At 45.9% G+C, this 60,948-nt stretch overlaps 1 protein-coding gene across 2 annotated transcripts; it reads right to left on the bottom strand.

Annotated features, from left to right (window-relative positions):
• Positions 1-28,929: 28,929 nt before the first annotated feature.
• GCNT4 (glucosaminyl (N-acetyl) transferase 4) lies at positions 28,930-60,634 on the bottom strand. 2 transcript variants are annotated; one of them, XM_055123775.1, is made up of 3 exons: positions 60,516-60,634; positions 34,118-34,174; positions 28,930-33,598 (listed from the first exon to the last, which is right to left on the bottom strand). In XM_055123775.1, exon 3 carries the CDS (start codon positions 33,595-33,597, stop codon positions 32,227-32,229), a length of 1,371 nt encoding a protein of 456 aa, XP_054979750.1. In that variant the 5' UTR covers position 33,598; positions 34,118-34,174; positions 60,516-60,634; the 3' UTR covers positions 28,930-32,226. The 2 variants fall into 2 exon arrangements, with proteins under 2 accessions (XP_054979750.1, XP_054979749.1); XM_055123774.1 differs by lacking the exon at positions 34,118-34,174 and having other exon boundaries at positions 60,516-60,628.
• Positions 60,635-60,948: the final 314 nt, after the last annotated feature.

A 60,948-nucleotide genomic window follows, 5' to 3' on the forward strand; every position in this document is an offset into this window, starting at 1 on the left:
AAGTTTAACTTTGAGTACTAACTCCATTCCAGAAGGATTCTAGAGCTCCTAATTCCTCCCAGTATTTATTCCTCTGGCCTTCCAGGGTTTTTTCATTCTGGGAAACAAACAGCTTATTTTCCAGCCTTTTTTTCCAAGGAGGAGTGAGAAGAGAAAAGGCAGAAGTTACTTTCCTCATATGATGAGACAGTGCGTGTGCAGGGACATACACACACACACACACACACACACACACACACACACACACTCATTCATTCGTTCAGACTGGGACCACTCAGACACACCCTGGCCCTAACTGCATATCTTTGGAATTCGGGATTTAGGAGGACACAAGTACCCAGAGGAAATCCCTGGGGAGAACATGTCAGCCAAGCCCAGGACAGACAGTGGTGCTGGCTTGGAATCTATTGTGCTAATCTAATAACAAAATGATGTTTGGTGACATGCTGCTATCTGAAGAGATGCTGTGCAATGTTTTTCTAGAACAATTTTCAAACTTCAGTCTGCATCAGAATCACCTGGAGGGGTTGTTAAAGCACAGATATTCCCCCCAACTCCCTCCCCGGGTCACCAATTTCTCATTAAGTAGGAGAGAAGGGAAGAAGTGAGCCTGCAGCTATAACAAGATCCCAGGGGATTGTGAGGCTGTTCGGGGCCACACTTTTTCCTGGAAATTACTTTTTCATCATTATAAATGTTAGGCCAAGTTAGTTTTTAGAAAGCACAAATGTTACCATAAGCACACAGACCTCCAGATCCTAAAACACTGTGGTCAGAAGTCCAGAATTTCCATTTTCTGCTATCTGTATTGCCCACATTGCTGAAAGTAGAAGTCACTGTATTTTCTGGATGACTAGAGTGCACAGATTTCCAGAATCTGGAGTCCCCCAAAAACTATTCTCAGCCACATTGTTGGGTTATTTGAAATTATTGTAGAAGGAATAATAAAAACAAATGAGTGGTGGGGGTGTATTGCTGCTGATCTGAAATAATAGCAGTGAACCCTCAAGTTCAGACGCGAGTGCCCATTTCACAAAACAAAGGTAGGTGTATCCTGGGGAGCTGGAACTCCAGGTGGAATTTTTGATGCGCCTCTCAGTATGATAGTCTTTAAAGAGTAAAAAGAGATTGAAATGGAAAACCATATCCTTTTAACTCTTGTTTCAAGTCACTGAGGGAATGCCAATGTAAAATAGATAGTTGTGAATCATCACAGAACAGCTTCCAAGATTTGACTTTCATAGGTGGATACTAAAAAAAAAATAAAAAGGATCAAGAAAGTCAGTAAAAATATCTGCCTGAAGGAAATGAATGAGAGACAAACAGACAGACAGACACAGAGAGAGAGAGAGAGAGAGAGAGAGAGAGAGAGAGAGAGAGAGAAAGAGAGAGAGAGAGAGAGAATATTTTCTACTACTGTGGGTTGTCAGTGTATTCTGACACTAAGCTATATCCTCAGTCCCCATTACTTTGGTTTTGGTTTGAGGGTTACTCCTGGCTAGATATTCAAGAGTCACTCCTGGCAGTGCTCAGAAATCATGCGATACCAACCTTCTGAATGCAAAGCATGCACTCCAACCCACTGAGTTATCTCTCCAGCCACCATTACTTTGGGTTATTTTAGGCCCATGATTTACAATATTGATAATAGCCGGGTTTCATGCAAAATAATTCCAACATCTTAGAACAAGTAAGTTTCCTTGCAATAGTAGTCACCCATGATTTAATTTCATCTTAGTAGTTATAATTAATCTTTGGGTTATTATTATTTCAGTTTTACAGATATTTCACAAATTATTGTTGGAATAGTCACTTCTTCAGGAAGTAGGAAACCGAACATGGAAAGAGGATAAAGGTTTCCCAAGCAAATGATGAAAGAACATCCCAAGTTGAGGACTGAATTCCAACAGGGGGGCAATCAGCCCACATTGCAGTACTTCAGAAAGCTTCAGAGATTTCATAGGCTGAAAGTCATGGAATATCTGTAAGTCTAAATGTATTCATTGAGGTAAATTAGACCATTGGAGAATTCGGAGCTAAATGTCTGTGAGGGTGGAAAATTACGAGGTGGAAGAAGAACAAAAAGCTGCTAGTGTTGGCTCAGCTGGAGATGCTGTTTGCATAGTCATAATCAAGTCCAACCTAATCAACATGACTGATAACATTTACTGGGAGCTTGGGAAGAAAGATAGGATGAATGTGTTGGGTGGGGAGCGTGGGTGTGTGAGAAAGATATCAAATCATCTCCCAAGGCAGAAATCAATAGACAATAAAACTGAACATATAACTTTAGCAATATTAGAGTGTTGTTTAGAAATGTAGAAATAAAACCAAAAGAACCAGTTCAGAAAGTTGAAAATAGTTGCTTCTGAGGAAGCAAAATGAAGGAAGAGACAGAAACTGCTGAATTTTAGGGTTCTTTTCCCCAACAAACCTTTCAACTTGTTCTATGAAGTTACTATAAAAATTAGGGGTAAACCAAATGAATAACTGAGAAAATAAAAAAACAATCTATGACTAAAAACAGCTTAGATGCTAACAGAACAAATAACCAGAACCCTTAATGCTGGCTATTTTTTTCTGTTTACTCAGTCCTTGCCTCTCTGCAAAATCCTCAGAAAACTGCCTTCCTGGGTACAGATAAGTCAGGTGACCCAGGATGAGCCAATCACAGGCCTCAACAGCCTCAGTCCCAATGATTGGTCTAAGGAATGGAAACATAACTTAATCTAAGTCAATGAGGGATCTTGAGGCTTCAAATTCTTGCCATCTGCTGAGAACATGTTTATCTTTGATCACAAATCCTAAGAACATGGGACTACTAGGTGTGCAGCTCTCTGTCCCTCTTCTTGGATAAGTTTGTCTCAAGCAATGAAGTTAGTGCAGCAAAAGGAACAGAATAAAAAAGGGCAAAGAGGATTTCCAAGGTGGTGAGCCCAGTATTTTCCACACTACCCCCGCCCCCCCCAGCTCTAACCAGTCACACTATTAAATCACTGTCACTGTATCACTGTTATCCCATTGTTCATCGATTTACTCCAATGGCGCCAGTAACATCTCCATTCATCCCAGCCCTGAGATTTTAGCAGCCTCTCCTTACTCATCTTTCTCAATGATTGGAGGCTCTTTCAGGGTCAGGGGCATGAAACCTGTTATTGTTACTGTTTTTAGCATATCAAATATGCCTTTGGGAGCTTGCCAGGCTCTGTCATGTGGGCGGGATATTCTCCGTAGTTTGCAGGGCTCTTCGAGAGCGATGGAGGAAGGGAACCCGAGTCTGTGGCGTGCAAGGCAAATGCCCTACCTGCTGTGCTATCGCTACCGCTCCAGCCCTAAACACAGTAAGCTGGCAGGAATAGCACTAAAAAAATCTCTAAGAACAGCCCCAGCTCATAAGAATGCAGTTAAAATCCTTTTTTCTGTCTTCAAGATCAAATTTCCTTTTGTTTTATTAATTACGACAGAACAATACTAAGTTGAATATCTTCACACATTTTAAATAGTTATATTGTGGACAGTTTCAAACATAAAAGCAGAGAGAATGGCCTTCAGGATCCTTGCTGCTCATCACCTGGCTTCACAATTACCCACTTTTGACAATCTTGTTTCATCTATTCCTTTCCCTCCACAGAAATGCATTTTGAAATGCAGGATACACATGGCAGAGCTGGAAGGCCTGAGGACTGTGGGGGTTGGGGGGAATTTTGAGGGGCATGACAGAGGGACACATCCTATGGTGCTCAGATCCCATATATATATATATGTGTGCTTTTTGGGTCACACACAGCTATGCTCAGAACTTACTCCTGGCTCTGCACTCAGGAGTTACTCCTGGCGGTGCTTGGGGAACCGTATGGGATGCTGGGGATTGAACCCCAGTCAGCTGCATGCAAGGCAAACGCTCTACCTGCTGTACTATCGCTCTGGCCCCCCAAAGAAATATTTTTAAAGAAAATCTTAGACATATTTTTACTTAACTGCTATACATGAATTAGACTATATAAAACTTCTGTTTTTGTAAATCAAAAGTTATCGAATATTTGCTATATTAAATTGACCAATGATTTTATTTCATTTGGGAGTTGGACTTGACCACATCCAGTGGAGCTCAGCATGCACAGGCTCTGTCTCACAGGCCACTACTGGCTTTTTCTTGAGGGGACCATATGTGCTGCCGCAATTCAAGTCAGGGTGATAAGGAGGTCAATTGACTTGTGTCAGCTTATCAGCTACGAAGTGGCAAAGAATAATAGGCTGGAATTCCAGCCAAGTGATTCCAAAGTCCACTTAGTCTTCATCTGCTGCTCTCTGTCTGGCTGTGTTTTAAGCTCCAGTCTTAATAATGAGCAGCAAAGTGTCCAGTGGAAGCCAGTTACTGCATCCCAAGAAGGCCTGAGACCTTATGAGGACAGGGAAAACCAGTGCTGATGGAAGTAAATGGTAAGCCAGGATGGTAGGATGGCAACCAGTTGGCTCAGGAAGAGCCAGTATTTAGGGCCATTCATTGCACCTCCTCTGCCTCGTCTTCCCATTTGTCCCCCCTGTGCAGTGCTCCTTCTCCCCTCTGAATTAGTGATGTCTGGATTTTCTCCTCTCAACTTCCTTTCTTAGAAAGTGTGTTCTCTTGGCCTCTTGCTTTACCTGCTTTCAACCCAAACTTCAGTGCTAATTCCAATTCTTCAGTGAGTTGATGGATTCAATCCTTTTTACACCAACAGAAGCTGAGTTCTTGCTCAGGCTGTGAAGAAGCCAGCTGGTGATGACTGAGAAAGAACCACAATGCCTGGGCGGCAGCTCCCGTACCCAGAATCATATGAGTGCAAATGCTGTTATTTCCCCAGCGAGACAGCAGAATTCTCTTAGAGAGGCCCTGTGAGGTGTCACCTTCAAGCACCTTCAAGGTGTCACCCCTCTCTGGACAAGAAAGGAAGGAAGGAGAGATAATTGTGTTCCTGAGGTCTCAGGCTCTTGGTCAGGAGATCACCGAAGTAGATCCTGACACCAAGAAATTGCTCTTGAACTCTCCTGGTCAGTTCAGCCTACATGTGTGCACTCAGCCGACAGTTGGGATGAATTTCCAAAGACTAAGTGGAACCATTGGAATCTTTCCACTGTGCTGAATTTCTGAGCTAATAATGAACACAAAATCAATGTTTTAGATCAAGGGAAGAAAGTTCCTCCTGCTGAAAGGTCTCATTGTCTTCCTTTCAGCTGTTTTGTTTTTTTTTATACTCAAGGAACTACCACTGATAACAACATTTATAATAGGGTGTCACTTCCCATTTCAGGAAACTCTGTGCTTCATGTGGACAACCATAATGGGGGGGCCTAAGGATCGTCTTATTCATAATTCTTACACTTGAATATCCATAGAAAATTACCTGTGAATCCTAGCAAGCTGCAAGTTCTGACTCAGTAGTTCTGCCTAGGAGATCAGATGCTGCCTTTTAAACAAGCTTTGAGGCAAAGTCAATGCCACTAGTCCATGGACCAGAGTCGCAAAAATCTAGAGCAGTGTCTTCAGCTTCTTTACACCTGTGGACCAGCACCTGTCCCGCTTTCGGGTCCATAGATGGAGAAGGAGGTAGACAGTGATTCCAACCTCTCTGTGCCTGTTGACTGGCACTGGCCAGTGGACCAGTGTTGAGGACTGTTGGTCTAGATCACTGGTTCTCAACACCAGACACACATTTAAAACTCCCTAAAGAGCTTTGACTTAGGAGGCATGGAGGGGCATGAACTTAGAGAAGCTCCCTTGGGAAAGTGTAATGATCCCTCAGAGTAGATCGTCACAATTTTGGAGTCTGAAGTGACAGGAGAAAGTGGATAGCCGTTAGGATGGAAAATAATGGGGTGGCTGGGGCAAGATGAAGCACCCGCCTGTGTCTTGCTTGTTCCCTGTCTCCCTCCTTCACTCTCCCTCACCTTTTCTCTTGACTTTGCCCCTGACAACTCATCCCCTCCCAAGAAATTTGTTTTCTTAGTAAGAAACAAGCAGAACAAATGAAATCAACAATTCCTCTCAAAGCCCTCAGAACTGCAGCCAGGAAGCAATTGCCACCCAGAACATCAGGGAGACGAAGAGCACCGCTCACTAGAAAACTGTGGGCCACAGCTGGAGCTAGTCCTGGTGGGAAGGCTGATGCTCTCAGTGATGCATTGCTGGAGGCTCAGTGTGGATGAGGCTGAGGATGAAAAGATTCCGTGTGTGTGTGTGTGTGTGTGTGTGTATGTGTGTGTGTCTGTGTGTGTGTGTGTGTGTGTGTGTGTGTGTGAATGGTGAGTGAGGGGGACATAGGGGAAATCCTAGGGAACCTCTTCACTTTTCTCTCCAAGAGCCACAGTGAATTCTCAGGGTGGAATGTGGCAAACAGTACCCTCACGCTTTCTACCAAAGAAGAACAGAAGGTATGATTCCCAGAAAATAACTTTCTGAAATAGGTGTCAAAATTCAAAAACCACTTAAAACAAAGAAAACAGTGCAATTCAGCATGCTGTAAGAAAAGTTGCTCTGTGTTTAGCACCATGCTAGGTGTTGGGGATGAAAAGGAGAAAGACTGGTTCTGGGACCTATGGAAGTGCCTAGTCTAATAGGGACTGTACAAGCACCGCAGCTGACACTGAAGGTGGTGTCAGTGCCCTCCTGTCTGCTCCTCCCATAGCAGCTGAACTTTCTCCCTTTCCACTGAGCACAGGCTTCCCTGATGGAAGCTATTTTTCTGTCTCCCTTGCAAGGTAGGTGTCCCATAGAAAAAGAACTGGCCAGTGGGACCTTATGAAATTTTCTGCACAACTTTCTGAGAAGTATCCTTAAAGCTCGCAGATGCTCCCTGAGCTCAGAGCCAGGTGTTAGCCCTGAGCACAGCTGGGAGTGGCCCCAACTTCAAGAAATAGATCATTAAATGCATAAAGCATAAGCGAATGTTTGGGCCATTGTTTCTGTAACTGAATACAGAGAGAGTTTTTGAAGATAATTAAATGAAGGTTCTAGAAATGCCTTCATCCTGGGTGTGAGGGGGCCACACTCTTGGTTCCCCTTTCCTCTTTTCTTCTAGTAAACAACAGATGGGTCCAAGCTGACATCTTGGATAAGAAAGTGGAAGTCACAACCAGGAACCCAGATTCTTGATGATTTAAACTCACTATGTTATCTGCAGTTTGATAAATGCAGGGTGAAACAGTTTTCTAATTTGGGCAAGCCTTAGTCATTTTAGGATCCCTGTTTATTGCTGAAGAGTCTTCTACTAACTATACAGACAAAGCACAATAAGTTACTTTTTAAGACTTATCTACATTCAAATGTAAGATACATATTGGGGAAAGTTCTATTTCACTATGAACAAACCATAAGTTCCTTTGCAAAGACTCGATGGAATCTGATCTCTGCCCACCTTATGTGAGCCATACTTCTCTCACTTGGCAGAGGCAGACTGAAGCCTCGTGCATCATTCTTTCATCCCACAAATAAAAGGCCTGGTCAGGACATAGGTTCTGGGCCTACAGCAGTGAAAACTTACACTAAAAACCAATTCCTGTGGGCTGGAGTGATAGCACAGGTGAGAGGGTGTTTGCCTTGCAAGCGGCAGACCCAGGTTCAATTCCCAGCATCCCATATGGTCCCCGTGCACAGCCAGGAATAATTCGCCTGTAGCAGACAGTCTCTGCAGTCTACAGCACAGGGCAACAGCTACTCTGTGATGAAGACCTTGCTCTTTCTCTCTCCGTGCTATCCAATACCATCCAATATAGCAGCCACCAGCCATGTTAGCAACGTGATTCGAGAACAGTGGCTCATAGGACTGAAGTGTGGAATTTAATATTATGCATGATTTGAAGCCACTTCGTCTTTAAGTTGCCACAGGTGAGAGGTGGCTTTTAGAATAGAGAGTTTAAAGCATCACCACTCTACTCCGTACTACAAATGACTTCATCCTTAAGGTAGTGTTAGAGGATGGTCTCCAATTCTGTGATGCACCTTGAAGGACAGATGAGGGCTAGACCCCTTGTGTTTGAGTCTCAGTGGGCTTTTTTTTAGCTTTTGGGGTCACACCTGGCGATGCACAGGGGTTATTCCTGGCTTTGCACTCAGGAATTATTCCTGGCGGTGCTCAGAGGACCATATGGGATGCTGGGACTCGAACCTGGGTCGGCCACATGCAAGGCAAACGCCCTACCCGCTGTGCTATCACTCCAGCCCCTCAGTGGGCTTTTCTAATACTGTCAAAGGGATTTTCACACTGACCATAGGAGAAGAAGCCTTGCAGCTTCTGTCCTGGTTTCTTGAAGGCCCCACTTTGTGGCCATTTGTTTTCAGGAAACTTTCTCAGAACTTAAGAGAGGCTGAAGACGACAGAAATTCATTCTCTTGCAGAACCACAATCTGCTGGAAGTCTGAAATCAGCCTGCCAGCAGGATTCGGTCCCTTGTGGGTCCCTGAAGAAAATTATGTGCCAGCCTGCTCTCCTCGGTTCTGGTGGGAACTGTCAGTCCTTGACTTGCCTCGGCTGGTCAGTGCATTCTCCCACCTCTTCCTCTCTCTTGACTTCTCTGATTCCACTGTACTTCATTTTTTTTTTTTTTTGCTTTTTGGGTCACAACCCAGCGATGCTCAGGGGTTACTCCTGGCTTTACACTCAGGAATTACTCTTGGCGGTGCTTGGGGGACCATATGGGATGCCGGGGATCGAACCTGGGTGGGCCGCATGCAAGGCAAACGCCCTACCCGCTCCAGCCCCTCCACTGTATTTCTTATCTTCCCAACTCTCCCTCTCCTCTATCCTGTATAAAGAAAGACATCAGTGGTGGTTTTTCGTTTGTTTGTTTTTGTTTTTTATCTTTGGGCCCACCCTAAATCCACAATGGCCTCAGCCTGGGGTCCTGCACTTTCTCACAGCCAGGAGGGCCCTTTCCCTAAATGGTCTTATTCCCAGTAATGGCATCAGGGCGTGCCACATACTTCTTTGGAGCCTCAGGCCCCAAACAAAGACACAAGGAAACCTAATGCTGATGCTCTACTTCCAGTCATTTGTGGTCATCCCAGATATTCAAGTTTTTAGAATGATTGAGCCTCATAAAATGGTGAATTCCAGGTGTTTCCCTATTCTGTAACATACTAATTTCCATCCCGGTATTTCACTTATTACAACATTATTTTTGTCTTTTCTGTAACCCTTTGAAATCACTTTACCATCTTGTTTCTTCCTTCATTAGTGAGTCAAACTTTTTTTTTTTTTTTGCTTTTTGGGTCACACCCGGCAATGCACAGGGGTCATTCCTGGCTCATGCACTCAGGAATTATCCCTGGCGGTGCTGAGGGGACCATATGGGATGCTGGGATTCGAACTCGGGTCGGCCGCGTGCAAGGCAAACGCCCTACCCGCTGTGCTATCACTCCAGCCCCAAACTTTTTTTTTCTTTTTGGGTCATACTGTTGATGCACAGGGGTTACTCCTGGCTCATGCACTCAAAAATTACTCATGGCAGTGCTCAGGGGACCATATGCAATGCTGGGAATTGAACCTGGTTTGGCGGTGTGCAAGGCAAACACCCTACCCACTGTGCTATCACTCCAGCCCCAAGTCAAATACATTTTTGACAAGAATTTTATTTTCTGTATAAAAGTGATTTTTTTATCCTTTCGTCCATTGGTGTAATTTATGTTGCTTCCAATTTTGGTTATTGTGAATCATGCTGTAACAGACATGTGGGTGTGTGTATATATTTTTGAGTTAGTGGTTTCTTTTTCTTTGGATAAATACCCAGAAGTGGAATTGCTGGATTGTATGAAAATTCTATTTTCTCTAATTTTAATATTTTGAGGCACTTTCAGGCCAAAGTTCAGAGTGACTGCACCGATTTACATTCTCACCAACAATGGATTCACGGACAACTTTCCCCCACAGCTGTGTCAATATCTGTTATTGATGATCTTTTTATGATGAGCTATTTTTGTGCTGTGGGTGACATTGCTGCAATGACCAGGCACTGCTCACACACACGTGATCACAGTGCTAGCACAGTGGGGTTTGCAGGCCAGGCTGTCACTGTCTCTGTCACTGTCATACCGTTGCTCATCGATTTTTTCGAGCAGGCACCAGTAACGTTTCTCATTGAGAGACTTATTGTTACTGTTTTTGGCATATCCAATACGCACGGGTAGCTTGCCAGGCTCTGCTGCGCGGGCTCGATACTCTCGGTAGCTTGCCGGGATCTCCAAGAGGAGCGGAGGAATCAAACTTGGGTCAACCGCGTGAAAGGCTAACGCCCAACTGCTGTGCTATCCCTCCAGCCCCCGCAGGCCAGGCTACAGGGCTCATATGCTTGGCTGTGGCCATGGCCAGAGCTCGCTTTCCTTATAAAATGTGTGGTTCTTCTTTCACACATTCTGGTTGTGGTCCTCACCAGCAGTCCCTGTTGCAGTGCTCACAAACTTGTTTGCTGCAGGTCACACTCTTGTCTGCAGCATGCTCACAGAACTTTCTAATTGTGGGGCTTGCAGGAATCCATGCCCTTTTGTCACAGCACTCACACATACACACACACACACACACTCGTTAGCTTATCACACCGGTTGTCTCAGACATCAGAGCTGTCAGCATTCCACAGGGAGATGTGGAGGTTCTGGGGCTCAAACTCATGGCCTCACGCTCTCAAGGAGCAGTTTTACCCACTGAACTCCCCTTTGCCCATTTGGAAATGGATTTTCTTTCAATTATTCCTCCCACCCCTTCACTGTAGTTGCTGACGTAGCTGTTGTTGTTATTGTGACGACTGGGAGTTGCACACGTGCCTGGCTGTGGTGCTCACTCATTTCTCAGTTATGGTGCACTCAGGGGCTTGCACATCAGCTTGCAGTGCTTTGCTGTGACGCTCACCCAGGCTTCTCTAGTGTGGATGTTTGCTCACGTGCTCTGAGTTGAGGCAGTCATGTTATGGTGCTCCCAGGGACTGGCTCTGTTACTGCATGTGTGCCCCGGGGCATGCATTTCATGCCACATACCAGTTTATTTATGTTCACACTTTCTTGTGAACATAAATAACCTTACACCTGGCTGTAGTGCAGTTCATATTCACTGACAGGAGAGTTGCCAGACTTAAACAGCTAACTGCCCACGGGGAACCCCAGGGAGTTGAACCTCTGACATGTGCTTGCAGGGCAGGCACTATTGGTCCTTGTACTAATCCTCCAGGTTCTGTTTCATTTTTCTGTTGAGGTATATGATTTCTTTGGATATCGTGGATGTTAATGTTCCTTATCAGATAAGGAACATTGGGGTGTCTTTTCATTTTTATTGGGCATTTCTTCTGCTACTCAGAAGGTCTTTGGTTTGATGTAGTCCCACTTGCTTTTTTGGTGTTGATTACCTTGCTTTGTGGTGTCAAATTTTAAAAAGGATTGCCAAGATCAAAGGACATATTGCATGCACTTTCTTCTATTTTTATGATTTCAGGTTCTACATTCAAGTCTTAACTGCATTTGATTTAATTTTTGTGTATGGTATATGGTTGTGGTCCAGTTATATTCTTTTATGTATGGCTGTCCAGTTCTTCCAGAGCCACTAACTGAAGAGACTCTCTCTTCCTCATTGTTTATTCTTAGTTTCTTTCTTATAACTTAATTTGCCATATATCTGTGCATTTTATTCTTTTCTCTATTCCATAGATCTATATCTGTCTGTAGCCCAGTCCTGTATTGTTTTGACTACTGGAGCTTTGTAATATAGTTTGAAATTAGAAAGTATTATGCCTTTGTTCTTTCTCAGTACTGCTTTGCTATTTGTCATCTTTTTTTGTTATTCTACACACATTTTAAGTCTATTCTATTTCTGCAAAAAATGTCATTGGAATTTAATAGCAATTCCATTGAGTCTGTAGATTTCTTTGGATAGTTTAAATGTTAAATGGACATTTAACATTTTATTTTATGAGCATTTTAACAATATTTATTATTCCAACCTATGAGCACAGAATGCATTCTGTTTATTTGCATTTTCTTCAGTTTTATTCATTGCTCTTTTATGTTTTGACTTTTTCCTTTCAGTAGATTAAATCACCCAGCATGAGCAGATGGAAAGCAAAATGTTCACTTTCCAGGATTCAAACATTTTTTGCTGTTTCAATTGCTGACATTTGAATAATTGTTGTCATCTTTAATTGTGATTAAAAACAATTTTAATTGTTATGTTATGATGAAAATAAATAAACACAAAAAAGAAGTATCAACTAACTAACTGGTTATGATATAATTTCTTTAATGTTTTTTAAAGCAAATTATCTTTAAATTCTACTGGTGAGTAAAAATTTCATTATCTATTCATCCATGAAGGAAAATCTTAGTAACAAATTAGAATAAATAGACTCCCTGACATCTTTGCTATAATTGATTTTATTGTAGAAGTTTGTTGGTATGAATCCTGCTATTACTTTTCTTGCAATAAAAATAAAATAGAACTTGAATGAAAAGGCAAAACATGCCAAGTAATATCAGCAATAATGCCAGGTCAGGTAAAACTTCTATCCAGTCATATGCATTTTCACAGAGTTCACGAGAAATCATGCTGTGAGTAGAAATCTAAGCAAAAAGGAGGTGCAAGCAGGTGCTTCTCCCTGTGACTGTCCTGTGGTTGGTTGGTGGCCCAGTGGTGACCAGAAGGACTCCTGTCACTGCCTCATGTATCCGGCTTGCACACTGTAAACATTTTACTCTGATCTGCTAGACCTACCCACATCTTCTAGATGTGTTTTCCTGGTGTATCAGTTTACCTGGCATCCTTGCATCACAGGGCCAGGCTAACACCCAGAGTTGTTTACACCTCCAGGGTGACCCAGGGAGCCCAGCGTATTTACTTACTGCCAGACACACGCCCGAGTCAGTATTTCCTTCTCTTTTGATCAACTAGGGCAGCTGAGAACTAGAAGCCACCTCTACAGCTCGAAGCCTAGCAGCAAGATCGAAAGGAATCAATCCATAGGATTCCTCCTGCTTTGCCTTCGGTTTCAGAAACTGCTATCAAAGCTCTGGTCCTGGCTTTCCCTTTGTTCCCCTCCTGCCTCCAGACTGGTCCTGTTGCTTCCCCAGGCAGCCCTGCAGGGCAGAGCATGGCCTCTATCCCTAGAGCTGTAAGTAAATTCTTCTGCAAATGGCCTCCGTATTTCTCTGTCAGCACTCAGTCACCTTCACAAATTCAAATGCCTGAGTATAATGAGTCTAATTAGCCTGCAGGCTCTTTTGCACTCATTGTTTCCTCTGCCCAGAACACTCTTCCCCTCTGTCTACTTGACTTCCTGCTCAAACACCAACCTGCCTGCTCAAACATCAACCCCCACAAGCATTTCCCTGACCTGCCCCCATCAAACCACAGTAACCCCTCCTAACTCTCAACATCTAGACTCATGTGTCCTACTTTGTTTTACTGAATTGCTCTCAGTACCACGTGATTTATTATTATATTTATTTTGCAACTTCCCTTTCTTCCCACCCCATACAACATAAGCTTCCATGGATTTTTGTTTTGTTAGTAGCAAGTTCCTATTACTTAGAACAATGCTTGGCATATGATGACCATGAAACACAGCTTTGGGTTTCTTTTTCAAGATGGTTATTTTATTAGAAAACATACTAAAAATTAAGATCTCCTAGTATACTACAGGCTGGAGCAATAGCTGAGCAGATAGGGCATTTGCCTTGCATGCTGGCCGACCTGGGTTTGATTCCTCCACCCCTCTCAGAGAGCCTGGCAAGCCACCGAGAGGATGTTGCCCACATGGCAGAGCCTGGCAAGCTACCTGTGGTGTATTCGATATGCCAAAAACAGTAACAACAAGTCTCACAATAGAGACGTTGCTGGTGCCCACTCAAGCAAATCGATGAGCAACGGGATGACATGACAGTGATGGTCTACTACAGCGTCATCCTAAATGTAAATATTTTAAAAAGACATGCAATAAGTTTCTATGAGATTCCATATATAAAATGTCACATTGAAGTATATAAGATTATCTATCAAATATATCAGTTTATAAAATTATATCGGTTTCAAGTATGCAGCATTCTAATCCAATATCTGTATATACTGTGTTAGGATCTTTACTAGGGGTCTAGTTTTTATTCACCAGCTTATAATTGACCCCCTTTACCGGATTTACCCACCCTCCACACCCTATTCCTCTTGTTAAAATGTATCTTCTTAGAACAACGCATTCTCCTTTTTCTTGAGCACCTGGTGTGTTAATGAGGGGCTACATAAGCTAAATTCCCTTCAGTCTTACAATTTGCAAGCAGATCAGAGATCTGCAAAAAGCTAGCCCTCTGAATCAATATAACATGAATTTCTAAAAGAGAATAAGTGGTTCAAAAACATATCCTGGATAATCCTGGGATAAAAATCCCAGGCAAGCAGGTTTATGGAATCAATAGTGAGGACCCTAGGGATTAGGAAAAGTGAACCATCACCACGCTGGAGCTATCTGGCTAGCTGCCATTTCTCTGAAAACTTGCCTGGCCTTGACTTAGGCTCTGGCGCTGAGGGGATAAGGAAAGCACTTTCATGTATCACTTAGAAACAGCATCCTGCCCTCTCAGGAGTTCAAAGCAGCCTAGGAAGCATTTGAGCAAGTGTTGGCATGATCACTCTCCAGCGTGTGAGGGCACTGGCCCGAGGGGGAACCCAGATGCTTCTCGCTGCGAGCGCAGCATCCTCACTGCACATCCTGGGTCAACAACCCCAGTCACACGCGCGCTACTGATCACAAACAAGGCAATCTGTTGTCCAAGGAACGCTCCGTATCACAAGGTGTTCATCATCAAGACCTGGCTATCATTTGGGAAAGCATAAGTTATATCAATGATCAGGGAAAATACAGAGACCAGAGGCCAGGAGATAGATAGCACAGTGATCAGGGCGTAAGTATCTGCCATACTAGATTTCCAGCACCACACGGTCATTTAAACATCATCCGGCACAACTTTGGAAACCTCCAGCCCCACCAGGTGATCTCCTGCACTGCAGGCTCGGAGCAGCACTTCATCCTCTAGCCCTTGTATTGGGCCCCATTGGCTGCGTATTACTGATTGGGCCCCCGGGCTCCTGAGCACTGCCTGGGAGACACCCTCTTCCCACCCCCAAATACAGAGGCCTCTAAAGGGAGAGAAAAGTGAGGGAGAATGAAAGTCACCAGCATTTACATTCCTATTGCCTCTGTGAAGGAAAGCAAACGCCCCAAATCCCTTTTATACAAGCTGGTTTGGAGAATCCATCACTCTAACTCAGATGTTATTGTTCAAAATCAGATCAGGTTTTCTGCCATTTAAACATATTATAAGAGATCCTGAAAGGGGGTAAAAAGTCAGAGGAAGAAGAATCAGGAAAGAATAATTTGTTGGTTTCTTAGAAGTGGGGCACTGATCCAGCAGGAAGGGTGACGAAGCTGGATGTGGGTGGGGCTGGCTTGAGGGGCTGGGTTCCAGGAAAGTCCATCCAGCTTTTCTCTTGCTATTTCTTCTGCCCTGGAATATCTGGGTTGAGCCGTTGCAACAGGAAAGGCTACAAAGTGGAAAACATTGAATATCTGACTCTGCTGCAAATTACCTGATGTTAGAAAGCATAAACAGAGGTTCACTGACCAGCCACTCAGGGGCTCATTCACATTCTTCTGGGGGTCTTTAGGACCCTGCCATTCAGCAACCCCCAGCAAGTAGCCAAATAGCCTCCAGGATGTGACCTTGCAAGAGGCTTCTTGATGGACAGATTGGAAGACTGGCTGGCAGGGGTTTCCCATCAGCCTTGATGTTTAAGCATCTTACCATCTTACCGTCAATGTTGGCCTGCAGGTCTGGTCGCAGCAGTTCACCCAGGGGATTCCAGTTTACTCCAATTTTCAGGTCACCTTGATAAGAGGTTCAGATGCACTGGGCTGGAAGACACACTGGACGACACGCTGTGGACCGGAGCTGCCCCTTGAAGGTAACAGGCTCAAGCTCTCACCACTCGGAGCAGACATACTCACCTCCCTGGGATGAGTGGAGGTTAGGAAAGAATTGTGCTGGGATGGGTTAGGAATCTGTGAACATCCACATACACGCCTCTTTCCCTTCCCTGTTTTCTAAAATTGTATTGAAGGCTTCTTGTTCCCAGACACAACCTGGGAATCTGCCTTCATAATTCTAAGTAGTGTGAAAAATAAAACTATTTCCAATGCATCTTATCAAGGAACTGATGTGGGCTCTCCCTGATATTCAAACCACCTACTCCGACATGCATGACTGTTCTCTGAGCACTGCACAGCCATTATCCCATAATGTCCCTTCAACCTCATTTAGGGGGTTGCCAGCAAATCCCACTTGAGAGTTCCCGTTTTCTAGATCCGTGACTTCTTCTGGATTTTCACCCACTTGAAAGAGCCACAAGAGAGAAATACTAGAAGTCAAAGTCCTGTTACTACAGATTTAAGTGTGTGATCACTGCAGCCATCCCCACGAAGCACTGCAACCAGGTGAGTGCACACCTTAATGAGAGCCTGACTCCCAGCAAGCACTTACAGGAGCACCACAATGAAAGGCCAGCACAGAGTGCAAGTATGCAAGCACCACACTTGATGTGCACTCCAAGTAAACACCACGCTATGTGTGATCTCCACAACCACGCATGTGTGCGGCTCCAGTCATTATAATAACGAGTATGAAGGAAGGGAAGGGAATGAAGGTAGACATCTTAAAATAAGGGAACAAAGACTAGGAAATGATTCAGATGAAGAAACTAGCAAGGATATTAAGGCAGCTGTTATTTTGTTCCATATACCCAAGGATTTAATAAAGTACAGACATCTTGAAAAGATGAATTAAAAGATAAAAAATCAAATGAAAGTTTTTAGATATAAAAATATCTGAAATTAGTAATATACTGGGTGGAATTACCTGATGAATACTGATCAATTAACTAATAAACACTGAAAAGATCAGTGAATGTGTAGGTCTAGTAATAGAAACTGTCCTAACTTAAATAGGGAGACAACAAAAAAAATCTAAACAGACCCAAAGACAATGTTAAGCTGTCTAACATACATGTAATGGGGGAGAAGGATGTAAGACAAATATTTGAGGAAGAAATGGCCTCCCAAAGTCCCAAATTTCAAATTTGATTAATACTGTCAACAACTAATTCAAGAATCTCGATGAAATTCAAGTAGAAGAAGCATAAAGAAAATCTCAATGGATAGCTAACAATCAATAAAAAAGAAAAATCTTCAAAGCAGACAAAGGAAGAACACAGATTACACACAGACAACAAAGATGCATATTCAAGTAGATTTTAATTAGTAACTGCGCAGGGCCACTGAAGTGACATCTTCAAAGCACAGGAGGAAAATCAGCTTAGAATTTCACCTCAACCAGAAATATCTATTTTAAATGAAAGCAAAATAAAGGCTTTTTCAAAGAACTGAAGACTGTAAGACATTCTTGTCAGCAGACCTATAATCCAATATATATTCATACATATGACATGGAGGACTGGAGCGATAGCACAGCAGGTAGGGCATTTGTCTTGCACACGGCTGACCCGTCCCTCTCGGAGAGCCTGGCAAGCTACCGAGAGTCTCTCGCCCACACGGCAGAGCCTGGCAAGCTACCCGTGGCGTAGTTGATATGCCAAAAACAGTAACAACAAGTCTCACAATGGAGACATTACTGGTGCCCGGGAGGACAGTGCTACAGTGCATATGTTACATATGTTACATATGATATAATATATAAGTACATTAAGGGAAAACAAACAGAAGCAAATTGATTACCAAATGGAAATTTGTATTTACATACAAGAATGTAAATTGTATTTACATACAATTTGGGTAATTGTAAACATCTAGATAATTGCTGTAGAGACTTGATTATTTTACATTTTTCTTTAAAAGATGGGGGAATGGAGTGGACAGAGAGCTAGAGCAAAGGTTAAGCAGCTGCTTGGCCTACAACTGCAGCCGTGACTCTGGTAAGAATCCCAGCACCACATGTGGTCCCCTGAGCACAACCAGGTGTGGTCCCTGAGCACAGCTGAGTGTGGGAAAAACAAAGACAATTGTTTAAACTTTAAAATATTGAAACACAATACAGGGTTCATAACATCTGTGAAGTAGAACTTATGATGATGGGATAACAAATGAGTGGTTTTTCAGAAGAATTCTGTTGAGGAGTTCTTAAAATATACTTTCATTTTTACATGGAGGCTGTGAAAAGTTAAAGGCATATACTGTAAGCCCCAAGGGCAAAATTTTTTTAAAATAAGTTACAATAAACCAATAATGAAGAGCAAATGACATCATAGATCACACTAAATTAACTTAATAGAAGGCAGGAAAAGAGTTGAAAATGAACAAGTAATATAGAAAACTAACAGCAAAATAATAGATTTCAACCAAACCATGAAAATAATCATATTATAGCTATTTTGGCAAATTATTTAAATATTCTAATTAGAGGTAGGCATAATGACATTTATTTATTCTAAGTTTTAAAACATTTGTTAACACATATTTCTGTGGACTTTAAAGCAAGCACATTGGGGCTGGAGTGATAACACAGCAGGTGAGGCATTTGCCTTGCACAGGGTTGACCCAGGTTTGATCTCCAGCATCCTACATGGTCCCCCAAGCATTGCCAGGAATAATTTCTGAGTGCAGAGCCAGGAGTAACCTTTGGGCATAACCAGATGTGTCAAAAAAGCCAAAAAGTAAATAAATAAATAAATAAATAAATAAATAAATAGAATAGAATAGAAAAAGCACCAGTGTGACCTATTCCTTAGGCCTTGACTATATTCCTTATATTCCTATATTCCTTAGGCCTTGACTAGGGTCAATCAGCCATCACGAAGAGCAACTGGTTGAATGCATTTCCGCCCCTTCCCTTACAAGTTCTCTCACAGTCCAGGCTGTATGTCCCAGCCCTCACTGACCAGGTACCAGGTACCAGGTACCAGACATGCAGGGACAGCCCCTCAATTATTTCCGGGTGCCAGTACCCAGCATACCCTATTTCATGATACATAAACTTTCGCCCACCCCTGCAGCTCCGGGGTCATCATCCCAGCCAGTGTAGCCTCTGAGTCTTACCTGGAACCCCCTGCTTTCCTTGGGAGCTGTAGGTGCAAAGTGCTGCCTTCACCTGTCTGACTGATATTGTGACCTGCTCCACCACCGAGGAATCATTCAACCTTGGGGAACAACTTCTCTAAATGTGACTAACTAGGAACTTCTTAAAATAAAAGTAGGGCTACAGAGACAGCTTAGTGCCTGGAGCTCATGCTCCAGTGCGTGCAGCAGACCCAGTTTTGAGCCCCAGCAGATCACAGCTCCCCAAGTACTGAGTTGGGAGCAGCCTCCTGAGCACTGTCAGCAGTGATCGAAAACTACTACTGCCAATAAAGTAACATAAAAACAGTAATAATTTTAGATAACTGTAAATAATATGTCATGCATGACTAACTGAAAGAACAGACCTGGGGAGTTAGCTCAGGGTCAGAGGCACATGCTTTGTCAGCACAAGGCCCTGAGTTTGATCCTTGCCATGGTTCTGGTTCCGTAGATCCAGGATCAGTCCCTGTTTCTATTTCAGACTCTGCAGAGCAAATTAACCTCCTTCTCCATTTCCCCTACTGCAGGCTTGAGGTTTTGTTTTCTTTGATCTAATAAATGAGTCATCAGACATTCTTCTCTTTCTAGTTCCCCCAGTTGTGTGTGTGTGTATGTGTGTGTGTGTGTGTGTGTGTGTGTGTGTGTATCTTATCTCCATTCCCATTCTTTTAGGACTTGTCATTTATGATTCTTCCCTACTTTAGTATCATTTTAGTGTCAATTCAGATACAGGGAAGATAAAATTCAGTATTTAATCTGCTAGATTTAATAGAAAAAAATAGTTTTCTTGAAAAAAGAATACAGGGGCTGGAGCAATAGCACAGCGGATAGGGCGTTTGCCTTGCACATGGCCAACCTGGGTTCAATTACCGAATCCCGTGTGGTCCCCTGAGCGCCGCCAGGAGTAATTCCTGAGTGCAGAGCCAGAAGTACCCCCTGAGCATCACCAGGGTGATCCAAAAAGTAAATATATAAACAAATAAATACATAAATAAATAAGAGTACATAATTATGGCAGTCACCTTCACAGAAGCCCTAGTTTATTGGCCTCTAGGATAGCAACTCTGGTATATGGTAAGAGTTTTCTGCTTTTATTTTGCAATGTGTACTTGCTTCTTCCTAAGTCTACCTGAAATTAACATTCCAGAAGCTGAAATGCAGTGTTTTCACAATGTATTGCAAAGATAATACTATTTTGCTTATAATAGTTAAATCTTCTTCATTAATAATTGTGTTTATTTTTTTTCTTCTACTTAGCCATGAATGATCACTATTCTAGTAAGTTGGATTTACTGGGGGGGGGGAATAGAATATTTAGGTTATTATCTTCTAATTAGGACATTTTAATAAACATTTCTTTCCCGGATATGAAAGATTAGGTCCTCACTTGTCTCACTAATGGAGGACTCTAGAGTCCTTTGTAGGGCTTTTAAACATATGCTTGAACAGACAGAAGATTCTGGTCTTTGTAGCATGGCCATCATGCTGAACGCTGCTGCCATAATCCTAGTATCTTTGTCACTTTCAAACACAATGGCCCTGCCACTAGGGACTCTCTGGACTCTCTGGTTTCTGTAAAATAAACTGTTAGCTTGGATAAATTCTCTGTGCTTTTCTAATTCTGCAAACAGTAAGCCTATACCAATTCTTGGAGAAATAAATATCTCCAGAAGGGAGTAGAAATAGAATCTCTGGAGGAATGAGCCTTGGAGGCTTGGCCAAGCACCAGCCCAGCTCCTTCCTTCACTGACCACCCTGAGGTGGTGATTGCACTGGTATTTCAGTGTTTCTAGGTTCGACTTCCTCCTCTCACGCTGACAAACTAAAAGTATGCTTTTGTGCCATTATACTAGCTTCAAGTCCCTGGCTCTTGAAGTCTGTTTTTTTTTTTTTTTTTTTTTTTTTTGCTTTTTGGGTCACACCAGGCGATGCACAGGGGTTACTCCTGGTTCTACACTCAGGAATTACTCCTGGCGGAGCTCAGGGGACCATATGGGATGCTGGGATTAGAACCCGGGTCGGCCACGTGCAAGGCAAACGCCCTACCCGCTGTGCTATCGCTCCAGCCCCTCTATGGGTTGTTTTATTTAACTCCTTTAACAATACGTAAACGGAACCAAGCCACATCCATGCTCAAGGCCCCTCTCTACAAGTTCAGATGAGCCTCAGGCATAAAGGAACAGGCAGAGGAACCCAGGTGTGTGGGACCTGGGGCTGAATTCTCTAAGCCTGCTCGGATCGGGACTGGACCTCTTCCACCCAGATTCCCCATTTTCCAGTAGCTAGGCAGTCACACCCAGAAGCTGCCCCCAGTGTTGTGTAATCCCATCGACCGCCAACATCCAGAGACTATAAAACCAAACTCCCAGAAAATCTTGTAGCCTAGTTCTCCCTCTCAGAGAATGTGGCAAGCTACTGAGAGTTTCCTGCCCGCATGGGAGAGGCTGGCAAGCTCCCCGTGGCATATTCATATGCCAAAACCAGTAACAATGATAGAGTTGTTATCATTCCCCTGGTCCTGAAAGAGCCTCCAATGCAGCACCATTGGGAAGGATGAGTAGAGAGAGGCTTCTAAAATCTCAGGGCTAGGACGAATGGAGACATTACTGAGACCGCTCTAGAAAATCAACCATCAATGGGATAATGATGATGATGAACAATACATAATAATGGTATTTGAACTTGGGTGATCGCTGAGGTTCTGGAAACTCACTCCTCTGATAGGGAAGCTGAGTTCTGGAGATAGAAGAAGTAAGGAGCTACACAGACACTTGAGTCTGTAGAGAGAGCACAGAGGTTGAAGTTCATGACTTGCATATAGCCAACTCTGTGTTGATCCATGGCACCATATTGTCCCCTGAGCACTGATGACTGTGTAAAGCCCTGAGGGGCCCCCAAGCATGACCAAGGTGACCTGGGTAATGTCTGACACTGCAGAATGTGCTACTACCACTACGACCAAAAAAAAAAAAAAAAAAAGGCACAGAATACTGGAAGCTCTTAAAGTAACTGTGATCTGCAGGGTCCAGGTGGCTAAAATGCCCTGGACATGCATTCCCTGGAGTGAGCAGGTTGCAGGTCTTATGAGTTGAACTGCTTCTCAAAAAATGATTCATTATTGTTTTTCCTTTTTGGTTTGTTTAGTTTTATTTGGTTTTCCTGGGGTGGGGGGTGGTCACATCTGATGGGACTCAGGGCTTACTCCTGGCTCCGAACTTAGGGATACTCCTGGCAAGTCTCAGGGGATTAAATGGGGTACCAGGAATCAAACCCAGGTAAGCAGAGTGCAAGGCTAGTGCCCTGCCCACAGAACTATCTCTTAAGCTCTCCAATTTTGTTTTTGTATGTTTGTTTGGTCAAAAAATAATTTGTCTCCAGAGGCACACAAACCAGTCTTGGAATAGAGCGGCTGCTGGCAGATATACTCCTGGACTGTGAACTAAGCTACAGCTCCGTGAGGGGAAGGATTTTTGTCCCTCAGCCTATTCCCCCTTGTGGCAGCATGGTGACCACCACCTTTCAGAGCCAATTGGACAGACAGAGAGGTAGGAGCTTCCAGTGATGGGGCGTTCAGGAAATCTCGAGATTCGGGGACAGGGGCAGGGGTGGGAGGAGGGGAGCAGAACCTGCCCTGCTCCCCACCCAAATGAGACCCCGAGTGGCTGCCCATGAACAGCTCCTCCGCTTCTAACAGCTATGATCCCAGAGGCACACAAACCAATCTCGGAATGCAGCGGCTACTGGCAGAAATACCTCTGTAAATAAATACAGAGGTATTTATTTATAAATAAGGTAGTAAATAAATACCTTAATTACTAAAATACCGGAATTCCAAAACCACGGGGCTGCTTTTGTGGCCATGCAACATCGTATGCTCTTCATTCTCAGCAACAGAAAACAAATAATCTAATGATGCCTTTTTGGCAGGTCTGATTGTTGGGGCAAATTCCAAATAATAATAATAGTGGGTTTTCTGTCAAAAATTGAATGTAATCAAAGTAAAGAGAGAGTAAAGTGAAAATCATCTGCCACACAGGCAGGGTGGGGATGGAAGGGGGGTATACTGGGGTTCTTGGTGGTGGAACATGTGCACTGATGAAGGGATGGGTGATTGATCATTGTATGACTGAGACTTAATCCTGAAAGCTTTGCAACTGTTCTCACAATGATTCAATAATAATAATAATAATAATAATAATAATAATAATAATAATAATAATAATTTGTTAAGGTCCTAAGCCCAGTACCTAAAATGTGAACATAATTGGAAATGTAAGGTTTTTATAGATGTCATTAGTTAAAACAGTTCCTACTGGAGTTGGCTGGGCCCCCATTATCCTCCAGTATCCTCATAGAAATATGGTGAGAACCAAGGCAAACACACTGAGAAGAGGTAGGCAGAGGCCAAAGGTCTGTGATGAAAGCCACCTTAGGAAACCAGGACACAGCAGGATGCCCGTGTGCAGAGTAAAAATCATCTTTGATGACAACGACTGTCTTATCTACAGTGAGTGTAGTGTTGGGATGATAATGTATGCATGAAAGTATCATTAGCAGTATTGTAAATCATGGGACTTCAATGAAAACGGGGAAAAAATAAAATACAAATGCATCCAAGAAATGTCTAAGCCTCATAAATCTTTGAGTGTAATTAAGTGATCATCAATATTTAAATCCTCAAAATAATCCAGTAGTGGAACGGAAATTTCATACTCTTCCGAATGAAGCCCTGCCATCAATACATCTATATTTTGAAGTTGGAATATGCTTCATGGGCCTGGCTGACAATCTCTTGACAGAGTTATTAATTATTTGTTAGGAGCTAAGAACAGTACTAGGGTGATGGGGATACAACAATCCATAGGAAACAGGCTGTCCCCAGTTCATAATCTTGTGAGAAACAGAAAATGTACCTCATTTTGAAATATATAGGAATATATATTCAAAATGTATTTTGAGATATATTTGAAAAATATAGGAAGATCTGATGGATGGGAGGGTGTTGGGAGATAATAACAACTGCCCTCCCCCAAAACCATGATTCATGGTCTTTGCTCAAAAATCACCATGAGTGGGACAGGAGAGATAGTACAGGAGGTAAGAAATTTGCCTGGCGTGTGCTCAAACCCAATTTAATCCCTGACACTGCATGATCTTCACAGTCTCTATCCAAAGTGACTTCCAAACACAGAGTTGGGAGTAGCCCACAGCATTACTGGGTGTGGTACACACACACACACACACACACACACACACACACACACACACACACATGCACAATCACCATAACTGATTCTCAGCAAGAGATGTGATACATAGCTGCATGCTGTGGCATTGTAATTTTGATATATACATGGCCTCCAAAAGCATGGGTAAGAATATAATGTAATAAAATTCTTAGGATGTAGCTTGATGATGAAATAAGACTTCCATGTCTTATTGTATCTTAATACAATTTAGTTGTGCTTACACAATTTCTAGTAATGTCTATCTTTAAAATTGGCTTATATTGGGGGCTGGGGCAATAGCACAGCGGGTAGGGCGTTTGCCTTGCACGCGGCCAACCCAGGTTCGATTCCCAGCATCCCACATGGTCCCCTGAGCACTGCCAGGAGTAATTCCTGAGTGCATGAGACAGGAGTAACCCCTGTGCAATGCCAGGTGTGACCCAAAAAAGCAAAAATAAAATAAATTAAAAAATTTTTTAATTTGCTTATAAAACTCTGACAGCCTGAGGGAAGAATTAGAATTAACTAAAGAAAAAAAAGAATAAAAAATGGTATTATCAATATTTAAAAAAAAAAGAATTAACTGAAGAGAAAAGGTGAGGATAACCGTTTCAGGTAGGAGCAATGATATGCAAGGTCTGTCCTGGGATTAAAGAGTCTGAATACTTGACAGCTCAAGGGCAAAAAAAGTAAATGAAAAGGAGACCAAGGAGAAAATGGGGACCAAATCTTGTAGATACTGGTAAGCTCTGGACTTTCTTCTTCATATAATGGAAAGTGTGGAAGGTGTTCAATTACGGAGTGAGAATGAAATTTGTCAACTATTCTGCTCTGTGCATGGGGTAAAGGTTGCAAACATGGATGCAAGACACAAAGGCACAACAAGGAAAGAAAAAAATTAATTGGACTTCACCAAAATTAAAAACTCTTGCTAATCAAGGGACAATTACAAGGGAGTGAAAAAAACAAACTACAGAGTGAAGAAACTGTTTACAACTCACGCAAATGATAAGCCCCTAGTAACCTAAATATATATACACCACTTTGTTGCTGTTTCATTTAGGGGCCACAGTCAGCTGTGCTCTATGAACCATACCATGCTGATGCTCCTGCACTTGAGCCATTTTTTTTTTTAACCCTCTAAAGAACTCTTAAAGCTCAGCAATAAGAAATCAAACAAATCAGGGACTAGGCAGATTGTTCAATGGGATGAGTCCATGCTTTGTATGCAGGAGGCCCAGGTTCTATCCCCAACACCTAAGCTTAGGAGCAATCCCCAAGCACCTCTGATTGTTAAGGCAGAGGACGGGTCTGAGGGCGGGTCACAGGGCGGGTCTTAGGGCGTGTCAGAGGGCGGGTCTTAGGGCGTGCTGCAGGGAGGGTCAGAGGACGGGTCTTAGGGCAAGTCACAGGGTGGGTCTGAGGGCGTGTTGCAGGGAGGGTTAGAAGGCGTGTCAGAGGGCGTGTCCGAGGGCGTGTCAAGGCGCGACAGAGGACGGGTCTTAGGGCATGTCACAGGGTGGTTCTGAGGGCGAGTCAGAGGGCATGTCTGAGAGTGGTTCAAAGGGCGGGTGAAAGATCAGAGGGTGGGTCAAAGGGCGGGTCAGTAGGCAGTTCGCAGGATGGGTCAGAGGGTGGTTCAAAGGGCGGGTTTTAGGGCGGGTCAGAGGGCAGGTCTTAGGGCGCGATGCAGGGAGGGTCAGAGGGCGTGTCACAGGGCGGGTCTGAGGGCGTGTCACAGGGCGGTTCTGAGGGCGTGTCACAGGGCGGGTCTTAGGGGACACAGAGGGCGGGTTCGATTCCCAGCATCCCATATGGTTCCCTGAGCACCGCCAGGAGTAATTCCTGAGTGCAGAACCAGGAGTAACCCCTGTGCATCGCCAGGTGTGACCCAAAAAGCAAAAAAAAAAGACCAAAAAACAAAGGGTGGATCAGAGGGCGGGTCTTAGGGCGTGTCAGAGGGCGGGTCTTAGGGCGTGCTGCAGGGTGGGTTAGAGGGCGGGTCTGAGGGCGTGTCACAGGGTGGGTCTGAGGGCTGGTCAGAGGGCGTGTCATGAGGGGGGGGCCTCTGAGTGGTGCAAAGGGCAGGTGAAAGATCAGAGGGGGGGTCAAAGGGCGTGTCAGTGGGGGTTCACAAGGCGGGTCAGAGGGTGGTTCAAAGGGCGGGTCAGAGGGCGTGTTGCAGGGCGGGTCAGAGGGCGTGTCCGAGGGCGTGTCACGGCGCGACAGAGGAAGGGTCTTAGGGAGTGTCACAGGGTGGTTCTGAGGGCGGGTCTGAGGTCCTGTCAGAGGGCATGTCTGAGAGTGGTTCAAAGGGCGGGTGAAAGATCAGAGGGGGGTCAAAGGGCGTGTCAGTGGGGGGTCAGAGGGTGGTTCAAAGGGCGGGTCAGAGAGCGTATCAGAGGGCAGGTCTTGGAGCGTGTCAGAGGGCAGGTCTTAGGGCGTTTTGCAGGGAGGGTCAGAGGGCGTGTCAAGGTGTGTCAGAGTCTTAGGTCTTAGGGCGTGTCACAGGAAGGGTCAGAGGGCGTGTCAGAGGGCAGGTCTTAGGGCGTGTCAGAGGGCGTGTTGCAGGGGGGGTCAGAGGGCTTGTCAAGGCGTGAGAGAGGACGGGTCTTAGGGCGTGTCACAGGGTGGTTCCAGTGACAGTAATTTTTGCCTTCGCATTTTTCCTGCTTTCCCCTCTGCATGTCTGGGTCCAAGGTGGTCCCAGAAAGACCAAGCCTGGGGCCTGGGGAATAATCCAGTGCCTTTTCCACACCCATGTTTGTGGTGTGTGAACCCACTGATCATCTGTCTGGAGTACAGCCTACTTGTGTTCTATGCAGAGTTAGATGAATATTTTCCCCAGAGAGCAAATTTGTAATCTTCTTTTCAGGGTTTCCGCATTATCAGTCTCATGAAACTAGAAGCCGGTTGTCTCAGTTCAGACAGAGATTTGTAGATACCAAGGTGGAAAAAAAAATTTTTTATAGGGGACCCACCCAGCAGTGTAGGGACGGGGCATGGTGAGACATGCAATGCCAGGAATTGAATTCAGGGCTATCTCCCTAGCCCTACAGGAAACTTTTGAATATAAAACAGCTTATTTCAGAATCAGATCTATGGGTCTTTAGTATGATGCTGTGTTTCTTTCCACTCCACCACCACTGCCTCAGAAGTACAAATTCTTCCCTAAGATTACTGTGGCTTTGTCTTGTAGTTCTCAAAAGTTAGAATTAACTCCAAGTTAAGAACTGATATTAGGTGATGGTTGGAAATGATCACTTTGAACGGGATTGAGGGCTGAAAGGAGGTAAATGGATATACATGATAACCTTTCAGTACCTTTATTGCAAACCATAATGCCCAAATGAAAAGAGATAGGAGGGAGGAAAGAGAGAGAGAGAGAGAGAGAGAGAGAGAGAGAGAGAGAGAGAGAGAGAGAGAGAGAGATAGATAGATAGATAGAGAGAGAGAGAGAGAGAGAGAGAGAGAGAGAGAGAGAGAGAGAGAGAGAGAACTTGTGTTAGGGGCCAGGAAGATAGCTCAACTGGCTGGGACAAGTGTAAGTGTGAGAGGCCAGGGTCAAGCCCCAGCACTGCCTGGTCCTGTAAGCAACATCCTTCCCATCTACCACCTCAACAAAGCAGTCAGACAGAAATAGCACCTGCCCCCACTGGTGTGATCAAAAACCAAAATTGAAAGAAAAGGTGGATAAATTGGGTGGGGCAGTGGGGGGAGGGGGTCAGAGCACACTTAGCAGTGCTAAAGGGTTATTCTTGGCTCTGTGCTCAGGACTAGCCCTTGGTAGTGTTTGGGGGAACATACGTGGGATTCAAATCAGGGTCAACAATGTACAAGGCAAGCACTTTCACCTCAGTACTATCTCGTCAGCCTAAGAGGTTAATTTTTATTGTTGGAGATCCTGCAAATGGCCTTACTTATTGAAATGAACCATGGTGTGTTACTGCAACATGCATAGTCCTTGCCAGCTAGAGAGGCTGGTGACTGTGGCAGCTTTAGAAAGGATGACTGGGGGCATTCTCAGAGATGGGGAAAGGGGACCACCAATGCCAAATAATACCCAGCTTAGTAGAGCTGGGAAAAGTATTGCCCAAGAGGGGACTCTCTAATGAGGGGAAGTTCATTTGGAGTCACTCATCAACCAAACCTGAGGACCGCAGTAGAGCTAGGACTCCATGTCCATGGCACTGACAACCAAGGCTGTCTTGGTGGTGCATAGAAAAAGAGTCTTGATTTTCTACGGATTGAGGGACATGAAATAATGAGCTCAACCTCTTCTATTCACAACGAACTTCCAAAAAGTTAAGCATGCAAAAAAAAGAATACTTGTTCTAGTCATTCACAAAGGAGAAAACAAGATGAATGGAGATGAGAATTTGAAATACTCAGAGACCTTTTCCAAGTAAGCAACTCCAATTCATGTGCTTGTATTCTGTGTATAATATACACACGACATTTCTTTCAGGCGGATGTGAAAACTAACTTCAAATACCGTGCAAGTGTTAGAAACTGAAAGAGTCTTTGTGGGAAATTAGAACAACCAGAGGAAGGAAACACTGCAAATTAAATAGCATTGATTTTTGCAGCACATTTTATTTTACAATACTGGAAAAATAACATATAGCAGCAACTTATAAACATGTGTATAATTATCACAATTATTTGTTAATTATACTCAGATATGATACAAAAATGCAACCAATCTATGACTCATACAATAGAAGATTGTCTTTTGAAAATAAAATGGACAAAAACAGAAAGTAGTAAATTTGAAGAGACCAGTGGAAAGTGTTAAGGAAAATCTCTCATTCATTAACAACAATAACAACAAAAAAAATAACATACAAAGAGCACATTCAGTTTGCATTTCACTCTCAAAGAAAACTGTCATTTTTTTCTCTATAAAATATGTCAAAACGTGTATATGCACATGTGTTATAATATTCACATTCTGGAAGGCAAGAAAAGTGCTCAAATTTAAATATCCTATTTATATATATTGCCTAAAATACTCAAAACATTAAAAACAATAAGTAACAATGATCTTGAAATATTTTATTTCAGCAGATTGTACATTTAGATATATTTTGGTGGCTTTATTAATATTATATCATACAATTTTCATTATTTCATATAATTTTGAAGTGTTGGGCTTACCATCAAGTATAGAGCCTAGATTCAATAAATACTATGCAAATATAATAAAAACACAAACCATGGAACATTAACTAGGTCAGAGGGAATCATACCAGATTTGTTTAGGGAAGGGTCTGGCTTGAAGGAGGATTGAAATCATGCAAGGAATCCACGGGAATCTCAGGCAAAAGAGAGGCCAGGGAGGGGGATCTGACAAGCTCCCTGAACTGGATCAAAGGGAATAGAGGCCCCAGAACTGGATCAAAGAGCAAAAGAAGGCACTGCCAGTTGTTCATGGTTCTGTGGGTTATTTAACTACTCAATTGATTAACAACACGAAAACTTTCCACTACACAAGACAAAATGCATTTCTCACCAGGAGGTTTGACAATTATGTTTCAGCATTTGTATTTTCTGACGGAGGCAAAGAAAAAAGACTTCAAAAGGATTTTGTGTTTTTAACACATTGATGCCAGATCTGTGATTTGTGTTTAAGTCAAATCCAAGTGTGAGCCACTGGTGGTATGTGCCTGCATCAACATTAGCCAGGGTGATAGAAAGAAGTCATTCTCTTCTCACTCCCTATGTAACCTATAGGACCAATTTGCTCACGCCATTGTCTTATAAAGAGCCCTAAACCTGGTTTCCCTTCATACCTGGAATCCTTCTGTTCAACAACTCAGTCCTGCTATTGGGCCTTGTCTTTATATTTTGAAGACTTTCCAGCAAAGGAAATTGGTTTAGTCTCACAATAGGGTAGGATCTATGTTTGCCTTTAAAAAGTTGACACTTAGACATTTTAATAGTTCATTCCTGTTCTCAAGCCGCTTCAAATGCGATTTCAACGAATTCTCAGAAAATTTTTGTGAGGAAGCATGGACAGACCTCTAGGATGCAGGAACACAGGCTCAGAGACCAGTGACCTTGCTTGTCATGGTCACACACACTCATGAATGGGTGAGCATCTAAAGAACTTGGTTCTGTCCAATGCATTTATTTATAAGAGCACTGGCTAAGCCACAGTTGTTTCCTGAACATGTAACTGATGAGGGAAGAGGAAAAATGGGGGGAAATTAGCTCGAGAGAAGAAAGGGAGAGAAGAGGTGTTTCATGACCATGAGCATTATAAATTTTTAAGATAAGCAAAGTGCATTTCACAGGTGGAGTACAAATATTATAAAAGTGTTCACATACTTCAGTCATGGTCTGGAGAATTATATCCTTATGTAGTCACTAAGGCTGAGATTGAAATATATCATCAAGAAATATTTAAAAGTCTGAGAATTTCCCAAGAGACTAGTAAAAATGTTTTACCCTATCCTCAGAGCCCCACTGCTGCCCCATTTCACTTTCAGTACAATAAGTTACAATAAAATCTGGGTAAGGAGCCAGGATCTAGCTCACTAGGAGGCCACATGCTTCACATGTATAAGATCCTGGGTTTGATTTGATCCCGGGAACTTCTCCCCCCAAATATGTATTTGATTCAGTCGGTCATTTCCTAAGGTGAGGATATTATAGAATATGATTAATGAATATTTTTTCCTCTATCCTAAGGGAAAATAGCCTTTTCTCTCTGGAGATAGGCTCAGAAGATGAAAAAACAAAAATAAAAACAAACCCAACTCGGAGCTCTTAGGATCTTAAAGTTGGATTTCACTTAGTTGCTGGAGAAGAAAAAAGCTTTAGGAATAATTCAGAAAGTTGTCATATTTCACATTACCTTTTCAAGGAAATCCAGTTACCTTTAGCTTAATCGCATCATAAATCAAAATTATACTCATTCACAAAAATATACATATAATGATAATCTCTGAACCAACTTAATTTCAGTGTTCTACAGTGTGACGCTGAACTTAATATGTTCTTTATAATCAGTAAATGCATTGTCAAGAAACAGGTGAATTATAAAAGAACTAATTCATGACACCATTGTGTGTTAAGATGCAACACTCATCTTTTTAGGTACCTCCTGTCCCACCCTGCCCCCTCTCTCAAGGCCTCCCCAACTTCCACACACTCTAAACACCCAGCCAATAGTCTCCTGTCTTAGGATTACATGAGACACATACCAAAAGTTAAATTACGCTTTGGCATCTGGATAATTCTTTGAGCTTTCCTGAGGTAGTGGGGGGTTCTCTCCTATTACTATAATAGCTCAGTCTAGAGAAATGATCTAAGAGATGAGCAGATGACAGTTCTTGTGCTTAAACATTATTCTGAAAGGAGAGGTTTATATGGTTATCATCACTACACACTCCAAGCTTCTTCCGTAGAATCCTGATAGTTCTGTGGAGAATTTATCCCATTGAACAATGACGGTAAGCTACAGTTTCTTGAAGGCACTGTCTAACTCCTATCTTGGGTTTAAGTTCTTGAATTTAAAGGAGTCCTAAATCCTACTTAGCCTGAAATTCCTAACATAGTGCCTGGCATACAGTAGGAGCTCAACAAATACCTGATGATTGAATGATTAAGATCATTGAATGTTTAAGACCTCTGATTTATCTCAGTGAAATTACAAGCAAAAGCAAAAGCAAACAAACAAACAAACAAAATGCACCCAAAATCAGGCTAATTCCAAAGATTATGTCTCTCTCCATTGTGTGCAGAATATTAGATCACTTTCAAAGTATGAGGAGGTTAAGTGCAAATGGTACTGGGCTGGTGCAGTACTCAACTCCATGCTTAATTCCATAAGTCCCTTTATCAAAAACCTTAGTTTCCTCAAGATTTAATGTAATGGTGTGGTTGTGGGAGTTTTATCCATAAATAGCATTTCTGAAGACAGAGAGATCCACTCTCTCTGTTGTTCTTCAAGCTTTTCTGCCAAGCATTTAATTAGGATGGGGTCCACCTTAGAATCAAATTTATTAGCAAACCAATGCCCGTCTTTTATAAGCCATCTTAACTCTGCTGCCCCATAGATACACACACTCCGGAGGTGAGAACCAGTGCATTTGGGGTAGAAAAGGCCTTCATAATAATTCCATTTGACAAGGCGGGTTTTACTCTGTAAGTCAGAAACATCATCAGCTGACCTAGAAATCTCTCCAGGTACTCCTGGTAGCCGAATTAAGGTAGCCCAAAAATGCTCATCAGGTGAGTATGTATCTTTAGACCAGGCAAAGAAGTCTTTAACAAGGGAACTGTTGAAAATATACTTAACAAATGCTCTACTTAAAACAAAATAAGCGCTGCCAACAAATATCTCAATGTTATGAGGGGGTGCTTCCTTGGAGATGTTTGTCTTTACTGGTAGCTTCACTCGCTCATTGGGTATCTGTCTGAGTTCATGGTGATACATGAATCTTTGCACTTTACTTTTAGGGGGTGTCACTGTCTCTAACATACTTGCTCCATTCAGTTTCTTCAATTCCGACACTAATTCGAAGTTTGACTTCAAAGGAAAATCTTGCCCACACAGATTGATAACATATTTCCATTGAACTGAAGACTTGAGAAGGTCTGACAAACAATTTAAATCAGCCTGTAGCCTGGAGATGTGCGCATATTGCACAGTCTCTAGTTTTGAGGCAATAAAAACATTGGTGAAGCAATTGGCTAAATTGTTCATGGCAACTTTGAAGGCATCAGGTGACTTGCGGTCATAATGGATGCAGTAAATATTGTGTGGGTTGTATATGGCACGGAGCAGCCTTTCCACCATAATTGCATCTTTGTGAACAACAAGAGAATAAGCTATTGGGAACTTCTCCTCCTCCTTTGAAACAAGCTTTTGATGGTAACTTCTTAGAGCCTGATAAGTGTCACAGTTGCTGGTCACAGTCATAACATCATCATCATCCAAGTCAATGATGTCTCTTCTTCTTATTTCCAGACTTTTGCCAATTTCCAAAGGCTCCTGTTCATAAACACCAGAACAGTTAACTTCATACCCAGCTTCATCCTTCATATGGGTGTATCTGTTTCTTACGAAAGGTGAGGTACTTAGAGAATGTTCAACCAAGTAAATGCCCTTTTGAGGGAAGAGGAATCTTCCCACATTGAGAAGCTTCAGCAAGGAGAACAGCCAGAGGGTTAAGAACAGGATGAAAATTTTCTGCTGTAGGAGGTATTTAAAACAACATTTGAATTTCTTCATTCTATAAAAGAAAGGGAAAATTTTGGTTTAAATAAAGAGAAAATTGATGCAGTTTAATCAAAATTCACTGGGTACCTACCACATGCCAGGAAGAAAGCTGGGCTCAAAGATGAGTCTGATCACTGGGAATATTTTCTGGCATTTCTTTCTCTTTTTAAATATTTTTTTCTTTCAGTTTTAGGGTCACACCTGGTGGTGCTCAGGGGACAATTTGTGGTGCCAGGGATCAAAGTGGGTCAGCTGCGTGCAAGGTAAGTGCCTTACTTGTTGAACTATTTCTCTGACCCGTTTTTTTTTTTTGTCTGTTTGTTTTTTGCATTTCTGTGTTATCTATACCTAATATTGAGAGTTGTGGGACAGCAAATAGAATAAGAAATAATGTAAACTAAAGTATATGTCCTGTATCCCTTACACCTTAACTTGCATACTTTAGCATATTTTGGGAGGGATGATCCCCCTTTGGACAAAGTTCTAGAGATCCAGATGCCATCAAGGGTCCTCAGAGATACAAATTGCCTACCTGAGGTGAAAAGGAACATCAATCTTGATTTACCTTCACATCTTGATGAGTTCAAGACTGAAAGGCAGATGGGAAAAATAAAATCCAGTAAATCCCATTGCTGTAGAATGATACAGTCATGTTTTGAACCCTAATCCCCTCTGCAACATTAGCAGGTAGGGCATTGTGGAGATGATTAGGCAGGAAGAGGAGAGAAACTTCATGAGTGGATTCAAATTCTTATAAAAGAGACTTGAAGGGCCAGGGATGTAGCTCAAGAGCAGAGCACTTTTGTTTTGCATGTGTGGGATCCTGAGTTTGATCCCTGACACTACCAACAATTTAGGAAAAAAGCAAAGAAAAAGAGAACCTGCCCCTCCTACATCCATCCACTTACCCCCCCCCCCCACACACCCATTCAGACACGCTTACACAGGTTCCATTGCTCCTTCTCCCCTTTGGCCATGTCAGGACACTTTGATGAGATCTTAGGATATGAGCCAGGAAGTGTTTCAGACACTGAATCTGCCAGTGCCTTGAGCTTAGACTTCCCAGCCACTGTGAGAAAGAGATTTCTGCTGATGGTAAGCCATCTCAGCTACAGTAATAACATATTTAGCAGAGGAACTAAGGAACTAAGGAACTAAGACAGTCACCTTCAGGACTAAGTCACCTTCAGGAACTAAGAGAGTCACCTTCAGAAAGAAGAAAAGGGTAGGAGTAATAGTACAGAGGGTAGGATGTTTGCTTTGCATGTGGCCAACCCAGGTTGGATCCCCAGCACCCCATATGGTCCCCAGAGCCCTCCAGGAGTGATTCTTGAGCAAAGAGCCAGAAGCAAGTTCTGAGCACTGCCACATGTGACCCCCTCCCCCCTCAAAAAAAGCAAAAATACGAGGGTGAGAGTAGTGGTGCAAATACCCCATGAGGTAGGAGAGGTATAGAGAGATTATGAATTTCCCTAATTTTTTAGTGTTAGCCTCAGGTGATCACAGGAATTAGCTACTTGGCTTTTAGAAATGAAAAGAACCTGACTTACAGTGGGAGTGGGTGATATAAAATCACTTTTTTTTTTTGTGAAGCAAGATAGTTTTTATTGAAACTTCTTTAGGTGTGAGGGGAGAGAAAGGGAGAAGTGTGCTCAAAAGAGAACAGGGACTTCTCCAGAGTGGAAAGAGGTAATCAAAACATGATCAAGGGAGAACACGGGGTTGAAGAGCAAGCCTGTAGAACCATTTTGGAAGCAGTGTTTGTCTATTTTAAAAGCACCTCCCAGAAAAACTTCCACATGGGCTAAGAATGTTCTCTGAAGTGAGGCACTGATTAGTTACATCCGCACTTTGGGAGAAGGCCTGGGATAAACCTGCATGTGTCCCTGTGGATTCATCCCCACCATATTGTGTGAACAAAAATAAACAAAACACTGGGCTCTGTATGGTATGTTCACAACTGAATCCCAAACAGCTTCTCCAGACCCAGTGGGGGCCATGCAAGGAACGTTTGCTGGCACACTTCTGCTTCTTCTGTCATAACTAAACTACCCAAAGTCTGCCATAGTACTGGGAATGAAGCCAGAGTAATGTGTAAATGAGTGAGCATGGCTGTGTTCCAATAAAACTTTATTTACAAAAACAGGCAGCTGACTGGATCTGGCCCATGAGCTGACATTTTCAGAAACACCCTGTATAGACACAGCACTGGGAACTGCAGGTGCTTTGCAGGGGAAAAGGCAGTGATAGAAGCGGAGGTTCAAATACCAAGAACTCATGCACAATCTCCTAACATGTCTCAGTAGACCATAATAAGGATGTAATTATAAGTAATTTTCTTACAAAGGACGTAATTATAAGTAATTTTCTTACAAAGAGCAAGAAATCAGAACCTGATTTCTCTTTTGTTAGTTTCTTCTGCATTGATCAGTTGAAAAAGATCTGGGAATGAGTCTCATCCACCCCAAATCGCCTGTCTCCTTTAAAGAACAGTATCTTGGGGCTGGGGAGGTAAGCGCAACAGGTGGAGGCATGCTTTGTGTGCAGGAGGCTCGGGTTTGATCCTTAGCACCCAGTGTGATCCTGAGCACCAAAAGGAGCGACTCCTGAGTACTAAACAGGTGTAGCCCCAAAACAATCATTTTAAAAAGATTAAATTAGATGAAAAGATTAGTCATTGAAATAAAGATCTCTCATCCACAGTGAGGGATCCTGCAGAATCTGGGTCAGAGGGTCCACATCCACGTGCCAATCCCTCCCCTGACTTTTCCTAGGGACCCGCTCTCAGCCCACTGCTCTTCTCTCCCACACTCATCTTTGCTCTTTGGATTTCAACTTCTATGTATGCATCGGCAATGTCCTTATTTCCAGTCCTCACTTCCTGCCTGAGTTTCTGATAGAAACATCTAATTGCTTTAGAGATGTCCCCAGTGGCTATTCCACAGGTATTTGACCTCAAGCTGACCTCTTTCCCTTTCCTTTGCATTGGGTCTCAATAGATGATGAGGCTACAATCCAAACCTGGAATGTGAAAGTCAGCTCATTCTCTCATTTCCCTCGCACACTAACAAATCAATCACCTACTTATGCCTCTCGTCCATCCCACTAACAAATCAATCACCTACTTATGCCTCTCATCCATCCCATCTTCTCCACTCACGTTGGTTTTTTTTTTTTTCTTTTTGGGTCACACCTGGCAATGCACAGGGCTCACTCCTGGCTCTGCACTCAGGAATTACCCATGGCGGTGCTCAGGGGACCATATGGGATGCTGGGAATCGAACCCGGGTCGGCCGGGTGCAAGGCAAAGACCCTACCCGCTGTGCTATCGCTCCAGCCCTCCACTCATGTTGGAAGGTCCAGACAACGTTTTCTTTTTCTCTTTTGGTCACACCCGGTGGTACTCAGGAATGTCCCCCGACTGAGGTTTAGAGGACTATATGTGGTGCAGGGATTGAACTAGGTTGGTCACATGCAAGGCAAGTGTCCTGCCCACTGTACTCTCCCCAGTTTCCAGACAACATCCTTACTGAATCAGCACCAGGATCAATCCTAACTAGGCTCATGGCTCTGAGTCCTTTTTCTGGTCTCAGCTTTTGATTCCCACATAGCAAACTGACACGTGTTCCACACACTCAGGCTCAAGGCTGACGTTCCTGCCAGTTGGATGGGAAACCTAACTTCTGGTGCTCAAAGCAACATAAACTACAACCCCAGAATCCCTAGCACATGTTGAGAATTAGGTGCTGGTTTAGAAAATGAATAAATCCCAAATCACTCAGACTGAATTGTCATTGTCCTCATTCACAGACATGAGGCATAAATAGGAAGCAGTTTACATAAATGACTAGAATTAGAATGTATCTTAGCCAAAGTCAACGTTTCCTTTTATTCCCCTCTCACTTGATCAACTTACAGAATCTTCCATTAGCATCAGTTATTGGTCCTCCTGATACTACAGTAATAAAAGACTTCACATTTCTTAAAAGGTTTATGAAGTCTTCCAGATTCTGATGTCATTTATAGGCACCATTAAGCTAACCTTTTCCCCTTATATTGAAATGTGGGATTTGTCTGTGCTGCATTCTCTTTTCTTTCTTTTTTTTTTCTTTTTGGGTTACACCCAGCAATGCACAGGGGTTACTCCTGGCTTATGCACTCAGGAATTACTCCTGGCGGTGCTCAGGGGACGATATGGGATGCTGGGAATCGAGCCCGGGTTGGCCAAGGCAAGGCAAGTGCAAGGCAAATGCCTTACCCTCTGTGCTATCACTCCAGCCCCCTCTTTTTCTTTCTTTAAATGATCACTTTTTTTAAACATGAAGGGATGGAAGGGAGGGAGGAAGGAAGGAAGGAAGGAAGGAAGGAAGGAAGGAAGGAAGGAAGGAAGGGAGGAAGGGAGGGAGGAAGGGAGGAAGGGAGGAAGGAAGGGAGGGAGGAAGGGAGGAAGGGAGGAAGGAAGGGAGGGAGGGAGGGAGGGAGGGAGGGAGGGAGGGAGGGAGGGAGGAAGGAAGGAAGGAAGGATGGATGGAAGGAAGGAAGGAAGGGAGGGAGGCAGTCTGGCTGGCTGACCCAGGCTGAGACAGGGGTCTGGACACCAGCCTGGTGGCAGAGTCTGGGCTGTGCCAGGCTGCCAGGGCTGCTTGCCTGAAGAGGGAAGGTCCTGGGGCACATGGGGAAGGGAGAGTTGCCAGGCACACAGGGCAAAGTCCTGGGGAACTGACTCTGGGTCCCATGTCTGGGTTAAGACTCATTTCGAGGAAAGAAAGGGTGTTGGGATGGCCCGGGCCCCTCACTCTGTGATCCTCGTTCCACATTCCACACAACCAGGGCTGTGGAGAGCCTCCATGGAACCGTGCTTCGTGAACACCTGTTTCTTGTTGGTTGCACCGTGCTTCGTGAACAACACCTGATGGGGAATCAGGATGTCTTGTCACGCTCACAAGTTATGGCTGGTTTATCAGCTGCAGACACTTGAGGGCAAACAGGCAGGGAGAAGTATATAAGGGGGGAAGTCACCTAGCTAGTTGGTTCCCCCTCATGCATCCCTCTTTCCTCCTTCTCGTTCCCCCTCGTTCCCATTTCTTCCCTAATGCATGAGAAAGTTCCTGAATAAATCGCAGCCAAAAGGATCTCCGAGTTGCGTGTTTCTTCGCTGGATGAAGCGGCGCGCGACACAGGGCATCTTAAGGGGCAGAGCAGCCTGTTGTGGAGGAAAGCGGGCGTGCTGGGGGAAGCAGCAGCACCCCTTTGCTCTCCCACTCCAAGTCAAGCAACCCCCACCTACTTCCTACGGTCAGTAAGGATGACCTGGACCACCCCGGCAGTGCTTGAGGGTCTCCGGGGGTGCACCTAGGGATGTCCCAGACCATGCTGTACCCGGGACAAAGCAGACACCCTCACCCTGTACAATCTCCCTAGCCCTGAGTGAAGGTATTTCCGGCTCCCTCCCTGTGTCCCGGGGTAAGACGTGGAAAGGGGTGAAGGCACAAGTCTCTTGGTGGAAGTGAACGGGCTCCTGAGCTCAGAGGTTTAAGACCATGGTCCGCCACCCAGCAGCACAGCCCAGGAGCTGCAGGGAGCAGAGAGGACCCCAGACCATCACTCCCTGATACAGCGCAACCTCCATCTCTACCAGCTGCAGCCCAGGCCTGGCAACAGCCGCAGGACCCAGCCTTGCAGTCGATGGGCTTCAGCTGAGCAAGGTCCACGGGGCCTGGGCTGGCAGTCAAGCAGGTGACACAGTTCCCAGGACACAGGGCAGCAAACACCTCACCTGCGTCCCTCTCACAGGCCCACAGGCAGGAAGCAGGTAGGTGTATGACTGCCAGGATGTGACCTTAAAGTTACAAATCATTTTCCATCATGCCACACTTCCCCTCCCGGCTGCCCAGGCCACGGGGAAAGCCTCACCTGTGTGGTTCATGGCCACAGAGATCTAACTTCCTAGTGGCCCTTTTGGGCCGAAGGAGTGAGAGCTGCAGTTTATTGGGATATTTCAATAAAAACCCAAGAGGGAGATTCAAGGAGGCCTTTTCCCCCAAACCATCTTCTCCCCTTAGCCCTCCCAGGCACTGTTTACAGCCGCAAAGGAAATGGAAGGTGCAGGGAGGCGCTCTGCGCTAAGTGGCTCTAATTGCACTCAGGGCTAAGTGACCGTGGCCATTAGCAGCTCTCCAACCAGAGCTCCTTAAATGAGCCTCTGCAGAGCCTACCACTGCAGAATTCTGCTAGGCTTCCTTTCCCAGGGTAGGAAGAGGGAGAGTGGGAGCAAAGCTCTGAAGGTACAACTGAAAGGCCATGGTCCATATTGCTTCTTGCAGGGGTGGGGTGGGGCGGGAGTTGTTTCTCTCCCCACCCCCAGTTCCCGGCTCCCTCCCTGCTCACCTGCAATTCTCTCCAGTGCCCCCCATGGAGAGGGACACTGAGGAGAGAGGGGAAGGAGCTTGGTGGGCCTCAGGTGCCCTAGGCCAGAGCTACTCAGATTCTCCCTCTTATCTGAACCACCTGGTGAGCAGTTAATGCACCTAGATCCTAATGTCAGTCCTAATCTTCCTAATAAGAGACCACGCAGGGCCATGACCCAGAATCATATCTCAAGGAATTCCAGGGGCCTCCCAGTCTTGAGAACCATTGCCCTAGATGAGAGTGCTCAAACTTCTCCCACTCACAACCTTTTGGCCACACAGTGAGCACTGCCCAAAGCTCCAAACACTCATGACAATTGATTTTGAATGAATTTTTGGCCGCTGTGCACCTAGAGACCTTTTGCTGTGGCCTCACTTGCTGTCCCTGCCACATTCAGTTACATGACCTTCTGGGGTCCTAACTCACACTTTAAGAAGATGAGTTCTATTTGTGTGGAGGGATTAGACCACACCCAACTGTGCTGGGGGGTTGCTCCATCTCTGTGCTCAGGCATCAAGCCTAACAGTGCTCAGGGGACTTGTATGTGTTCCTGGGGTAGAATCAGGATCAGCCACATGCCAGATCTTATCCTCTGTACCAGATTCCAAAACAGCGTTTGACTCTCTGCAGAAAGAGGATAAAAAATGAAAAAAGGGCTCAGGGCAGTATAGCAGGTAGGTCTTGCTGGACTGCCTGTACTATGCTGTGTGGGTAGGGTTCAATCCCCGGTACCCGCTATGGTCCCCCAAGTCCGCCAGGAGTGATCTCTGAGCACTGCCAAAAGATGAGAAAAGGAGGTAAACCCCCAAAGTCCATTTTCTCTCCTGAGAGGGAAGTTAAGAATCTAGCCTAGGGCCGGAGCAATAATGCAGTGAGTGGGTGAGGTTCCTCCCTTACACACAGCAGACCCAGGTTCAACCCTCAGAGTAGTCTCATACAGTCCTCGGAGCACCGCCAGGAGTGATTCCTGAACGCAGAGTCAGGAGCACGGCCTGAGCGTTGCCAAGTATGGCCCCCCAAAACAAAGGAAGAATCTCTCCCTTGCTGCTGTCAGGGCTCTAGGCACCCTGCACAAGCGGGTCCCCTCCAGAGGTTCTTTGTGCTCCAGACCTTTCTTTTCTTCTCTGCTCAGGTGCCTGTTCAAGCCTAGGGAAAGTGTGTGCGTGCGTGCGTGTGTGTGTGTGTGTGTGTGTGTGTGTGTTCCAGAACATTACACAGGACATGTGTTTGTGTGTATGTGTATGTCTAAGAGTCACCAGAGAACTTTAGTCAATTTTAGCTGTTCAGGAAACAGCTTCCCCTCACCTTTCTGACAGCGGGTGGCGGGGAAGGGGGCTGGGAGTGTCCTCAGGAAGGAGCACTGACAAGGACAAAGGCCTTGCTCAGCAGATGAGCGGACAAAGGGGAGGACCCTGGGAGTCCCACCGTTCATGGCCCTCTGGTCAAACAGCAGAGGAGTTCACTTTGGTGACACCCCTGCCCTGAGCTCAGGCCAATCAGGTGCTTGGACAAGTGTCTCAACCTCTCCACGCCACCTCTATACTCTCATCCCCAGGAAAGGGACTATAGTGACAGCAACTGCCTCACCTTCCTGGGATTCCTCCTCTCCCTCCTCCTCACCTGTTTGCAGGAGAGCAACTGTCTCACCTTACAGAGATTCCTCCTCCCCTCACCTGTTTGCATCGTCAGTCCCACCCTCAAGCCTTCTTCCCTCCTCCCCCTCCTCCTCCTCCTCCTCCTCCTCCTCCTCTTCTTTCTTATGACTCTATTAAAGACCCTACTGAGACCTACAATTGCTCTTTTCTTTTCTCCAATCAACCTCCTAAATCTTCTCCCAAGTCATAAACTGACTTAACATACATTAGTATTTTACAATGAATGCCTATTGTAGAATATATTATTCTGCATATTATTCATAGTATTATTCATGTAGTTATTATTATTCACATTATTATTAACATTATTATTCATGTAGTAATATGTTTACTCATATTGTTATTCCTGTTGAATCACTGAGTAAAGAGCTATGACGTGGGACAAGGTTTGAAGGACCTGGAGTAACTGTGTATAGTAAATAATTCACAAGGCAGAACCTATTCCCTTACAGCACAACACGGAGGCACCAAGAGTCAAAGAAATAGCCAGGGGTTACAGAACTCCAAACTGGACCCACAGAATCTTGCTCTGTGGATGTGCTCCTAATCCTCTAGGCCAGAACTTCCTAAACTTATTTTTAGGAAAAAAAAAAGTCTACCTTCTTTAAGTGAACAAATGGAAATTGCCCCCAGTTCCACTGAAGGGTCCTGTGACCCCTGGGAGTGGGGCAGGGCACGGGCACAGCCTGTTTGGGAAAGACCGTGGAGGCTGGAGGCAGGCGCTAACTCCTCACTGTGAGTAGAACACAGTGAAAGGGCTTAAAAATGTTGGCAGCATCAAAGTTTTCTAAACTCTGAATGACCAAATTTAAACTCAACCTTGGAATGAATGGGAGGTGCTTCTGCCAGCTCACCCAGGCCACATTTCTCAGGCAAAAAGAAACTTCCAATGTGAGGGGGAGGGGCAGGGGGTAACAGAAGGGCTGCTCTAAGCAATGCAGTCTCTTGGAAAATAAAGAAAACCTGCTTCATATTTTCCACAGCAGTCTCCATCCTTGACTATAATTTCTCCTCACTATGTCTTCTCTGATGCTCCTAAAGCTGGAACAGAAACAAACAGCAAAGTCTGTTGGACGTCCTGGCACCTTCCACCTCCTTGAAGGGATTATGATTTCCATGGAGATTCTGTGCAGAGGAGGTGGGGCTAGGCCATGTGCTAATGAAGAGACCAGACTTGCGGCCTTGTGCTGGCGCAGCCTAAGACACCCTGTCACCAGGCTTCTCACTGATCCACACTTGGGGCCCCCTGAGAATCGCTGCTTAGATTTTGTGATCCCTGGAACGGAGCCCAGGGCCTCACACATGCAGGTAAGTGCTCAACTGCAGGCCCTAACTGCTATTAAATTTAGAAATCTAAGTGAAATCTGTCCACGTGAAGACTATTCCCTCTCTGAGTCAGCCACCTCGAATTTTTTGAACTTTGTGTTAGCAGAGGCCAGTTGGCAAAATACGACGTGAAGAGTTTGTTGATTTAGAAATGTCGGGATTTTGTTTCTTTTATAGCGCTGTAAGGATGAGATCACGGAAAACAAATAAAAAGGATCCCCACCTAAATGAATAAACTCAGGCCTTCTACAGGAGCTCGGCGCTCTCAATACACCCATTGATTCTCTCGGGGACAAACTAGCTCCTCACCAACACCACAGAGTTGAGGCCTCAGCCCTGCAGTGGGAGGATGACTCAGCCACGTGCATTTCCTCTCCGCCCACAGCACCTGGAGAACTGTGCAAAGGAGCAGGAGAGCAAGTTTCTGCCCAGATGGCCAGACCCTCTCATTGTTCTAGAAGATAGTAAAGGCAAGAGAGATAGTACAGAGGCCAAATAGTACAGCCGGAAGGGCACTTGCCTTGCATGCGCCCAAACGGGTTCAATTCCTGACACCACATACGGTTGGTTCCCTGAACACTGAGCCAGGAATGATCCCGGAGCACAGAGCCAGGAGTAAGCCCGAGCATCACTGGGTGTGACCAATGACTCCCCTTCCCACCCTTGCAAGCGAGCAAACAAACAAACAAACAAAAAACTAGATCAGGCTCAAACCAGTAGACAGTTACTTTGGAAAACAAGAGCTTCTGGCCTGGTGTGGTACAAAGCACACCCAAGACAAGCAGTTCTCAGATTGTGAGGTCACAGGCTGGAGGAGGAAAGACAGACCTGTCCACTCCACTTACGAAAGGAAACACATTCTTTCTTGATTTTCTTCAGAAAGTCTCAGGCAGAAAAATCAAGTCACCTGCCCCACCCCACGGCAGCAAGGACAGACAGGGCGTCCCTGGAGACTTGTTTGCAAACACACCCCTGGTGGGGCTATTTGACACTCTCTTTTCTGTTTCTTCATTTCCTTCTAAATGACTCCTATTCGGCTGTTTGGAAACTTGTGGGAAGAAAACACTTCCTAACAGAGGCCTACGTGCTTCTCTGTGGAGTAAACACTGAAACACTAGAATTTACTTGTCTGGTTCTGCTGCAGGATACATAATAATGAATTTCGAATGCCTAAAGCAGCCCAGGAAGCCAAATGCTAACCTCACAAGAACTTGCTTAGTCAGTAAGAACAAATTCCTCCTCCTTCCCCCACTGAAAGATAATAGAAGCTTCCCCATTGGCTAACAGGTTCACTGATGAGAGGGTGACTCTCGAACCCTGGGTTCCCAATTACATATGGTAGGTATGTCCAGCTGCTCTTCTTCAAGGGAGTGGACACAAAGGGAACCTCTGCTCCTTAGAACCAGGAGGCGCTTATGGCATCCAGTTCAACCCCGGTCAACTACCCATAGCCATGCTCCAGGGACACATGATACCAGCACTTCCTAATAGTCTGTGTCCAATTCACATGACTGTTTTTCTTCTTCGTCTTTATTGCTTGAGGTAATGTGACTTATTATACTGTCAATGATGGTTTCATGCATATATTATTCTAGCACCACCCCCCCCCTCACCAGTGTACCCTCCCTTTCAACTCCCTGACCCCCGCAAACTCAATTCTGGGCATCAATTCTCCTTTCCCAGTAACACGATCTTTAGCCTCTTCAGTAAATTTGTGAGGCAGGTGCTACCATTATCTCCATTTTCTACATTTGGAAGCCGAGTCACAAAAAGGTGAATGCATGTGGAGGAGCCAGTACTTTCTTCATTCAGAACCTGGCGGGATTCAGGGCTGACTCCTGGCTCTGTGCTCAGGGATTGCTCCTGGAGGGGCTCAGGGACCAAATAAGGTGCTAGAGGTCAAATCCTAGGGGTCAGCTGCAAGGAAGACAAGCACCCTACATACTCTGCTATAATCCGGCCCAAATAAATTATTTAAAAATTAGAATACTAAATAAATAAAACGACATTCCCAGAGGACAAGCACAGCCAGTTGAGGTTTGCAGGGAGGAACGCAGCGCAGCAGCTCTGCGACGACTCTCTGCAGGGCGGGAGTCCTCACTGTCCCCACTAAGTCCAGAATCCTTAGGGGCAGCTCTTGCCAGAGGTGCAGGCTGGCATTCCTGTTGGGCAAAGTCCTCTCCAAAGACCAGATGGCAGGACTGAGAAGGCCCTGTTGGCCGCATGGTGACTCAAAGCAGACCCCCAATAGGGCCTCTGCTGGGCTCGGAGCTCAGATCAGCACCTCACTCGGGAACAGGTGCTTCCTCCTCGACAGAACAAACAGGTGAGCACCAGGGAACGGTCACAACTGAAAAGCTTCCTTAACAAGAGGCATGCAGCTGCTTGGAGACTCTGGACTGTGTGCTCACCACCCCGCTTGAGCACAGGTCTCTGCCTCTCTTAGCTGCAAGATCCGACAACAGGCCAGAGTGAAAAGGACCATTAGTCCATCAAGCACTGCTTTAGTTTCTACTTCCTCCAACTAGTAACTTCACAGGAACCCTTGGGGCTGGGGGGCGGGGTGGGGGGGCAGGGGCGAGAGTCTGGATCACATCATGCCTGGTTGCAGAGGGCGTGAGTAGCCCTCGCGAGAACATGTTGACATCTGAGCAAAATGGCAGAACTCAGCCTGCTGTTTGTCCTTCTACCAGTAAGGGGCAAATAAATGGGATTCTAGTCCATGGGGCTGCTCGTAGAACTACATGACCAAGGGGCCTTTGACCCAAAGTCTAAAGGGCTGGGAATAAGATCTGAAAGGACAGTTGTGATAGTAGGACAATTTTGGATCTTCATCATGTTGCAAAACAGGCTTTTTTTTTTTAAATTTTCCTATAGAAAATAAAAAAGGTAAAGTGGACTTCAAAATTAAAACTTAACTCGGAAAGAAACAGCTTAAATCAGAGGTTTCCCCTGACATAAATCTAATAGAACACCAAAAGGGGACAAGCTTTATAAACCATGAGGCGCCTGGCTCAAATTCTCCTTTTCTTTTCTGCCTTCCACACTTAACTGACCATGGTAAAGAATTGAAATATATTTATGTGTTACATTCTAAAATAAAAATGTCACTTGAGAACATTTTTTTCAATAAACAGGAAAAGCAATCCCCCCACCTCCCCAACCCCCCATGGCCCCAACTCCCACCAGGAGGCCATTTCCTAGAAACAAAAAAAATCACTTGGCCCACCCAAGGTCTACATGACAGGATTTCCACCCAATCCCCATGCCCCAGAAATTTCTGGAAACACTTTTATTTGGGGGGGAGGCGGGGGGTGCTTCCCAAGCAAAGCTCAGAGATTTTGGGGGACTCTCCTGCTGACATTTAGCCACTTGAGCCAGATAGGACAGGTGATGTGATGTTCCTTGGACTGTGGGGCCTCCAGGGATAGACCTGGTGGTGCTCAGGGGCCCTTGTGGGCTGGGGATGGAACCTGGGGTCTTGAACAAGCACCGCAGACTCCTGAGCCCTCTCCTGGCCTAGAATCATTAATCTTGATATTAAGTAGCAAACTCCATATAGACGGCCCCAGGTCAATTCCTCAAAGGGTGGCGTGGCAGCCTTTGTGTCACGTGGGTCAGTTAAAGTACAAGCTCCTACTCTCCAAACAATAATAGTGAGTTTTGTTGAAATATTGAATGCAATCAAAGTGAAAGTAAAGTGAAATTTATTAGTTACACAGGCGGGGGGGGGGTCTAAGGGTGGGGGGACTAGGGGCGTGGGGGGGCTAGGGGTGTGGGGGTGCGGGGTGGAGCTATACTGTGATTCTTGGTGGTGGAATATGTGCACTGGTGAAGGGATGCGTGTTCAAGCATTCTATAACTGAGACTTAAACCTGAAAACTTTGTAACTTTCCACATGGTGACTCAATAAAAAATTTTTTTAAAAAAATAAAGTACAAGCTCTTATCATGGCCACCGTGGGGAGACGATGCAGGGACAGACAGAGGGGAGGCAAGGCAAAGGCCCCAAAGGCAGAAATGGCTTCCTGCCAGACCACACTCTCCGTGAATGGATGTAGTCACGCTGCTCAGCTTGAAATCTTCCAAAGGGCTCCTTTATTTTCTGGGGGCTGCCCAAGGTGGCAGGAAGCTGACTTCCATACACTTCTGCACTTCCGTACACTCTGACTCAAAATGTGAGTCTGGCAAATCTGGCACATTCCCCATTTAGCTGATGATCTACGTTGGCTGGTTCAAAATGCACATGTGTTTGTGAGCACATGGGCACAATAAAACGAAGACCCAGGGACTAAAATTAAGTTAAAATTAAGTTAAGTTAAAGGGGTGTGCAAATAAAAGCTGCAGTGCTGGGGCTGGAGCGATAGTACAGCGGGTAGGGTTGCCTTGCACGCGGCTGACCTGGGTTAGATTCCCAGCATCCTATATGGTCCCCTGAGCACCGCCAGGAGTAATTCCTGAGTGCAGAGGCAGGAGTAATCCCTGTGTATCACTGAGTGTGACCCAAAAAGCAAAAAAAAAAAAAAAAAAAAAAGCTGCAGTGCTTAGAAAAATTCTGCCAAGACAAGAATTTTGAAAGCAAAGATCTCACATAAAACATCTTCCCCAACATCAAATCTAGAAATGCCTCCAGGGAGCTCTCCAGCTGGCATCTCCCACAATGATGCATTCTAGCAAGGGTTTTCATTGAGACAATCAGTCTCACCACGGGGGGCTTATTTTATTTTATTTTTATTGAATGATCGTGAGATAGAGCATTACAAAGCTGTTCATGATTGGGTTTCAGTCATACAATATTCCAACACCCATCCCTCCACCACTGTACATTTCCCAGCACCAGTGTCCCTAGTTTCCTTCCCACCACTCCCCATATCCCCATGGGGGGGGTATTTTTTGTTAATATAACAAGAAAGTGAGCCTCAGAGATAATTCAAAGGGCTAGAGCACATGATTGTATGTGTGAGTCCTGAGATCAGTCCTTTGTACTGCCAAGCCCCCTAAGTACTGCTGGGTGTGGCCTCTGAACATGAATGAAGATGATTCTCCCCCAAAATAGATTCTTACAGCAGGCAGGGTGCTTGCCTTGCACACAGTAGACCCAGGTTTGAGACCCAGCACCCCATATGGCCTCCCAATGCCTACTAGGAGTGATTCCTGAGCACCACTAGATGTGGTTCCCTCCTAATAACCAACAACAAAAATAAATACCTATAGTAGACAGTCTAAGAAAGTCTTCAGTAAAAATTCACATCTGAGCAAACATATATCATTAATACTGAATGCAAAAGTGAAAACAAGATTCTCCCTGGGACTGGAGCAACAGTACAATGGGTCAGCACTTGTCTTGCGTGCGGCCAATCTGGGTTCAATCCCTGGCAACATATATGGTCCCCAGAGCCTTTCAGGAGTGATCCCTGAGCATAGAGCAAGGAGTAAACCTGAGCACCGCCAGGTGTGGCCCAAACCCAAAACAAACAAAAAACCCTGACTCTCCCAATTTTCAAAAGAATCATGTGGCAATCATTAAACTGATGTGGTACTGTTGCAAGCACAGACAGAGGTTGTGGAGCCTGAGAGAGCACAGGGGACACGACTCTCGCCTTGCATGTGGCCAACTACGGCTCAATCCCCGTATTTACCATGGTCTCCCAACACCAGGAATAATCCCTGAGCATAGAACCAGAGGAGTAAGCCTCGAGCACTGGCAGGTATGGCCCCGAGCCCCACCTTGATCCCCTGCCAAAAAAATAATAATAGAAATCCCAGGAATGAAATTCAGAAACAGACCTAGTCGACAGCATTTCCTCTGTGGCCTGGTAAAGGTGCTATTTCCCGACACCTAGCCACTCTGTCTTCCCCACTAAGTGAAGCTTCACATAGCAGGAACATACCTCTCCAACCGCCTTTCTGTAGAGGCGCATTTGATGAAATATAATGCAGGCAATGCAGAAAAGCTCTTTAAAGGAACCTGGTGTAGGGTAGAAACGTTCTATTCATTCCTTCTCCCCTCTACTCCCTTCCCTGCATCCCTTCTTATGCCTAGAACTCTGACATAACGGCTAGAGCTGTAGCAGCCCTCCTGGGACCATGAGAAACAGTCCAGGAGAGTTATCACAGACTTTAGCCCTGAAATCCTGAAACCACTAACTCAGCCGTAGCAAACACCCACTGTGTATTTTTGATCTCTGAGAAAAACAAGCCCGTATTTAAATAACTTTACAGGGGCTGGAGCAATAGTACAGTGGGTAGGGTGTTTGCCTTGCATGCGGCCGACCTGGGTTCGATTCCCAGTATCCCATATGGTCCTCTGAGCACTGCCAGGGGTGATTCCTGAGTGCAGAGCCAGGAGTAACCCCTGTGCATTGCCAGGTGTGACCCCTCCGAAAAAAAAAAGCAAATAATTAAATAAATAACTTTATAGATATAGATTAGCTGACCATATATAAATGGGTAATGCTGCGAACACACACACACACACACACACACACACACACACACACACACACCCCACTACCGTACAAAGTCATAAAGTTAAAAAAAAAAACTTTCTTCAAGGGCCTGGAGGACTGGTCCATGATTAGAGGCCTGCCTCAAGGGTGGCAGGAGAGGAGAGTTGGGATAGAAAAGGAACCACTATGACAAAGATGATTGGAAATGATCACTCTGGACAAGAACTATGGGCTGAAAATAGGAATAAACTTAGCATCTGTATCTGTATTGCAAACCATAATGCCCAAATGGAGAGAGAGAGAGACAGAGAGAGAGAGAGAGAGAGAGAGAGAGAGAGAGAGAGAGAGAGAGAGAGAGAGACAGAGAGAGAGACAGAGAGAGAGAGAGAGAGAGAGAGAGAGAGAGAGAGAGAGAGAGCCTGCCTGCCTGCCATGGAGACAGGCTGGTGGGTGGGTGATAGTGGGGGAGGTGGGAGGAAAACTGGGGACACTGGGGGTAGGAAATGTGCACTGGTGAAGGGATGGGTGTTGGAATATTGCATGACTGAAATCTGACCATGAACCTCTTTATAATTGTGTATCTCACAGTGATTTAAAAAGAAAAAAAACTTTCTATAACTTTCAACTCCTCCAAAAGTTAAACTCTGGGGGGATCGGTTTCTGGTCCCAACCCCCCAAAAATCCAGTTGAGACAATTCAAGATGTTTTTATCTGGCCTTTCATGTCTGCATTGGCAAAGTCCTCTAACTGACATCCAGGCAGACTCTGTGGCTGATGAAGCCACTAAGACATTAAGCATTGGATAGTCCACTGTCCCATATTGGCCGGAGGTCAGCTGAACTGTATAACAGAACAACCCCATGTAGAGCCGAGGCACCAAGGCATGACTCAGATGAGGTGAAACTTACTCTCTGTCTGATTTAGAGACCAACACAGACTTTGCAAAACACCTCAAGGAAACAGTCTTTACCAAAAGTCATTAAACTGTCACAGACTGCGTGGTGCTAAGTAAGCACAGGCAAAGCTCCACAAACTTGTCTTTGTTGGGTTGTCCTCAGCAGGGGAAGGTCACACAAGCTTCCTTCCTCAGAGGGTCACCGCACAGGTGGTCTGCCTATTTGAAAGCTTTTTCTGTCCCCAGCTTGCTATAGTTTTTAAAAAATTCAGGAGGCTGGAGAGATAGTGGAGGTGGTTGGGCACTTGCCTTGCATACAGCCAACCCCAGCTGGAATCCCTCAGATGGTTCCCCAAAGCACAGCCAGGGGGTCACTCCTGAGCACTGAGGCAGAAATAGCCCCTGAGCACCATTGGATGTCATCCAAACAATGCAAAAAAGAGGTCGGCACCAGGCAGGGTGATGCTTGCAAAGTGGCCGTGGGTCTGTCCCCCTCCCCCCTCCCCCCACCCCCCCCCCCCCCCGCCTGAGCGTGCTCCTCTCCCTCCCAAATACCCCCCTTCTCAGGCCCCACACTTTCCCTCTCTGTGCAACCGCACGGATTTGCAATTTAGAGCCGGCATTTCAGAATGTTAGTCCTGCTGCACGAGCACGTGGATACAAATCTTTCTAGCCCTCTGCTTCTTCATCTGTGAAAAAGGGTCAAGGACACAGACTCCCAGGGACCCTAGGCTGGCCAATCTCCTATCCTGGAACATGCTGGCCGGAGAAGCAGGCTGGTGCAGGATGGTAAGAGGTGAATTTAGGCCAGCAGCAGCCTGAGCAGGGGGCCCGGAGAACAGTGAGCAGGAAGTGTTTTGCCTGTCAAGGCTGGGCACACACGCATGCTACGGAGCCACTGACTGGGGGCCCCACAACACAGGAGAGGGCAGGGCCCCATCCAACGCTTCCCTGCTGTGCTCTCACAGTGACGGTGCTCAGAATATGCCCGTAGACCATTCTCGCAACTCTTCTCTCACTTTAAGTTGTTTTCAAAAGTAAAAGTAGTTATCAAGAGGAAAGAGAGAGAGAGAGAGAGAGAGAGAGAGGAGAAAGAAAAGTAGCGAAGAAGAGAATTAAAAATGCCTGCCTTGGGGGAGGGGTGGTTGCAGGAGGGAAACGGGACATTGGTGGTGGAAAATGTACACTGGTGAAAGGATAAATGTTGGAACACTGTATGACTGAAACCGAACCACGAACAACTCTGTAACTGTATATTTCATGACTGTTCAATTTAAAATTTTTAAAAAATAAATAAAAATTCAGAAAAAAATAAATAAAATGCAATCACTTAAATAATAAATTAAAAATAAAATAAATTAGGAAAATAAAAGTAGATTATTTAAAAAAGAGACTCATGGACAAAGCTACAGGCCTTTGAGAGATCAGGATTCCGGCAATGCGTGTTTAACCATCACTTAAAATCTGGTAACCTGGCTGCCTTCTCTCTGCTCTCCAAGTTTGCCGACTTATTTACCTGGATTACTTCTTGGTAATAAAAACAGTTTGGAGGCCCTGGGGTACGGTGCAGTTACAGAGCATGTGCATCGCCAGTGAAACCCTGATTCAGGCATGGGCACTGCAAAAAAAAAAAAAAAAAAAATGAAAAAGAAAACCTTGCAGTATTGCTGAGGTTTCTGGGGTTGTTTTTTTTTCTCGCTTTTTTTGGGTCACACTTGGTGATGCACAAGGGTTACTCCTGGCTCTGCACTCAGGGATCACCCTTGGCAGTGCTCAGAGGACCATATGGGATGCTGGGAATTGAACTCCGGGTCAGCCGCGTGCAAGGCAAACGCCCTACCCACTGTGCTATCGCTCTAGCCTCTGCTGAGGTTTCTGGATAAGAAGATAATCATGAAACAATTATCGATAATTTTCTCTCCCTTCACAGGGGCCCCAGACCATGGTGGCCCCAGGCATGAAGCTCAGGGCTTCACCCTGGTCAGAGGCACTTCCTGAACCACTCCGCCATCTCCCAGAGCCAGTCCTTTGGGGTAGGGCACTCGCCTGGCATATGGCTCACCCGGGTTCGATTCCCTACATCCCATACGGTCCCCAGAACACCCCCTGGAGAAATTCTTGAGTGTAGAGCCAGGAGTAGCCCCAAGCACAAAAACAGATCCCGCAGAGATTCCTGATTTCCCCTGCCCCTATTCCTTCCGCTTGCCCTGGTACAGGAGAGTACCACACTGGCAAAGGGCAAGGAAGCATCCTGGAGGAAGCAAGCAGGCTGGGTTTGACCCCACTTTCCGAAGTTGGATTCAAGGCTGCTCTTTCAAAGCAGGGGGAGGCCTCAGTGGCAGGGGAGGGGGACAGGGGCTGCACAGATCTGAATTAGGATCAAGAGTGACATAAAAGTGTAAGATTCCAGGCACTTTTTCACACTCCGGCAAGCATAGCTAAAAGCATTCTTGCCATTCTTGTTTGTTTTCCGCCTTCTAAAGCTTTATTTTTCCAGTAGGGGCCACCCGCTACGCCCAGCAACTCTGGGCCCCAAGATATAGGTCTCAGAGAGGCTGTCTCAGCCCCACGGTGTGTGCTTGGGGGCCACAGGCCATGCCTGGTGGTGCTAAGGGTGCCATAAGTTGCCAAGGGGTGAATAATACCCCTTGGCAACTTATGTGAATAATCCTGAGTAAGGAACGCAAGGTACATGCTCTATCATTTGGGGCATCTCCCTGGCTCCTTGCTGGGGGGCGGGGGGCATCGCACGGGGAGGGGGCCACGAGCCAGAGGAATGACAAGGCACAATTTTTGCTGCCAGTTATTTTGAAAATTCTGAATTCATCTTCCTCCACTCATGAGAAAATAGAAAATAACTTTGTGTCACCAACAGCAACAAGAAAACAAGCCAATGTAGGAACAAAACCAGGGGAGGAGGCCGGTATAAGGGGAGAAGGCCGGCAGGGGTCAGGACGACTGGACAGACAGACGAGAGAGTGGGACCGAGCCCCTTTCCCACTGTGAGCCCAGTTCCCCCCTGAGAGATTCTACTTGGACAGGCACTGCCAGACACACCTCAGATTTTGAATGAATTTCTGGTCACAGTGTGTTCAGAAACCTTTTAATGGCTGGCATGACCCTCTCCCTCCACAGTCAGTGATGCTGCCCCATCTTTCAGAAGCTGGCAAGACAGTCACCCACAACCCAACAGGAAGGAATCGAAGTGGGCGCTTTATTTATATGCAAACACTGATGGCATCCATGACAATGATTCTCCTGGTAGTGCCCACACCCCCGCCCCCCAGGACTACAAGACTACAGGTTTTAAAACAAATTTTTTTTTTGCCATTAAAAAATTTTTTTTTTTTTTTGCTTTTTGGGTCACACCTGGCGATGCACAGGGGTTACTCCTGGCTCTGCACTCAGGAATCACCTCTGGCGGTGCTCAGGGGACCATATGGGATGCTGGTATTTGAACCCAGGTCGGCCTCGTGCAAGGCAAACGCCCTACTGCTGTGCTATCGCTCCAGCCCCCATTTAAAATTTTTTTTATTTAAATGAATCATCGTGAGATATAGTTACAGACTTACAAATTTTCGTGATTACATTTTAATCACTGTTCAAGTTTCAATAATTTTTTCGTTTTGTTTTGTTTTGGGGGTGCTTCCAAGCAGAGCACAGTGGGAGGGGGGCTGGAGCACTCAATGTTCCACTAACCCAGTCAGATGGCTCAATGCTAGGAGCTAAGGATGTGGAGTTGCTTGGGGGGGCTCGGTGCCAGGGACCACTGCTAGCAGCCCTGAGGAGCCATGGGGTGCCAGAGCCCCAACCTCTTTCCAGAGCATAAGCCCTAACTCCCAGCTGCCAGCAGCTGGCCCCTGAAGCCTTTTCCTACCTACAAGGAATGTGGGTATCTAATGAAGATACCCACACTGACAGGAAGCTGTCAGTTCCTCCTGAGCAAGACACGCAGATGGATCAGCGGGGCACAGGCAGTTCACAGGGACTCAGGATAGACTGGGAGAGCCTGATCTAGCCAGATGAACTTGAACAGAGTACAAAGCCCGACTCGCACGGTTAGCTCCCAGATTGACTGTGAGAAGAGGGAAGAGCTCGTGGCTGAACAGGAGCCTGGGCTGCCAAGGGCTCAGTGTTTGGGCTGGCTGTGCACTTGGGAGGAGGCAGTTTCTTTGGGACGAGACTGCGGAAAGATTTGTTAACAGGGAAAGAAGGCAGCAAAGCTACTCTGTAGTGTTGGGCAGCGTGAGAAGCTCAGAGCTGCGGTGTGCAAGAGCCTGGAGGCTGAGCCCGCATCTTCCACCTGTTAGGGGCCAGACCGAGCAAGCACTGCATTTTGGATCTCAGCTGTGACTTCCACCAGGAATCTTTTGGGGGCAGCTACACCCTGAAGAGCCAGTGACCACAAGAGCGACAAGGAAGGTGAAGGCTCAACAAGTGAAAATGCAAGAGGAATGAACACTAACTCTAAATATTAAAACCGGCTTTGCAGGGTCCCCTTCCCTGGGCCATGGTTCTGATCCCACACAGCATCCCCTCCCCCACACCCCCAAACTCTCTCTGAAATTGCAGTTCTTAGTTCCCAGGGAACAGTGGTGCTGTGGGTTCAGGGAGCACGCTTTGAGAACCACCGCTCAAAAGTAACAAAAAGAGTTCTTTCAAAAATGCTCTTGTAAGATTTTCACTAAGATGCAGTAGGTCCACCCAAGGGAGAATTTGTCAGTATTAAAGCCCCACAATTTGTATGCAAGACTAAGTTCTGTTTAAGACTTCAGAGACTTCAGCCCAAGTTTCACCTCTGCTCTTTGAACCTCAGTGTTTCTCCTTGGTTCATCTTTGTCGACTGGATTTCTGTGTTTGCGTTGTTTCCGGCACTTTATGTAACTGCCTCGCTTTGGTCTCCTTCCACAGTTCCTGTATTTTTCTATTATGTTATTTTCAGTAGATCAAGTTTTAGAACATATAAGATGGGACCTGGTCTTATCAAAAGGTAGCTGGCTTCCCACTTCTTCTGAAATAATAATTATCGATCCAACCCTTTCCCTTGAAGACCCCAGTGACTGCCCGCCCTGCACCCCTCAAATCCCCAGGCCCATTCAGTTTTGAAACTATGGCATTAAATTTCTGATTTCTTTTATTTTATCTTATATAATTGAAGCTTCAGTCTTTGGATCCCACTAGGAAAATTACCAGCATATGGAAATGCATATAAAATGACATGCAAAGCAATGCAAATTAATACAAAACATACATCTAAATTGTTTGGGAGAAGTCTGAGCTTTGACACTGAGACAATCTGTTTTACTGCTCTACAACTGAGCGGGTTTGAATTCGGGTTCAGACAGCTCCACAGCTGATGCTGGCTCATAGGCACCTTACCTGCCCTGCCTGCGTGTCAGGTAAGGGAAATCCTGCCTTAACTTGGCCCATTCGCTTTATTGTTTGTTTGCTTTTTTTATTGAATCACAGTAAAATACACAGCTACAAAGTTGTTCATGATTAAACTTCAGTTACATAATGTTCCACACCCATCCCTTCACCAATGTACATTTCTCACCACCAATGTCCCCAGTTTCCCTTCCGCCCCCACCCCCACCCCCTGCCTGCCTCTATGGCAGACACTTACTCTCTCTCTCTCTCTCTCTCTCCCTCCCACCCTCCCTTTCTCTCTCTTTCCCTCCTTCCTCCCTTCTTCCCTCCCTCTTCTCCTTTTGGGCATTATGGTTTGCAATGCAGATATTGAAAAGTTATCATGTGTATCCCCTGACCTACTTTCCACACTCAGTTCTTGTCCAAAGTGATCATTTCTAACTATTACTGTCATATTGGTCCTAATTGCCTTTTGCACCCACCCCTCTCCAACTTGGCCCATTTGACTCTATAACTTTGAACAGGGCCTCAAAATCCTGTCAGATCTGACCTCTGAGAAAGAATGCAATGACTTCCTCATCATCAAACCATCTGCCCTATGAGAGTCTGATGGGCCCCCACTTTACCTCAGGACCACTGCAGAGTATGGCAAAAGGGCTTTGTGGACTAAGTTGTGTAAGTGACACGTGCAGCCTTGCACTCACCCACAACGGGGGGGGGGGGGTCATGGAGCATGTAGCCCTCCCTTCAGGAGGAAAGGCAGAGGAATTCTGGGAAAGCCACAGTCTGGGGAGGGACAGGTCAGGTGGGTTACTGCATCATCTCCCCGTGGGGACCCACTCAGGTCTGAGGTAGTTCTGTGGCCTGATTCCCAACTTTGTTTCTCCTGGTCTTTATCTGCAATCAACTGAATAAAACACACATTTCACATGCTGCACATTTGAACTCCGGTAAGATGTTGATAGTTTATGATGTATGAGCTGAGGTCAGAGGGCTGTACGGTCAGACTGTTGCTGTAAAGCACTCCAAACATGGCAAGGGGTCTGGATAACCCAAAGCTTCCAGCTGTCCTTGACTCCCTCCATCCCATTCACATACAAACGCATGCGGCTTTCTCTGGCCAGAGAAAAATACATGCAGGAATGCACATGAGCAGACACACACACACACACACACACACACACGCAGACACACAACACCATCCTAAGGCCCCTGTGAAGATAGAATCCACACTTCTACCTCACACACTCGACCAAGCTTTAAATGTCCCCCCAAACAGCTGACTCCCAACTTCTTTGGAGAACTCAAAAAATGGGTTCTCTTCTATGCAGTCAATTATTATTTCTACTGGAGAACTAGAAAGGTAGCTCAGACTTGAGGTCCAGGATATGTTGCAAGTGGTAGAGCAGTGGGCTGTATGTAGAGACCCCATATTTGGTCACTGGCCACACATGACCCAAATTCTCCCCACTGGCACCAGCATTCTAGCGGATGTGGCTGGCCTAGGTGTACTGTCACAAACAATAAAAAATTAGTATTTAACTAAACTAAATGTGTCTTCTCTCCCCAAATCTCCCTTCCTCCCAGGCTCTTATTCATCATCTCCGCAGGTTGTTGAAACCCCAACTTGGAGTCATCCCACTCTCTCACCCCATTCTCACACACAAGCTGGCCGCTGAGTCACCCTTGGATACCCACGGAGTCAAACCCTTGGACACGAGCTCTGTGCAATTCCCTCAGCCTATACTGCCAGATCTTTGGTACCCGCTGAACCAGCCCTACTCAGGCACTTCTCAAACCCACACAGCAACCACGGTTGAATTCTGGTTTGTTTTGTTTTGTTTGTTTTGAGGCCACACCTGGTGGGATTACTCCTGGCGGAGCTCAAGGGCCCATATGGGGTGCCCGGGGATTGAACCCGGCTGAGGTGCATACAAGGGAAGTGCACTGCACACCCTCTGGCCCCAGAGTTTTATCTGGAACCTAAATCTCATCTGGATGCTCTCAGGTGTGAAACTGAATGAATGGCCCTCCGGCTTGGCATCCTTGAGCCCTGCTGTGGGTGCCAGCTTCCTTTTGGGTCACCTGGACCTCTCCTGTCCTTGACCTCTCCTCGGTCACCCCTCCCATTCCCCAGGGTGGGGATCCTCCCTTTTTCCTTCTCCTTCCTCTCAGTTTGCAGGGTTTCTACTCATCTTCCCACTACCAGTGCCGCTGCCAAGGTGGGCCAGCGCAGCTCTGTGCCCCCATAGTCCCTGCTGCCCTGCATGGGCCTGACACACAGGGAGCACGTGGGAAGACCCTCTGGGAGAACTGACTTTTCAACCCGGCATCACAGGATCTGAGTGTCAACTGGGCTGCAGAGATAGTACAGCAGGAAAGGAAGGTACTTGTCTTGTACACCGATTCGAGCCCCAGCACTGCATTTGGTCCCTGGAGCCCTGCCATGAGGAATCCCTGAGCACAGAGCCAGGAGGAAACCCCACGCACTGCTGGGTGTGGCCCAAAACAAACAAATAAGCAAACAGTTGTCTTAGTGCTTTCTTCCTGCTGATAGTCTTTTTTTTTTTTTTTTTTTTTGCTTTTTGGGTCACACCTGGCAATGCAACAGGGGTTACTCCTGGATCATGCACTCAGGAATCACCCCTAGCGGTGCTTAGGGGACCATATGGGATGCTGGGATTTGAACCCGGGTCGGCCACGTGCAAGGCAAACGCCCTACCCGTTGTGGTATCACTCCAGCCCTGCTGATAGTCTTAAAAGGAAAAAATCTCTTGAAGCTGGCACAATTTTACTTCTAGTTCACGAGGCTCTGCTAAGTCCCTCCAACCCCTCCTTAGCCCCCCATCACCAAGTCAAGCTTTCAACATGGGCTGCAGCAAATGCTGATGACTGCTGTCAGGGAAGAATCTGAAAAGCAGAATGTTTGAATGGAGGGTCATGGGCGGATGGTGGCTGGGGGCCCTTGTACACTGAGAGGGAAGCGGGCACTCTGCTGAGGGATGTGATATTGCTAAGGATGTAGTCATTAAAAGTATAATTAATAATATTGCAAATCCCAGTGCCTCCATATAGAATGGTGACATGTACAGTTTCATTTGTGTCTCCTGGCACCTGAGTGCATTCAAGGTCAGTTTTATAACGATAACTATAACCTGTCTACAGATAGGCTATAGAGGATTTTAGCCTGTCTATCAGAGGGTGCTTAGCTTAATCAATGCCATATAAGACTTAAGGTCCTATCCTGCTATCCTGGCCCGGGGTTGCTATCTATCTCTGCGCAGAGGATGTGGTCTCTAGCAAATTACTGTAAACTTGCTCCCCACCCCCACCCCAAAGAAAGGCACATAAGTAATACAACAACAGGAAAAATGCTCCCACATTCCTCGGTCCTGAAAATTCTCCTTCCAGTCTTCCTGGACATTTGGAGCCACACCACCAGTTCTTTGCCTGCTGTTTCTCTGTTAATATAGGTAATTCATTCCACAGCATGTAAATTGGTGGTTTCTCAGAGAGAACTATACTGCTGTGCAACCATTGATTTAAAAAACAATTAAAAAAAAGTCTTAAAAAAAGTGTGTTAAGGCACTTATCACAAAAGCTGCCAAAAGGGACAGTTCCATTCCAGAATGTCTCTTAGGTGGGTGGTTTTATTTCTAAGGGTATTCTAAGTTAAGAGCAAAAAAGAGGGTCTGCTGTGGCTTACCAAACTGCACAAATCCATTAATATTTTCCCCAGCTCCCTTAATTTTCTGCTTTGCTGCTCTGGGATATGAAGGACTGGCCAGAGGTATAAACTCGTGCCTCGGGGCTACCACCACCTGGGGACAGCGCGCAGTTTCCCAGACTGTAGCCGAGCAGGGGGAAAAAATCTCCCCCTTGCGGGGAAGGCGCAGTTCTTCAATTTCCAAAACAAGGCTCACTCCCGGGCGCCGCTGTCCGAGTTTAAAGAGGAGAAACCCGCGGGGAATCCCAACCTCTTCGCTCGGCTCCCCGAGGATCTCGGGGCGGGATCACCCGGATCCACAGCCCCACCGAGAGGACGGTCGGGGCTGGCTCTGCGGCACCCAAACTTGACCTTTAACAGCGCCGAAGCTCTTCCCTGCGGCTGGCTGGTCCCACAGCTGCTGATCCCCCAACTACGAACACAGCCCCCCATCCCTCCCCACCTGCCATCCCTTCACCTAAATTGCAAGCTGCGGGGTTTCCCACGAGCGGCTTCTTCCTCTTGCTGCCCCGGAGCCCGCGAGTTTCGGGCCACGTCGCGGAGTTCAGGAGCTCCTGGCGGGTTCTTCAAAGAGGACGCAGTCCCAGGAGGGGGGACCCTGCCTCGGTATCCCCGGGACAGCGGGACCCTGCCCGTGAAACCCGCGAGCGCAAGCTCCTGCTCCGCAGTCGGGGAGCACGCACCCCCTCCATACACCGGGTGCAGCCGCACCAGGGCACTCCGGGCCTCCGCGGGACGCCCTCCCGTGTCCCGAGCTCGCGTGGGGAACTTTGCAGCGTCCCAGGGCGTGCAAGTTGCGGGGTGTGCGTGGCGCGCGCCCAGGTCGCCCTCCCCCCCGTCCACCGACCCCTCTCATTTATCCCCCTAGGCCTGACAGTGCGGATCCGGGATAGGAGTGGAAGGTGGCGCGGTGAGGTGGGGTGGGGAGGTAGGGGGACGCGGGTGGGGGGTCTCCTGCCCGGATCTCGAAAAAGAAGCTGCTCGCGGGCAACGCGGCGCCCAAGTTTTCCCAGAGGGTGAGTCACCCCGCGGCTTCGGACGCCCCTGCAAATCCTGCACCCCGAGCGTCCCTTGCTGGCCTGCGGGGCCAAGTCGACTTACGGATGGGGAGCAGGGGAGCCCGGATCGCGGGTCCCGGCGGCTGGGAGAGGCTGCCCAGGAGGGAGCCCCGGGGTTGCTCTCCCGGCTCCCGGCCCCTGCGCGGCAGCCGCCTCCTCGTCCTCCTTCTCCTCCTCCTCCTCCTCCTCCTCGTCTTCCTCCTCCTCCCGGGGACTTCTCCCTCGGCCGAGCGGCCCCCGTGACGTGGAGGGGGGGAGGAGGAGCGTCGCCGCTGCGCTCCCGCAGGGGGAGCTCGGGGCCGTCGCTGCGCTCCGGGGTCCCCGCTCCGCGCTCGGGACAAAGTTCCCAGGCGCGCTTGGCGCGCGGCGCTCGGGCCCGGGCCCCGGGGCTCCCTCCCGGGCCACGGCGCGGGCTGGGAACCCACGGGGCTTAGAGCCACACGCGAAGGGATCTGCGGCGGCGAGCGCCCGAGTGG

This window comes from Sorex araneus, chromosome 1 (assembly GCF_027595985.1).
Source record: "Sorex araneus isolate mSorAra2 chromosome 1, mSorAra2.pri, whole genome shotgun sequence".
NCBI lineage: Eukaryota > Metazoa > Chordata > Mammalia > Eulipotyphla > Soricidae > Sorex > Sorex araneus.

Bases quoted from the DNA above. Each gene is read 5' to 3' on its own strand.
- GCNT4 (XM_055123775.1), bottom strand. From the start codon at position 33,597: ATGAAGAAATTCAAATGTTGTTTTAAATACCTCCTACAGCAGAAAATT.